We start from the raw sequence: 60,948 nt of genomic DNA, 5'->3' as shown, positions 1-60,948 counted from the left end.
TATTTGTGTGTCTGTTCTATCGGTGGATTTGACATTTATTTTAATCTCTTCGAGCTGGCAGAAAAAAAAATCCGCATCTTTCTAAATGTTTAAATAGTCTACATATTTTTGTGATTATTATAAATGCATTTACACAACGAAATAACGCTGGAAAAGTTCCTTAAATATATTTCTTGTATGAGAGCAAAGCTCCACATTGGCTTACATTCAGCGAAGCCTCCTGGACGCATCCAAACCAGATGGCCGAACCCCCTCAGCTGGCTCCTCACAATGCGGAGGAGTAGCGGCTCGATCCTCCATCCCGGATGATCACTTTTTCACAATTATCCAAGAATGAACTCTTTACACTCTGCGTAGTAAAATTGGGGACGCGGCGTCCCCTTGATATGTGTTGGCCATAACGTCTGTTGTACCATAAAGACGTAATTTTTGGGCAGTACATAGACGAACAGTAGCTCTTTCATTCAATACCAGATGTCCTGACAGATCCAAATACCTGTTGCATTGTACCCAAATGAGTTTTCCGCAGAGCCAGGCGGTTTACCAAAAATTGACCGTTAACAAAATTCTTCACGATGACCGACGTAATTTTGACCATGTCGGTAAATTTGGTCATTTAATAAAACAAGTAAATATAGTCTTTTCATCCCGCTTTGACGCCGTGTTGTTCGGCTACGTTCGTTCCCCTTTAAGAAAGCAGTCAGTGTGTTTACATGTGAAGTCACGTGGTTATCAGGAAATCAAGCAAACAGCAGCCCAGTAGACTAACGCTAGCGGCTAATGCTACAAGCAAACGTGATGGAGTCGGGCTTAAGGGAGCTTAGCCAAACTTTCACCCGACATTAAGTAGACTCTTGGCGGCCTCCAGGCGGGCTTTCACCCGCTTTCTTCACGATTTCATGAGAGAGTGCTTCTATTGCTTTCTACTGGCTGCCGCTAGCGGCTAACGCTACAAATGAACGTGATGGGAGTCTGATAGCGGCTCTAACCTTGTCAAAACGGCTGAACTTAATGAGTGGATTGGGCACCGACTGCATCTAGCAATTAGTATGTCGCGTTATTTTGTATCTGTGTGTGTGTGTGTGATTTCTTTGACAGCTTTTATGATGGTAAAGCATTCACCATAAATTATAATCCAACAGTGGGGCTTATAATATCACCATTTAATGGCCACCGCTATTTTTCTGTATGTGCTTGCTTTATTCTGTGTCATTACTGCCATCATAAAATCTTAAACGCTTCATTGGCATAAGAGCAATATAGCTTTAGCGTGTGTGTCTCTGTGGTGGGGGTGCATGTGTGCGTGCATGTATTTAAAAAAATGCTCTGAAAAAAAGAAGAAGAAAAAAACACAGAAACATTGAAGTAAAAAGCAAAAAGTAATAATGTCACATCAGCCATGAACAATAAGTTGTCTGTTTGAAGTGTACTGTTCAAGTCGTATGTCATTTGTGTTACAATGACATGTTTGCACAGTCGTCGTATTGATTTGTATAATGTTGTTCAAGTCATACTAGCTGTTATAAATGTTCAAACTTGAATTCTTATTGTTTACAAGACATTTTCATATACTTAATGTTTAGACTGCATGTACAATTGTTAAACATGTTAAATTGAAAGCTGGTAAATAAAAAAGAGAAACAGTACAGAAAAGCAGTTTCTTTTCAGGTCAGTCACGTCAGCCTCTCGCCATAGTACACGCACACACACACCCACGCATCCCCCCCCACACACACACACAATTTAGTTTTTGTGTTTGTTTTTGTGTCTGTCTGTTTGTCAGTTTTTGTGTTTGTTTGTCTATCTGTCAGTTTGTATATTTGTTCGTGCCATGTGAGAGAATATTCTCAAAAGCTGGAGAGGTCATTAGCAAAAAGAGGAACCGGCTGAAACCAAATGCTGCTGAGATGATTCTGTTTTTAAATAAAAATGTGTGAATCACCCAAATCCCCATCCCAGTGTCACTAGCATTCTATACACCTACCATCAAGAGTTCCCTATTGCACAAGCATTTGCGTATTTCATTTAAAAGTAACACAACAGCTTTTTTTTGTTTGTTTGTTTTCATTATTATTATTATTATTATTTATTTTTTTTATTAATCTGGGGGAAGAATAAAGAATACATTTCAGGCTAGTGGTCAAACCCACTACTGCTCGCACATCAGACATAGTATATAACCACCATACCACCCACAGGTTTCATTGTTCAGATGACACTTGGTCATTTGGTTAGATGAAAATTCAATATATTTTTGTCCAGAAGATGTCACCACACTGAATTGTGTCAAATGCCTCGTAGCACGGAACCATCTCAACACATTTGCTTCAGCGGTACAGAAAGCAGCGGTGAAGCAGTGTCGTCTGTCGTGACTCACCACACTGATTCGTGGCAAATGCTTCATAACACTGAATGAACCATTTCGACACGTTGCTTGATATATATTTACTGCTTCAGAAAGCTAAGGTTTCTCCATCACTAGTACGACCCTAATTTCCAAATGTTCCACGTGACGTTGAGACGTGTTTGATGCACGAATTCTTCTTTGTTTGTATGTTTGTTTTCTTTTGATGCACGAGTTCTTTAGAGCGTCATCCTCCAGCCTTTGTGTCGTTGGACGTGCGTGCGTGCGTGCGTGCGTGCGTGACGTAGTCAAGCTTGTGTGTCTGTCACAGAGCGAAAGAGGCTTGCGTCGTATTAAATTCTCCTCTGAAGTTTATCTGGCTGATCTTCTATCTGGACCTGAGAGATGAAGAAGGCACAATCGCTCCTTTTCCAAGCGTTGACCGTGCTTGGCATTTGGGCTTCGCTTGGTGAGTTCACGTTTTTATTTGACTTCAAGGTTCACTGCAAACGTTGTTGGGACTGGATTTGTTTCTTCAGATCATTAGGGGATCAATATAAAAGGGCATTTTATTGGCCCCACCTCGGGGAAATGTATACTTGTCAGATTACTAGACATATTAAGCAAACTGTCAGTCTCATTTGAAACAATGGAAACAATACATTATACATCCGCGGTTTTGAGACACTTTCTGATCCGACTGTGAACTTTTGAAAAAAGGGTGTAGTAAAGCCTATTTAAAACTAACGACTGACTTTAAGCATTGATATACCACTCATTTAACTCACTGACCGCCACTGACTGAAAACCTGAAACATTCACTTCGGTTTGCCTTGGAAATTCACTTCGGTTTGCCTTGGAAGGCTGCAAATGGATTGGACGTCTAGCACCGTCATTGGCACAGAAACGTGAGAATCCATAGCCAGTCCTCCCAGTTAAGAATAAGCGCACTTCTGTTGTTGTCAGTAGTAAGCTAAACGAACCAAAATTATACATTAATACAAATGTATATATATAACTATTTTAAAACTATTAAAATTATTATGAATTAAAAAAATAACACTAAATATTACTATTAAATTTTATTATAATAATTTTAATAACTTAATAATAATAAATTTAATAAATTCATAATAATTTATTTTTTAATTTAATTTTATAGTATTATATAATACTATATTATTAGTAGTATTATTATTACTAAATATAATAACACTAAATATATAATACTAAATATTGACTAATGGCAGTTAAATACTCTTGTAGTTTAGTTTTGGTTAGTTTTAGTTTTATACTAAAGGGTCATAGTATTTACCTATGATATAAATAAATATCTACTTTTTTAAATTCCATTATAATCTTAATGATTTTTTTAATCAATAAATTATCAATAAACCCAATAGATTTGTATTAATGTATAATTGTATTTTTTCATATATAAATAAAATTAACATTAAAAAATAAAAAATAAATACATATATGTTACAGTTCTACATGGACTGAGGTTTTCAATGCAACTTTTCACATTCCAGGTGTTTTGTTTCACATTGCGAGATGGATAATTTTGTATGTGGTGCTTGTGTGTGTGTTTTGTCATAATGTATCAAACGTAGGAAGAGAATGTCCAAAAGACATGTGCTTCAACACAACAGAAACTTAGCTCCAAAACCATTGTCTGTGATCTCAATTGATCTGGATCATGAATACATATAGGTTGAGGTGCTGGAAGGGGAGGGATAATTGAACTTTTAATGACCGAAGGGAAAACAAACAACAACAAAAAACCTGCAGTTGAACACAATCTTGATGACTTTTACAATTGTTGTTACAATATGATTAACACCCCCCACCAACACAAACCTATATAAAGACAAACCGAACACTTTAAAATGCAACTTTTTTTCACCTCGACCTATAACCTTACTCACCTTGTCTTCACTGATGCAAAAGCATCTATTGCACTTTCATATGACAGTTGTTTTGGAAGGGCACTTCTTTCCTGGACTTGGTGGGCTTGGACTTGGTGCTGATGTGGATAAGTTCGCTGTAAAAGATGGCCCAGAATGTACAGAGGCAGAAGGAAAATATTTCAGAAGAGCATCTAGAGAAGAAAGTGGAATCTTACATTATATTTGTCAAATAGCTGCTCATTGTCAAACCAGCATGATAGCGCCTAAAGTCTTGCAGCCTACTGTACCTGTCTATTGGACCCGGTCACTATCTTTGATGGGCGTAGTTGAAAGAAAATACATTCTTGAAGCACTGCAACTACACAGGACTATTCAATAATAATGAATTAAATAAAATAAGACAGCAAATAAATACCTATTGAATTTTTTTTTTTTTTTTTACATGAACGTGATCGCCATTTTAATGAATTAATGACACATTTAAAAACAAATGTTTGCATTTAAATCCATGGCACTTTTAGTCCCCCATACCACAGAACTTTGAAATTATTAATGCATATTTTATGGTGTATTTGTATAATTAACCTTGCCACTTTTTTAGGCAAGGCAAATTTATTTGAAAGGCAAAATTTCACACAAGGTAAAAGTGTTTCACATCACATGAAAGTAAGCAAGACAATTTGGGTCCCCCATAGACTTTGTCCAAATTTCTCAAAAATTGGAGGGGGAGTAAATTTAACTGAAACTAATCAACAGCTGGCTGAATACTGAAAATATTTCTAAAACAACAGCCTGGCTAATGATACAGTATAATCTTTCTTTAGCACTAAGTCATATAAACTCTATGTGAATAACCGCTAGCTTGCAGTTGCGCTAAGTCTACGTGCTTATGCTGTTGAAAAAAAATCATCACAACAAACCTCTGTTTTTCTTCACGTTTATGGTCTCTTCTTTCTTTTTCTTCTGACCCGGAGGGCTTTTGTCTTTTCATGAAGTTGACGTCACCGTAACGTCGCTCAATTGCGGAGGCTAAAAATAGCACCTTCAGGTAGCTCACTCGTCTGCTGGGTGGTGAGACTGGGGTCTGTGGTGAAATTATCACATCACAGGAAAAAGTGAAACGGGCAGAGGGTCCACTAGAAAAATGATTTCATTATTATTTAAAGACTTATTATGAACGGTTTTGCTCTTCTTTTCTTTGAATTTTTTGAATACTGCTATCATCAAATATTATTTGAATATTTTTCTTGACGCCCTTAGGACGCTGCTGCGGGCCTACGAGCCCTCCTGCTACGCGCCCTCCTGCTACGCGCCCTCCTGTTACGCGCCCTCCTGTTACGCGCCCTCCTGTTACGGTCGCTCCTGCTACGGTCGCTCCTCCTACGGGCCCTCCTACGGGCCCTCCTGTTACGGGCCCTCCTGTTACGGGCCCTCCTGTTACGGTCGCTCCTGTTACGGTCGCTCCTGCTACGGGCCCTCCTCTTACGGTCGCTCCTGCTACGGGCCATCCTGCTACGGGCGTTCCTGTTACGGGCCCTCCTGTTACGGTCGCTCCTGCTACGGTCGCTCCTGCTACGGTCGCTCCTGCTACGGGCCCTCCTGTTACGGTCGCTCCTGCTACGGTCGCTCCTGCTACGGTCGCTCCTCCTACGGGCCCTCCTGTTACGGGCCCTCCTGTTACGGTCGCTCCTGCTACGGGCCCTCCTCTTACGGTCGCTCCTGCTACGGGCCATCCTGCTACGGGCGTTCCTGTTACGGGCCCTCCTGTTACGGTCGCTCCTGCTACGGTCGCTCCTGCTACGGGCCGTCCTCCTACGGGCCCTCCTGTTACGGTAGCTCCTGTTACGGTCGCTCCTACTACGGGCCCTCGTGCTACGGGCCCTCCTCTTACGGGCCCTGATAAGAAGGTTGTATCGCCTACTCGACGGCCCAAGTCTGCTGAGGGCTGTCAGGCACCCTGGCGGCTCAACAACCAACATAGTTACTGCTTTGCCAATGACTCTAAATCTTGGGATGATGCCAAACGCTACTGTTCATCCAATGGGGGGCACCTGCTGATAATCCGGAGCAGCGCGGAGAGGGTGAGCGGCCTTTCACTAAGTGTCTCTCGTGCCCTTTAGTACTGATGCAATTTGTTTCAGGACTGGTTGAAAGAACAACTCGATGGCTTTGACTACTGGATCGGCCTGAAGAGCCCATACCCGTGGAAGTGGATTGACGGAACTCCTTTGAAATCAGAACTAGCGTAAGCAGTATAAGGAAAGCGTAATGTAGACACGTAAAATTTGGGTACTTCCTACTCACTCATCACTATAACACCCAAAATGACAGCTGCACCCAAGGAAAAGTGCTTCTTCTTTGCTTTATAGGGAACTGAACAGCCTTATGTGGCGACTGCTATTATCAATAAGATGATTGGTAAAGCACAACCGAATCAGAATCGATCAAAATAACATCCCTCAGCGTATCTGCTTTTTAACAGGCCGTTTAGTTAAAAAGAATTTCTGAAATGTTTTTTGACAGGCCGTTTTGTTAAGAAGAATGGTTCTAGTCAAGGCTGATTTATGCTTCTGCGTTCCGGTGACAGCGGAGCGACGCCGTAGGCCCTACGCCAGGGTTCACTAAATCCGGACCCTAGTGACGGGATCTGTCGTTCACTTGAGTAAACGAATCCATTCCGGATCGTTCAGTAAAAAGATTCGTTCAAACGAATCGTTCAACGAATCGTTCGCCCCCCTCATCTCCCTCCCCGTCCAAATGAATCGTTCGGTTACTGAACGGGAAGTGACGTTGCCGAACGAATCACCAAAGACCGCTTCGCAGTATAACTGAACGGGAAGTGACATTCTTGGTCCCTCCCTCTCTTGCACATTGACCACTCGTCGTAGTTTCAGTAATGAGTGACAGGCAATATCATTCTGCTTTCACAGACAGCCTCGTCTCCCTCCCACCCGCTGCTGCAAAAGCGAGGGAGAACTTCCGCGTCGTCTGTCCTAGTTCTATGGGCTCAAAATCATGGCTCGTGCTTGCATTTCGATTTAGGACACGGTTAAACATTTTCCTTTTGTGGGAGGAGTGGGGGTTTGGGGTCGGGGGCGCACGGACTTTCTTTAGCATGTTCTCGATCACATATACAATGCTGCTGCTAGCCTGCTACCAGCCAACGCAGCATGCTTGCTGTCACGAAAATAAAAATAAATCGAAAGTTTAATTTCTAAATGGAACGACCAACACATATTTACCTCTCACTCTGTTGTATTTTTGTTTTCATGCTCATCACTATTATTTTTAGTCACTATTGTTAAAACTATAAGTGTAAATAGCTAGTTTTCGAATGTGCTGCTCTGAAATAAAGACAATACTGCATTTTGATATTTGACAGTTTAATTGCAAATCAGTATTAAGATGATCGTACTGAATTTTTGCACTGGTATTAATAAATAAAATAATCCGGTCAGCTCCCCTGTCGTCCCCGCATCTCAGATCGTCAAATGCTGACGAGAAATGGTTGTTTGCCCTTTACGATGTCGCCTTTCTACCCTTATTAGTCTGTTAAGAAAAATGTAGACATATTGCGACATCTCCCGTGTCCGCGTGCGTTGTTTTGGGGCGCTTGAGTAGTGCATGATGGACGGATTGACATAATTTGTCAAACCAACCAACACCTGACACGGGGGAAAAAAATAAAACACTCGGAAAAAAATGACATGTATATACAGTTTCATTGCAAATCAGTATTATGGTGATCGTATTGACGTTTTGCACTGGTATTAATAAATAAAATAATCCGGTCAGCTCCCCTGTCGTCCCCGCATCTCAGATTGTCAAATGCTGACGAGAAATAATTGTTTGCTCTTTACGATATCGCCTTTCTACTCTCATTAGTCTGTTAAGAAAAATGTAGACATATTGCGACATCTCCCGTGTCCATGTGCGTTGTTGTGGGGCGCTTGAGTAGCACATGATGGACGGATTGACATAATTTGTCAAACCAACCAACACCTGACATGGGAAAAAAAAAATAAAACACTTGGAAAAAATGGACATGTGTATACCGTTTCATTGCAAATCAGTATTATGGTGATCATACTATTCTTTTTTTCTGTGCACATATGAGGTAAATATCGCTGCCATGAAGCCTCCATATAGTGACAGTTCTTTGCCCCCTTCATTGCCGTCACGCGACCGCAGCTCAGCTTTTGCTTGCCTCGTAGCTACCCGTGTTTTAAATTACTGTAAATTTGATAGTATGTCGTAATAGGTAGTCCCGAGTCTGTTGAGAAAAGTAGTACACTAAACCATGCTCGCTAGATTTGTGTGGTGTTTTTGTCTTTTTGAGCTGCATTTGATAGGCTCCACGTTAACAAATATGTGACAAAGTCCTTTCCTTTCATTTTTTGATTCGTTCACCGCATAGTCATTACTGGAAAGTCACGTTAGCAGCAAGCTAGGTCAGGAACCGGAGGACCGAGTCACTGAACGGGAAGTGACAAAACTCAGTCTTGCCCCCTTGCCTGCACGCTGGCTGCTTATTGGCCACACGTGGAAGTGAGTGACATACGCCCTGATTCTGTTTCCGGTCCCTCCCCTGCCCGCGATGAGGCTGGCGTCTGATTGGTCGTGTGCGATGTCAGAAGACGCTGCCGCTTGCTCAACGCCCTCCCACGCAGTGAACAAGCACCAACTTCATAGAACGAATCAGTGCAGATGGTGATTAGTTCGGTCTCGTTCACCCAAACAATTCGTTCAAAAAGAACGAATCATTCGCGACCGATACAACACTACCGGACCCCGGTGCCACTTTTCCTGTCGTGTTTTCCACGTCTCTCTCCCCTAACACACCTGAATCAAATGATTATGTCATCAGCAACCTCTCCAGAAGCCTGATAATGATCCTGATTATATTGATTCAGGTGTGTTGGAGGAGGGAGACATGGAAAACACGACAGGAAAAGTGGCACCGAGGTCCGGATTTAGTGAAGCCTGCCCTACGCCGTCATTGCGCACTTGAACTTCTGCGTCACGGGAACACTTTGCTCTGTAACTCACCACCATGCCACTAGAGGAGGTGTGGGCTTGAACAATTTTGCGCAACCGAAAAGAGTGTATTTGCAGCTGCAGCTAATCAATACTGAACAACAAATGTTGACGCGTGGGCAACACAGAAGACGTGTGCGAATGTTTGAAAATGGCGGCGGTGTTGTGCTGAACCGGAAAAAGAGCGGACCAATCACAGTCCTTCAACGTTTACGTTACGCGCGTGTGTGTTAACGGCGTAGAATATCTTGCCGGAACTCCCTGACATAAGGGTAGGCACGGAGCCCTTTTTTTGGTGGGGGGGGGGGGGGGGGGGTTGTGCTTTTCGCACAGTTTTAAATAGAGCACACAATAAAACACAACAGGTTTCACACACACACAGTGGTTAGCACGTCGGCCTCACAGTCCTGGGATCAAGGGTTTTTTGAAAAACGCTCTGGCCTTCCTGTGTGGAGTTTGCATGTTCTGCCCATGCCTGCTTGGGTTTTCTTCGGGTACTCCAGTTTCCCCACATCCCAAAAACATGCATGGTAGGCTAATCGACCACACTAAATTGTCCCTAGGTACGAGTGTGTGCGCGCGAATGGTTGTTCGTCTCCTTGTGCCCTGCAATTGGCTGGTAACCGATTCAGCGCGTACCCCGCCTAATGGTTGTTCGTCTCCTTATGCCTTGCAATTGGCTGGTAACCGATTCAGCGCGTACCCCGTCTACCGCCCACAGTTATCTGGGATTGGCTCCAGCCGTGACCCTCTTGAGGATAAGCGGCTCAGAAATGGAATGAATGAAAGGTTTCACACATGCATTACTGCATTACAGTGAAACGAGGCATAAATGAGAAACTGATTCCCATATATCCATTATTTTTTCACTGGTTTACAAAATTCCATCTAAAAGTCCATCTAAGAAACACACTTATAAGAAATAAACGTGATCATTACAAAAAAAATCTTCTTACTGAGCAAAATCATATATATATATTTTTTAACTATATATTTTTAAGGATAATTTCATGTATTGATTTTTTTTTTTTTTTTTTTTTTGCACTTGATTTGTAAATGCGACTGATGCTCAACTAGGGATGAGCTTCAGAGCAGCTGCCGAAAGGTTGTTTTATAGCAGGATCTCGGTATGAAAGGTACTTCTGTGCAGGCTCTGGGATGCAGGTGAGCCTAACCTCCAAAATGAAGACTGTGTTGAGATGGGGGGACGTCGAGGTCGCTTGAACGACCTCTCCTGCACCTCCCTTAGACGTTACATCTGCAAGCGATGCCAAGGTGAGTTGGCGCCTTCTGTTGGTGTGCACCAACTATACTACACTGTGCTTTCGATTAGAGCAGGGGATTCTCAAACTTTTTCCTGTGAGAGCCACATAACTTTTCCCTTCTCTGATGAGGGGCCGGGTCAGTTTGTAACAGAAAAAGTGTGACGATTGCAGGAGTGCCTAAATGCAAAAATGAATTGTTTTTCAGAAAGCCACAATCAAATAACCCTTTCTGGATTCTTCACGGAACAAAAGTAAATAAAATTAATAATATAAAATAAAGATAATATGTCAAGTTCAAAAATAGATCTTTAGGTAGACATAAGGAGAGAAGACACTCAGTTTTCTTGGCCAAGGAGAGCAACATGTGACTCGTGAGTCACCAAAATTGATCTCGAGGAAAAATATCCTCCTTGGTATTTTATTTAGGGGTTTGTCCTAAACAAAGATGGATGTCGCCCTAAGGGAGGGGAGAGCAAGCTGGAGACACCCATGTGGTTTTCGATTGGATATGTGTGTGCATGTAGGTGGAACTAAGTGAATACACATGTGGAAGCAAGATCTTATGTAATCCAGACACTTCAGTTATGCAACGCTGCGGCCATGGATGGAAAATTGTCCTCGAAGGTCTAGACGGAAGTCCAGACGCCAGGTGCTGAAGATGCCTCGGAAGGTCTAGTTACGCAATGATGCGGCCATGAAGCAAAATAGTTGTCATCCCGACCCCCTTTTACCCTTTGTAACACTTAAGCATTATACTACAACCTGGTATAGCAAGCAATAATCATTTACTGGTTATATAAGTAAGAAAAATATGGCATTATGTATTTATGGTATGTATGAGCACAAGCAAATATTCAATCAATCAACCAAGCAAATATTTAATCAATCAAACCTCGATAATTACCTCAACATAATATAATATTATCACTATTAATTAAATAGATAATAACCAAATAGCCCTCTGGGTTCTTCACAGAAAAAAGCCAGGAAATAAATAACACTATTGGAAAAAAAAGAAATTGATTGTTCAGGGGGCCGGACCGAATGTGGAGGCGGGCCGTAGTTTGGAGAGTGAATAATATATGAATGTGAGAGGAGAATATATGTGTGTGAGGGTGAATATGTATGTGAATGGAGAATGTATGTGTGTGTGTGTGAGGGCCAGAATGAAAAATGTCTTGTACGGCCCCTCATATAGTTCAGTTAGTCTTTCGTCTACTTTAAGAATGAGCTTGCATACGATTGATAATAGAGGCCTACTTGTACCACTAATACTTTTTCCATTCTGAGAGATTCAGGCATCATTATTAGCTGCCTATCAATCAAATACATTTGCTTAGTTGGCAAATTGTGCACTATCATACTTCTGACTCCGAGGCTGCAAGTGTTCTGCGCTCATATACATCTGTGAAACGTGACCGTGTTGCGGACGCAGCTTGAATGTGGTCTACCGATGGAGCACAGGATCACATGGTGTGCTGATTATTTAGCTGGGAAGATTCATGGCTTCCTAATATGCAATGTGCTCACTCACACTTAAAATCTTAATGTCAAATCTCATGTGTCCTACCTTGGTTGATGTTTGTTTCAATACCAGATAGCGATGAGATTATGTACAACGGCATTAAAGGCACTTGCAACCTCCAAGTGGATGTGTACCAGGTGAGTTGACGATTGTATGAGTTGTAGTTGGCATGTTCTGGAGGTTGCCCATAGCGATTAGCGCTTGACTGATATATCAATTTCACGCTGCCTTTATGTGTGCGTGCAGGAAGTTTCCGAAGTGCTGTTCAAAGAGCGTCTATACGCTGGCTGCATCATCGTCATCCAAGGAAAAGTGAAGCCGAACCCAACCAAGTAATTGTCACCATTCCCCCACGTTGTGTTAGGTTCGCTGTTACAAGAACTACCTGTCTGTATTGCAGGTTTATCGTCCACCTATCTTTGGGCCACGGTGAAGACACCCCGATGCGCATCGAAGTTGATTTCAAAGATGGGGACCTTGAGCTATTGACCCGCATCGGGAGTCATGTTGATGGAAAGTATGTCAACAAGATCGTCAAAAAGGACTCCTTCCCCTTCGCAGCCGGAAGCGACTTTGAGGTCATTATGTCATTTTAGGCACACCATCAAATTACAAAAAATTGAGGTGGTTGGAGCTTCTTCTCACGTCGGCTGGACTAATCATGCATTCTTTTACAGATGACCATCGAGTGCGGCGACGACATTTTCCGCTTGGCCGTCGGCAACGACTTTGAGGTGGAATACGAGAATGATGGTTATGATCTGCAAGATATCCACAGGCTGTTGGTGGAGGATGATGTGACAGTCACCAACGTCAGGCTGATTTGAGGCTGCCAGCGCAGTAAAATGGGAGGTGCTGCTTCTTCTCAGGATGTTGACGCCATGACGGCTCTTAACTAGGGTGACCGCCAGAGGGGAAAGTGGCTAGAATTCATTGCTGGAACTCCCCGACATGAACGGAGCCAGAATTTTTTTTTTACACACATAAAAATAAAACGGTATTACACATGCATTAGGCTACTGCATTACACATCCTATCACAAGGTAAACATGAGAAGTTGATTTTCATTCAAAATTGTATTTTTCAATGTAACAGTTAATAAAATAGCAGAAACCCCAACCTCTCCCAACCTCTATCTCTTTATTTTCCCTCATTTCCTCACGTCTAAATGCAAAAATTGAACTCCGAAAGAACATAGAATTACAATTGTGAAAATTTTTTGTCAAATAATCATGTCACAAAAAATACAAATGACTTACAGTGAAATGGAATGTATTTTGAAGATCGCACATTGACATGGAAGATGTTCTGAACCTCCCCATCTAACAAATGTAACAAAATTTAATGAAATAAGCCTCTTCAATTCTTTCCTCTCTCTGAAAGAGCTGAGCAATTTTCTGTTGAATTGCCCTTTTTTTATCGCCTTAATTTTGAACGGAAAAATGAGTCCATGCGCACATTGACCCGACTCCTCGTACTTTATAACTGCTGCAGCAAAGGAGAGCTCTGTGCTGTCCATGGAATAAATAAATGTACTGAATTATCGCCTTTCAAACAACACGAGTGTCCCATTTATCAAAGACAATGATGAAAGCAAAGACGATTCTCACTGCTCAGTTGTTTACAATAAGTGTACACTCAAAATAACGATTCAACCCACAATGCACTGTGGCCTTCCGATTGGCTGGCCTCTACAAGACACCACAACTTAAGAAGTTTTGTACATGTGACCCTTCACCACTTAGGTATACATACACTGCCCATCCATATGTTATTATACACATAAAATACTTAGACATTTGTTTCCGAGGCAGAAACGTAACCGAAAGCATTCACGAGTGTCAATGCTACCGCTAGACAACCGCACTGTGAAAGTGAATGAGCTTATGGGCAAAACCGTGACAAAAAAAAACAGATGCCGCGAATTATTCTGACCAGCAGGTGGCAGCAACGCACCGCAAAGGGTCAACTGATGGCCCATATTATTGCATAAAGTCAGCACATCGACACACAATACAACAGCATAAACGTCTCTCAGAACTACTACTTCTCACACTACTAGTAGGAGCCACGTCAACGCAGGCAGGCGATTCTCCTCAAATTGTTCCCGTGAAAAATCATGAAAATCCGACATTTTCACAAATTTATAAATCAGGCCGGATGCAACGGACAGGACGTGAAAAGTGGACATGTCCGGGCAAAGAGGACGTTTGGTCATCCAAGCAAACAGTCATGGCCGATAAAAACTAGATCACGATTGTGTACGATCGGAAAAAAAAAACGGACCCAAAAAGACATCAACACAACTGTTTCTCCACCAAGCATTGTGAGGAATGTTCACAGTCTATGTGCAGCGACTTTAATTCACTTTACAACGCATACTCACATCATCAATGAAGGAGCCGACGTACACTGCTGGCCAAAAGTATTGGCACCCATGCAATTCTGTCAGTTAATGCTCAATTTCTCCCAGAAAATGATTGCAATTACAAATGCATTGTTAGTACTGCTTTGTCATGTACGTGTACAATCATTTAGTTTATTTTTTTTGTCTGTGAATTTCAATCTGTTTGTCACTAGTAAACATCCACTCCATTTGAACAAGGAGGGGGACAGCGAATACGTTCGTTCGCTTCCAGCCCTTCCAGTTCAAATGGAGTGGAGGTTTAAGTGCTGTCAATGGCAACACTTGGAAACTGTTCAGTTTTAGTCAATTTCAGCGACGCCGTTGGACAAAAGCGGTAGTGTTTTGCCTTAAGGCAGACACACACCCAAATAGTGCTGTAAAATCACGATGGTCGCCTGCAGATGGATAAAACATTTGTTTCCAGCGGCTGTGTGAAGGATTAAAAGTAACAAGGTAATGAATCCAGTTGTGGCTAAACAATAGGATAGGATCAAGGCCGGCCCAGCATATACGCAGACTATGCAGCTGCTTAGGGCCCCTGACCACTCGGGGGCGGGGCCCCAATCTGGAAACCTCATTTTATACGTTGTTAATAGAGCATCGTGAATAATGTGGCGCGCATTGCCGTTGATCTATGCAAACATCCATTTTCTTGTCATTACAATCTGGCAACCTGGGGAGTGACGTTAAACCTGCTTTGCGATGATTGGTGCTCAAACTTGCTTGGAAAATAGATGCACGGATATGTGGAAGAGAATTTATCCCTCTGGAGCAGAGAAAGGAAAGAAGAAAATCGGAGAAGAAAAGAAACAACAGTATAGTGCTGCAACGATTAATCGATGAACTCGAGTATTCGATTAGAAAAAACATTCGAATTAAATGTTGTTGCTTCGAGTATTCGTTTAATGAAAGTGGCGTTGTCATGGTTTATTTTGAAAGTGTTTGCATTTACTTTTATTGATTAGGGTGGATACACTGCCCTCTGGTCTGCCTCTTTTTACATGGCTGAATCCAACTGCTCCCTGTTAACACCAACGTAAGCTAAGTTTTTGTTTGAGCTAATGTTTTTTAATGCATTCATAATTTAGTTTATAGGTATATTTAGCCGTTTTTTGTGGGAATATGTGTCTGAACCATTTGTTAAGAGCATTGTGAAAAAAACTTTAGCATTTTATAGCATTTATATGCTAGCTGACTTTCTCTATGCAAGTTAGCCAATTGTTCTTTTGTTGTACATAGATCCTCATTTAAAAAAATATTTATATATGTATCTATATATTACATATATATATATATATATATTACATATATATATATATATATATATATATATATGTATATTACATATATATATATATATATATATATTTATATATACTCTTTGAGGCTGAGCTCAGGTATTTTAATTTTTCATGTTCCTTATCTGATTACTCGATTATTCCAACTGACTAGTCCATCAATTAATCGACTACTAAAATATTCTGTAGCTTCAGCCCTACAACAGTTTCGCGGTAATTGAGCATGTTGTTGATGTTGTTGTTGTTGTTGTGCAAGACACTCCAACTTGAACGCTGTTGTCAGCAGAGCTGGTCAATATGTCGTACTGGTAATTGCCATTAGCTGCAGGGCAAAAGCCTGGAGCGAATCAAGTAAAGCGGAGCAAGCTGTCACCTGTCGGCAACGGCAAATGTACGGCTTCCGCTGATTGTAGTAAAACGAAATATTGGCATAATATGCATTTGGACTGGAGAGCGTAGATATAGTCATTTCATTATTATCAAGTAGTATGCCAATCAGAAAAAGGTTTGGCGCCATCTACTGTAAGTACTGGCAATCGTTTGGGGTGAGAAGTTTGAGTATGCAGTGCAACAAAATCTGATTAATATACAAAATGTGGACGTATGGGTTGGATTGCATGTATGGGTTTCACAGTGCTCTGTGACGAAATGGTGGGCCAAAAATATGGGCCCCTTGGCATTATTTTGCTTAGGGCCCCTAAGTGGCCTGGGCCGGCCCTGCGTGCAAGTGCATCCAATCCACGGGGGAGAGACGAGATGGCAGCCCAGACTCGGCAACCTCACCTGCACCTGGCCGAGCTCACAACCGCCCAGTTCATCGACATCTGGAAACACTTTGACATGGATGGTCAGTGACTTTTGCTTTTTTTTTTTTCCCCCTTCCATCAGAAGTTCATTTCTTAAAAAGAGAAAATGTGTTAACTATTAAACATTCATTTTCTTGACCCTGAATAAAAGATTTGCAATTTTAATCCTATATAGGGCACTCATTTTTACACAACGTATGGTTGCCATTGACGGCACCAGACCTCCATATCCATTTTGGCTAGGAGAGGCTAGCAGCGACTGACCACTGCCAACCCTTCCAGTCAAAATGAATTGGATATCTAGTGTCGCCAATGACACTGAAAGATGAGCATTCACAACCATTCTTTCCAGTTTAAATGAGTTGGATGTCTACAGCTGTCAATAGCAGGCAATGAGTAAAATACTAAGAACAAAAAGATAACTTTGGAGTGTTATTGGAGATCATAACCACAGTGTGTAAATAAATGACATTTTTGATCTGTAAAATTAGTTGATTTCATGTGCTCGTTAGTAGGTCAGAATAAGGTTGGATATCGGCCAACTGTTGTAGTCGCACTTCCCGTTTTCATGGGATTACCTTCTCATGTCATTCAAACCCCCCCTCTGACCTCTGTTAAACCAAACCAGTCTTATTCCGAGCCAGTATTAACTCTCACCACAACAGCTTTCTGCTTGCATATATTGTAGGTGGTAAATGCTGGAGAGGACTGCAAGACATTCCAAATGTTGTTGTGAATTTGGTGATAAGACTTGGCTCAATTTGCTATGGTCAACGATGAGTTGAATCAAGAGCCAATGGACACGCATTGGACCCACTGGCAATTCCAATTTTGTGTTCAGACAAGATTAACACACAGAGCTGCCTCTGAATGATCGTGTTTTTGTGTCATTGACGGCGACAAACGTCCAGTCCATTTGCTAATGGTGAAGTGATAGTCAAATAGCAAAAATAGTGGCGCTTCGATGTACGAGTGACCAGACTCAAGAGTTTTTCGAGGTCTGACCTGAGGTGGTTAAAAGCAAAAGTAGTTATCCAAAACATTCCTCAAGTACAAGTAAAAAATATTCGTTGAAAAGAATACTCTAGTAAGGAGTAACTTTGTCAGTAACTGCTTACAATGTCTGATGAAAAAAAATAAAATAATAATGTTATATATTTTTTTCAAAGCACAACTTCATCTACTAGTAGATGGACTGTCATTATCATACTGTACTATAACCTATCCGGCCAAAAAGATGACACACAAACCCTCAAATTCAGACCAGAACAACACGATGAATCACCACCCAGAGCATGAGTGCCCTCTAGCGGAGAACAAACATTGTTACCGCTACTTATAACGTATAATGGAGTCATGTGGTTATTGTTGCGACGTCTCATTGGTACAACTGAGACGGCCACTGTCGGCACCTCTTGCGAGAATAAAGTCAATATGTACAATAAAGACGAAAAATGTAATGACTAGTGTAGCCCAAAGTAGTGGAGTAAGAGTTGTGTTTCATCACAAATCTACTCAAGTCAAAGTAAAAAGTATCGCGTGGTAAAACCATAAGGTGGAGTTTGACTTTTCTGGCAAGAGGGGCCAAAAATGTTGATGACCCCGAAACGCAGTGTCAGCAATAAAATCAACTTACACGATATATGCTCCGATAGTAGCTTAGCCCATGCTCGTACATACAGGCATCCCAGCTGTGTGTGCGTCTGCGTGTGTGCGTTTTTCTGTCTTACCTCGTGGAGAAGTAGACGCCGCATCTGTTTTGGCTGAATATTTCAGCCAGGAACATCATTTATAATAATACGTTGAAAATGAACTTTTTATTTTTATTTTACCTTGTTTCCATTTTTGGGGGTTAACGTCTGAAGTGGAGCCAACTGAAATTCCGCTCACCATTTTGGCGATGCTCTCCGGTGTTTCATGGTCCACATCTTCAGTTCTTGGTTCTCGCTCAGTAGTTGTTGTCGCTTTTGAAAGCTTAGGTTTGAAAAAAATGATGTATATCCATCTTGCCTCTTCTGACCTCCAGTGTTTTTTGGGGGTGGCTTAGCAAAGCAAATGACCGTCTCTAAGGTGCTAGTTGTCAGGGAGCGCGGGCGGGCAAGGTGGACCCAAATGCAGGGAAATGTAGGCAAGGCAGATGAATGGTGCAAAAATGATTTAATTAAAGCCAACGAAAAACAAAGTACAAACAAAGGCTGTGATAATCCAAAGAAGGCACTGAGGCAAACAAAAACTGTCACTAACAAAAGACTGCTTTTCAAAAACTCACTTGGAACACAAGGGCTTGGATAGGCGTGAATACTGCTGATGAGAACCTGACATGGACTTTGACGTTGACATAGACACTTACATTGACAATGACGCAACAAGGACTGAAAAGAAACTGGGTGCTTTTATACACACACACATGCAGACAAGGGGTAACGAGACAACGAGGAACAGCTGGGTAATACAGGAGGACTCACTATGTGCAGGCACGACAGGTGAAATCAATGGGTAATCACAGAGACAAGTCACACTAAGGAAAAAAACAACACAAAACCCAACACTAGTCACATGATCTTTTTGAAAAATATTTTTTTTACCCATTACAAAAAATGTTTTTTGTTCATTTCATTCATTTTTGTTGTTTGTTTTATTGCTTTACAACTTTTACAGACAACATTTTACCGGCAACGTCTTAATTTTAAATCCATATATTGGAAAGTCATTTATAAGATCCGACCGCGCACTTATGCGCGTGCGGTGGCCACGGACGACGGGGAACCCAGCCAGCAGGAGGAAAACTCGGTGGAGCAACAAGTGGCATCTTACCTTACGGAGCAAGGGAATAACGTTGGACTTGGAGCACATCGAGGCGTGCCACTCAATGCCGATGAGGAATGACAGACCGCCAGCCATCATCGTGAGATTTATCAGTCGAAAAAACAAGACAATGCTGCTGAAACAAGGTCGCAAGTTGAAGGGTACCGACGTATATATGAACGATCACTTAACACGGAAGAATGCTGATATCGCCAAAAAGGCAAGGTATCTTAAAAAGCAACGCAAGATTCAACACACGTGGGTAGTCAATTGTAAAATATACATTAAATGGAACGGAACGCCTGAGGAAGCAAAAGTGCTGATGGTGCGAGATATTGAAGAGCTTGAAAAGTACTGATACCTATCAAGACCAGGTACCATCTCTGCATACAATGACTATGAACGATACATCAAACACACGAACTGTACTCAGGAATAAGAGCGACATTGATCCACTTCTGCGAACCCTTCAGAACAAACAAATAGAACTTGAGGCCTTTAAATCCAACGAGTCCAACAAAAGAGTCCCTAATATAGAAAGTGATCCTGACAATCATTTCTTTTCTTCTACTGTTACCAATTGCGATTATTTTTACACAAGATCTGTATGAAAATCATATCAACTCAATGGGCAAAACTGTCAATTATACATTTCAACAGCAGAAGCATGTACAAAAATGTCAGCTCTACCAAAGACTATCTGCACCAATTTACACACCCCTTCAGCATAATTGCGATCACAGAAACGTGGTTTAATATTGATAAAGGTATTGATTTTCTTATGGATGATTACGAATTAAAATACATAGAGAAAAGAAAACTGGTGGTGGAGTTGCCCTATATATTCATAAATCAATTAAATGTATGGTATTAACAGATACAGCTGCACTAGAAGCTATAATGCTGGGGGAAGTACAGCCACTGAGTTCTATCTCCTTTTTCTCACTCTACCTACAGTACCACTTGTCTTACTTAATTTCTATTTTCCAATGGTAATATCTAGTAATATGGTAATATCTGTCTAGTCTCTTCATCACTCGTCACCCGGTCTCCCCTTTCCCCCCACCCCTTTTTCAGCTGCAGCCTCCTGACTGTCCGGACCCCTGGCTGGATGGATGTCCTCGTTGCTACCCCCGTCTCATCTGGCTAGATGGACCTCTTCTTGTTCCTTTACTCCAATGTATCTTTACGGACTGTAACTTCGCCTGCTAATTCCCATTAGCAGTACTGGTGCTCCCTGCCTATCTGTCCCGGGAGTGGATCTCTCCTCAGTGTGGTACTTCCCAAGGTTTCTCATTTTCTCCCAAAGACTCTGGAGTTTTTGGAGTTTTTCCTTGCCGACATGGAGGGTCTAAGGATGGGGGATGCCCAGGACTTGAAATGTATGTATTCATCTTCATTGCTTCATTTGCTGTTTCTGATTTTGTATCATATTGCCTCTGCAAAGCCCTTTGAGACAACCTTGTTGTGATTTAGGGCTATACAAATAAAATTGAATTGAATAGATATGTCAAGAACACTTGGAATGTTTGACAATAGAGATCTCCAATGAAAAAAAGAAAAATATAATTGTCAGTTGAATCTATCGATCACCGGGTTCATGTATTGATTCCTTCACTGAATGGATGAGCCAATTGTTTTCCACTATTAAGCAGAAAACATTCTTCATCTGTGGAGATTTTAATATTGATTTATTAAATCCAAGCAAACTGGCAGCAATGGACAATTTTTTGGATACAATGTATAGTATGTCTCTTTACCCAACAATAACTAAACCAAGTAGGATTACATCACACACCATCACAGCTGTGCCACAGGCGCCAGTGAACTGGACAATGGATGTAAATTGGGACAGAAATCAAGAAAGAAGAGTTGGGATGCATTTCAGCCTCAGATCAAGCTACAGTATGCGTTATAAGGTGAAATAATCAAATGGGTAACCGTCAGCCATTCCGACAGAGTTATGTAACCAACGGGGTTGCATCCACACTTGTGTATAGCACAAAAAGGAACATTTGTGTGGTAATTTGCACTTTTTATTTTTGAGGATGATGTTTAACCCTTTCGGTTACAGTGGTCACATCAGTGGACATCTATCCAAAAGTTATCATTAGTTTACCTCACCACCGCCAGCCCAGGTCACAATTTTTGTTGTGGTAATAAGTAAAAGATATTGATAGACGTCCAATCCATTTTAACTGGGAGGGGCTGGAAGCGATCGAACAATCAGTTGAAATGGATTGAATACCGTAAGAGGCAGCCATAGAGTTAAGATATGAGAGGTCACAAGATTCATCAAACAAAACAAAATTAAATGAATAACTTTCCCACAGCAAAATTCACACATGGGACACTTATTTGAATTAATGTTATTATTATTATTATTTTTTTTAATCTTGATTTATTTCAATAATTTTTCATTTATATTTTGAAGTTTTGATTTTTTTTTTAGAATGAATTTCATTTCATGTAGAATTATTTCTATTTTATTACTTCATTACTATGTATTTTTTTTTTCATGTGCTTTGTTTCTTAATTTAAAAAAATACTATTTAATTTTTGATTTGCCCCCGCCCCCATGACTAGGGTCATAGTAGGGCCATCAGGGAGTGTCCCGCAATACAAACCCTCAAAACTCGGCTCAAGCACTTTTTGAAAGTAAACCAGTCCTGCAATCACTGACTTTTAAAGCGCCTGTGACACGATGAAATTAAATAGCATTATTATGTGAATTAAAATCATATTTTGAGATCATTCGACTATATACAACAATTTGGCAAAGCGCAGATGAAGAGAAATGTTTCTTTTAATCTGCCGTTTAGCCCCGCCTATCATTGTAGCGCTCTAGTGCCTCCATCTAGGTGATGACGTCGGCAGAGTAACGATTTCAGCTGATTTAGAAATCAGCCCAATGGGGAAGATTCAGAACGCGGAAAATGCAACAGACAGCAGCAAAATGTCATCATTGTTTTTATCTCTCTACTCCAATATTTTTACAGTATGTATCTAAGTAATTTCCCCCAATTGCTAAATAAATTGTATGGGATGAAAAATAAGTCTTGTGTTAAATAGAATTAGGCCTTGGGGTGGACCCTGAAAAAGTGCCTAGAAAATGGGTTTCGTTCCACTGTCTGGGCACTACTTGTTCAATGCATTTTTTGATAAGATAATACCCTTCTGAACTTTGGGTTAAAAGTTCACCCAACGTTTCCCTGCACCAATTTTGTCAAAATCTAGGAATATATATGTATAGAGTGGGGAGAACAAGTATTTGATACACTGTCCATGGGTTTTCCCATGGGCAGTGTATCAGTGTGTATATATACACACATATATATATATATATACACACACATATATATATATATATATACACACACATATATATATATATACACACACATATATATATATATATATATATATACACACACACATATATATATATATACACACACATATATATATATATACACACACACATATATGAAATGTGCACTCTCAATAAAACAATAGCACTTCATTGGAACATCCATCTTTTTTGGCAGTCAAATTGAACAAAGGTCTATTTTTTTGGAAAAGGGAAAAGAGCCTTTTTTTGTTGTTGTTTTAAAGGTGTTAAAATGGAGAGTAACATTTTGATAATGAAACTAAACATAGGAGAGATGGTGGGTGATTACTCATCAATATCAGTATCATCAGTGTCATCATCCCATTTCCTTTGAAATATTTTCACAGTCCTGGCAGTGGCATAAATCTGTACAGGACATTTTTGCAGACAAGCATGAACATCTTTCAGTCTCACACTTGCTTATCTTGCAACCACAGTGGATTACCTGTAGCACACTATCTGGGGCAGGATTTCTAGTCATCCATTTTACTGTTAATTCACCATCCTCAATGTCCCATCCATTGCCAATTGGTGAAGGGGCACACATCATACCAGTCAGACAATGTCGCATTACTGCTGCCTCGTAGTTTGCCCTTTTGCTGTGTTGGAAGAGAGCATCACTTGTTGGAGGAATGGACATTCCAGATACACAATGTCTTGACATAGAGAGAGAACTTTTAGATTCACATCATCAGGAATATCAACATACCCGGCTAGTGTTGGTTCTTCTGTTGCACCAATCGATTGTACTGTTCAACAGGCACAACAGCTTTCGCTTCACATACATTTAAATCTTCTGCTGTGGGAGGCCATGGGCATTTCAGTGAGGGTGATTCGCTTAGAATGGTCCTCAATAGCAGCCCTGCACTGTAAAGTGTCCTTCTTTGTTCTGTGGATTTCCAACCAGATGTTGTGCTAGCCATTTGTTCAGTGTCACTTTCTTGTCTTACCTCAGTAGAGTCGGTAGCTGATGTACCTGATGACTGAGGTATCCTGTCTAAAAGTTTGTCTGTTGATGATAAAGTCTCCAACAAAAAAAACAAAAAAAACATTTCAGACATGTTGCGCTGGAAAGGGGTGTGAAAAACTATGGGGAGAGATTTGTCTCAAAAATATTCTCACAAATACTTTCGCGATTTACACATATCTTTTGTCGATGCACAAATATATCCAAGATTTTCACATGTATTTTCGAGATCCACAAATATATCCATGAGTTTCACATGTGTTTTTGTAATCCACTAATATATCCTCGAAATTCACATGTGTTTTTTAATGTTGTGCGTGCACTCATCATGAATTATTGTTTGCAAACATTCGAATTGTATTTGTGAATCAGCGGCCGCGTGCATTTATTTTTGAGACAAACATAACAAGAACAAGTGCATTGGCGATTCACACGTGTTTTTCAAATTCACAAATACATCCGCGATTCTCACAAATACATGAGTGATTTTCACACGCGTTTTTCAGATCCACAAATACGTCCGCGTTTTCCACAAGTGTTTTTCAAATCCACAAATACTTCCGCAAGTTTCGCATGTTTTTTAATGATGTGCGTGCAATTATCATGACTTGACATTTTTTAAGTATTCAATTTTGCTTGTGAATTGCTGGAGCTGTGTTCTTTAACAGCAAACACGCGCATTTCTTTTTGAGACAAACGTCACTCGATGTTTCACCAAGATTTTCTCACACACAGTAAGCCGAGAATTTTCACGTGTCTCAAATAACCTCCGCCTTCATCTGATAGGTGGCAGTTTTGAGCGCATAGACTATAAAAGTATGATTCCCAAACTTCAAGAACTATCAAGACTGTCCGTGTACCTTGAGGCCGTTTGTTTTTCCTTCTAATTTTGGAAAATAAAAAACGAAAAACGAACCTTAATCCGTTTTTACAATGTCAATTTATTGAACTGAAGTCGAAAAACAAAATACGACCAATATTTGTTTTCCTCCGAGTTCGCTTTTACAATGAGCCTTGAACCGGAAAACGATGTTTTTCTTCAATAAGGCCTCGTCTTCCGGGTCATGGCTCATTGAATTCTTTGCAAAAACAAATCTTTATTTTTGGACAATTAGAGGCAGAAGACACTTTTTGTGTCACAACTTTTTAATGGCACCTATGTTTTACGCGGAGTTTTGGGATTATTTTCAGTTACCAGTTAGACCTAAGCAATATGCTAGTGTTGATGATGCGATTCCTTCAGGATTCATTATGCTGTGCAGAAATGTAAACATGCCATTTCAAACTTTATCTCCTCCAAATATACTAAATTCAAGTGTGGGGAAATTATGTTTACTACATAACAAAAATTTGAATAGATATACTCGATCTCTATTTCAGAACGAGATTAGATCCAAAGCATATGTTAAGTCTTTTTGGAGATATCATTTGGTCCACGCCTAAGTATGGACTATCCCCAATATGTTTCGGTTGACAAGTAAGGTCAAAGAAGTCGCTTTCAAAATTATCTATAGATAAGTACTATCCTGCAAACCACTACATGAAAAAAATTAAAGTGGGACATTGATACAGAGACAGTTCAGCACCTTTTTTGGACCTGCTCTTTTTCCAATAAATTTTGGAAAGAACTTTGCAAGTTCAGAATCAGGAGCCTACACATGTGGACTTCAAACTCAAATGGGAAAATGTCTTTTTTGTTTTTGTTTCTATAAGAATCTCAAGAAAGAGATTGTTTCTATTATTAATCTTGTCATTTTGTCGAAATTCTACCTACACAAATGTAAATTTAGCAAGCTGTTACCTTCTTTTTCTCACTTTCATAACGAGACTGTGTGCTACATAAATCTGTTTAAAAAATCAAATAATCTAAAAGCGGAAAATAACAATATTTGTGGAAAAACTTGAATCTCTTTGTGAATAATTGCTCACAGCATTATTCATTGTTTTTTTGTTTTTGTTTTGTTTTGTTATTTTCCTGATGTGCAATGTTTGAAATGTTTATAACCCCCTGGCATATTTGTGCTGTTGTTTTTTTTTTTTTTGTTAATAAAAACAAATATTGGACATATTTTGTTTTTCGACTTCAGCTCAAAACCATTAATTGGTAAAATGGATTAAGTCTCGTTTCCGTTATTGAATTAGCAGTTTTTAATTGGGAAACGGGAGATGATTCATTTCTCTTTTTTTTTTTTTTTTTTTTTATTAACACACATAAAAACAAAAAATGGAATAGGGTAGGTTTTCCAACGGACCCAAGACACCTGTTTATCTGTTGCCCGGTGTAATGTCACCCGCTAGGTGTCCGTATGTGATCTGGGGATGGGGATGGCGTGGCTCTGCGGTAGAGTAGTTGTCCCCCAACCCAGAGGTTGTGCAATTCTCTGCCCTGATGAACTCGCCTAAGTATCCTTGAGCAAGATACTGAACCCCACATTGCTCCTGGTGCTGCGTCACCTGTATGTAGATGGCGATGTAGTGTAAAGCGCTTTGAGCGCCTTGAAAGGTGGAAAAGCGCTACATAAGTAGAACACCATTTGCCATCTGTGTTGATGGGCACTTTTGACCTTTCTATGCGCTCAATACTGCCGCCTATCGGACTGAGGCGGAGGTTATTTGAGACACGTGAAAATTCTTGGTTTACTGTGTGTGAGAAAATCTTGGTGAAACATCGAGTGACGTTTGTCTCAAAAAGAAATGCGCGTGTTCGCTGTTTAAAAAAAAAAACAAAAACAAAAAAAACACAGCTCCAGCAATTCACAAGCAAAACTGAATGCTTAAAAAATGTCAAGTCATGATAATTGCGCGCACATCATTAAAAAAAACATGCGACATTTGCGGAAGTATTTGTGGATTTAAAAAACACACGAGGAAAACGCGGACGTATTTGTGGATCTGAAAAACACGTGTGAAAATCACTAATGTATTTGTGAGAATCGCGGATGTATTTGTGAATTCGAAAAACACAAGTGTGAATCGCGAATGCGCTTGTGTGAGAAAATTTGACCGTTTCTTGTTATGTTTGTCTCAAAAATAAATGCACTCGGCCGCTGATTCCCATATACAATTCGAATGCTTACAAACAATAATTCATGATGAGTGCACGCACTACATAAAAAAAACACATGTGAATTTCGAGGATATACTTGTGAATTACAAAAACACATGTGAAACTCATGGATATATTTGTGGATCTCGAAAATACATGTGAAAATCTCTGATATATTTGTGCATCTACAAAAGATATGTGTGAATCGCGAAAGCATTTGTGAGAATATTTTTGAGACAAATCTCTCCCCATAAAAAACTAATTGGGGGAAATCACACTTCAATCTTCTTTTCAGCATATCCCGCCTGAAACAAAGTTAAAGGGAAAGATGAGCACAAGACACACATATTCACATCACACACACCCACATAATACATTCACTCTTGCGCTTATATTTCTCATTCACACAAATACACCAAAGAGAACAAAATGAAACGTTCTCTCAAGGCTTTTTTTCAGAGACTAAATAAAAAAAAAAAAAAAAAAACTTTTTAGTATGAATATTTATAAATTACCTGTAGTCTGAAGCATCAAGATCCTCATGGTTCTTCACGATGTTCACGAACAACCTTCTTGGCTTGTCCATTCTGAGCACTTCTTTGTCAACGATAATCCTTTGACGGATCACTTGTTCACAAAAGAGTTTGTAGCTCTCAGCATAGGGTTGTCTGAAACACACACACACACACGCACGCACACACCCACACACACTTAGGATGTGCAAAGAGTAACGCTTTCGATGCTTTGGCTAAAGGCAAGCAGAATACAAGTGACATGTTGTTGACCAACGCTTTACCTTTGAAATGTGTCATTTTACAGCGAACTTATCCACATGAGCACCAAGTCCAAGCCCACCAAGTCCAGGAAAGAAGTGCCCTTCCAAAACAACTGTCATATGAAAGTGCAATAGATGCTTTTGCATCAGTGAAGACAAGGTGAGTAAGGTTATAGGTCGAGGTGAAAAAAAGTTGCATTTTAAAGTGTTCGGTTTGTCTTTATATAGGTTTGTGTTGGTGGGGGGTGTTAATCATATTGTAACAACAATTGTAAAAGTCATCAAGATTGTGTTCAACTGCAGGTTTTTTGTTGTTGTTTGTTTTCCCTTCGGTCATTAAAAGTTCAATTATCCCTCCCCCTCCAGCACCTCAACCTATATGTATTCATGATCCAGATCAATTGAGATCACAGACAATGGTTTTGGAGCTAAGTTTTCTGTTGTGTTGAAGCACATGTCTTTTGGACATTCTCTTCCTACGTTTGATACATTATGACAAAACACACACACAAGCACCACATACAAAATTATCCATCTCGCAATGTGAAACAAAACACCTGGAATGTGAAGCGTTGCATTGAAAACCTCAGTCCATGTAGAACTGTAACATATATGTATTTATTTTTTATTTTTTAATGTTAATTTTATTTATATATGAAAAAATACAATTATACATTAATACAAATCTATTGGGTTTATTGATAATTTATTGATTAAAAAATCATTAAGATTATAATGGAATTAAAAAAAGTAGATATTTATTTATATCATAGGTAAATACTATGACCCTTTAGTATAAAACTAAAACTAACCAAAACTAAACTACAAGAGTATTTAACTGCCATTAGTCAATACTTAGTATTATATATTTAGTGTTATTATATTTAGTAATACTACTACTACTAATAATATAGTATTATATAATACTATAAAATTAAATTAAAAAATAAATTATTATGAATTTATTAAATTTATTATTATTAAATTAAAATTATTATTATACAATTTAATAGTAATATTTAGTGTTATTTTTTTTTAATTCATAATAATTTTAATAGTTTTAAAATAGTTATATATATACATTTGTATTAATGTATAATTTTGGTTCGTTTAGCTTACTACTGACAACAACAGAAGTGCGCTTATTCTTAACTGGGAGGACTGGCTATGGATTCTCACGTTTCTGTGCCAATGACGGTGCTAGACGTCCAATCCATTTGCAGCCTTCCAAGGCAAACCGAAGTGAATGTTTCAGGTTTTCAGTCAGTGGCGGTCAGTGAGTTAAATGAGTGGTATATCAATGCTTAAAGTCAGTCGTTAGTTTTAAATAGGCTTTACTACACCCTTTTTTCAAAAGTTCACAGTCGGATCAGAAAGTGTCTCAAAACCGCGGATGTATTATGTATTGTTTCCATTGTTTCAAATGAGACTGACAGTTTGCTTAATATGTCTAGTAATCTGACAAGTATACATTTCCCCGAGGTGGGGCCAATAAAATGCCCTTTTATATTGATCCCCTAATGATCTGAAGAAACAAATCCAGTCCCAACAACGTTTGCAGTGAACCTTGAAGTCAAATAAAAACGTGAACTCACCAAGCGAAGCCCAAATGCCAAGCACGGTCAACGCTTGGAAAAGGAGCGATTGTGCCTTCTTCATCTCTCAGGTCCAGATAGAAGATCAGCCAGATAAACTTCAGAGGAGAATTTAATACGACGCAAGCCTCTTTCGCTCTGTGACAGACACACAAGCTTGACTACGTCACGCACGCACGCACGCACGTCCAACGACACAAAGGCTGGAGGATGACGCTCTAAAGAACTCGTGCATCAAAAGAAAACAAACATACAAACAAAGAAGAATTCGTGCATCAAACACGTCTCAACGTCACGTGGAACATTTGGAAATTAGGGTCGTACTAGTGATGGAGAAACCTTAGCTTTCTGAAGCAGTAAATATATATCAAGCAACGTGTCGAAATGGTTCATTCAGTGTTATGAAGCATTTGCCACGAATCAGTGTGGTGAGTCACGACAGACGACACTGCTTCACCGCTGCTTTCTGTACCGCTGAAGCAAATGTGTTGAGATGGTTCCGTGCTACGAGGCATTTGACACAATTCAGTGTGGTGACATCTTCTGGACAAAAATATATTGAATTGTCATCTAACCAAATGACCAAGTGTCATCTGAACAATGAAACCTGTGGGTGGTATGGTGGTTATATACTATGTCTGATGTGCGAGCAGTAGTGGGTTTGACCACTAGCCTGAAATGTATTCTTTATTCTTCCCCCAGATTAATAAAAAAAAATAAATAAATAATAATAATAATAATGAAAACAAACAAACAAAAAAAAGCTGTTGTGTTACTTTTAAATGAAATACGCAAATGCTTGTGCAATAGGGAACTCTTGATGGTAGGTGTATAGAATGCTAGTGACACTGGGATGGGGATTTGGGTGTTTCACACATTTTTATTTAAAAACAGAATCATCTCAGCAGCATTTGGTTTCAGCCGGTTCCTCTTTTTGCTAATGACCTCTCCAGCTTTTGACAATATTCTCTCACATGGCACGAACAAATATACAAACTGACAGATAGACAAACAAACACAAAAACTGACAAACAGACAGACACAAAAACAAACACAAAAACTGAGACACAAAAACTAAATTGTGTGTGTGTGGGGTGGGGGATGCGTGGGTGTGTGTGTGCGTGTACTATGGCGAGAGGCTGACGTGACTGACCTGAAAAGAAACTGCTTTTCTGTACTGTTTCTCTTTTTTATTTACCAGCTTTCAATTTAACATGTTTAACAATTGTACATGCAGTCTAAACATTAAGTATATGAAAATGTCTTGTAAACAGTAAGAATTCAAGTGTGAACATTTATAACAGCTAGTATGACTTGAACAACATTATACAAATCAATACGACGACTGTGCAAACATGTCATTGTAACACAAATGACATACGACTTGAACAGTACACTTCAAACAGACAACTTATTGTTCATGGCTGATGTGACATTATTACTTTTTGCTTTTTACTTCAATGTTTCTGTTTTTTGTTTTTTTTTTCTTCTTTTTTTCAGAGCATTTTTTTAAATACATGCACGCACATATGCACCCCCACCACAGAGACACACGCTAAAGCTATATTGCTCTTATGCCAATGAAGCGTTTAAGATTTTATGATGGCCGTAATGACAGAGAATAAAGCAAGCACATACAGAAAAATAGCGGTGGCCATTAAATGGTGATATTATAAGCCCCACTGTTGGATTATAATTTATGGTGAATGCTTTACCATCATAAAAGCTGTCAAAGAAATCACACACACACACACAGATACAAAATAACGCGACATACTAATTGCTAGATGCAGTCGGTGCCCAATCCACTCATTAAGTTCAGCCGTTTTGACAAGGTTAGAGCCGCTATCAGACTCCATCACGTTCATTTGTAGCGTTAGCCGCTAGCGTCAGCCAGTAGAAAGCAATAGAAGCACCCTCTCATGAAATCGTGAGGAAAGCGGGTGAAAGCCTGCCTGGAGGCCGCCAAGAGTCTACTTAATGTCGGGTGAAAGTTTGGCTAAGCTCCCTTAAGCCCGACTCCATCACGTTTGCTTGTAGCATTAGCCGCTAGCGTTAGCCTACTGGGCTGCTGTTTGCTTGATTTCCTGATAACCACGTGACTTCACATGTAAACACACTGACTGCTTTCTTAAAGGGGAACGAACGTAGCCGAACAACACAGCGTCAAAGCGGGATGAAAAGACTATATTCACTTGTTTTATTAAATGACCAAATTTACCGACATGGTCAAAATTACGTCGGTCATCGTGAAGAATTTTGGTAACGGTCAATTTTTGGTAAACCACCTGGCTCTGCGGAAAACTCATTTGGGTACAATGCAACAGGTATCTGGATCTGTCAGGACATCTGGTATTGAATGAAAGAGCTACTATTCGTCTATGTACTGCCCAAAAATTATTTATTTTCTTTATGGTACAACAGACGTTATGGCCAACACATATCAAGGGGACGCCGCGTCCCCGATTTTACTACGCAGAGTGTAAAGAGTTCATTCTTGGATAATTGTGAAAAAGTGATCATCCGGGATGGAGGATCGAGCCGCTACTCCTCCGCATTGTGAGGAGCCAGCTGAGGGGGTTCGGCCATCTGGTTTGGATGCCTCCTGAACGCTTGTCCAAAAAGAATATACAAAGAATATTTTATTTAAGGCCAAAATTGAGTTTTTAAATATTCTATTGTATTTTTCTTGGTCTAAGCTGTTTTTTTTTATTATTATTATTATTATTTTTTTTTATAAGATTGAAATGAAAACTGTTTGTGGTCTTGCGCCTGTCCTTCACCACAAAAACCGGCGTTACTTTGGAAGGGCATAGGTTTGGTCTCAACATTCGTAGGGACGATATAACAGCATAACTTGCATGTAGGTACACTTTTTGCTGGGGACGGGACATCAATTAGACCAAACAGATTGGATGAAGGGGGCAAAGGGCCACATTTCTCATGTATATGAACCTAATTAATTAATAGGCAAAATGATCAATGCAAAATAAATCCTTATCTTCTGATAATAACTTTTACGTGCATTGGTTCAGATGATACACTGTTCGATTCAAACCTTTGTTTTCAAAAAATACTAAAGAAACATTTTGAAAACTTCCTGAATAAATGTCTGGTTTTTATTAGCAAACATAAACATAATGAAAATGATTCACTTAATAATGGTAGGGTCAATTCTATCCTTACAACATATGGAACTATTGAAAGATCTAAATTCTCTATATAACTGAACATTATATCATGCAAAAAAGGTAAGGCTAATTAAAAGTTTGTGGGGACAATTTTAGCATCCTGAAAAGTTGGTAGTGTTATGTACCTACCGTCCCTATGCAAACCTACGCCCTTTTTGTAAAAGTCCTCCTTATTTTCCTTTACTTTAAAAAAAAATCTCTCCGCCTCAATGGAGAGGATTGCTTCAATTAGATCGTTCTGTGTTCTGTTTGACATGCCAGAAAACACAGTGGACGTGTCCAAATGTCTAGCTAACCTTTCATCTTTCTCAGCAAAACCATGTAATCGTTCTACATATATGCCACGTTTAGAAGAGCTTACACGCTTTCACCACGAAATGTTAACTCCTGTTTAGCTAGGATGCAGGTTGCATTAATGAGGTCTTTCAAACTCTTTCGGTTTTCTTTTACCTTAGCCTTGAGGATGCTACCGTTGAGCTTCCGCTGTTCTTCAAAGCCAAATCGATCCTTGAGCTTCCAAAAGTTTTTAAAGCAATCAGGCTTTGAATGTGAGTGGTCGAGCTCTCATGTTTGCTGAGGCTTCGTGGTAGTTTTTTAATGTCACAATATCTCGTGTTAGTCCAGACATTGGCACAAGTTGAGAAGAAAAGGCAGGGAAAGCAGCAAAGGCGATTTTTCGAAGGACAGCCACATAGCCAGTCTTTTCCGGTGTACCAGTCCGTTTGAAAAGCGCGAGTTATCTTCTGTCCCGTAGTTTGAAGCAAACCTTTTAGCTCCGGTGTTGTGTTAACCGCGTCCACTTTTAACGGAAAGTCTAGTTTCACGTACGCCCCTTTGCAGTGCGGCAGAGTACTATCTGCCGCAGCCTGTGCCTTTTCACTGCGGTTTTATTTCCCATCAGCAAAACTAAATATGTCGCTAACAAACATTAAACTTTAAGGGATAAAGACATTAGCCAGACTGTGGAAAATCAGGTCAAATAAACGTATGTGGAAACATTATAATGGCGACATGCAGATGTACGGCAACCAGCACGCTCCAATTCCATGTATCAACCCGGTTTGTTATGGATTGCGCAATCAGAGGTGAGGCTTTACTCGTTGCTGCCGCACCTCTCGTTTCATTTCTTTATTTGAACAGGAAATAGGCAAATTCAGCGATTTTGACTATAAAAATGTTTGAAATGAGTCATACATAAAGAGCAATGGACAAATATGAATAAAAAATCAATGCTATAATTACTTTTTTGTCATGATGACAGGTGAGGCAGAGCCTCCCCTGACCGCACGTCACTGAATTATGCAAAATACGCATAAGACTTTGGTGAAACTGTATTTAAACATTTTAGCAACTCGTTTAGCTCAACAAATACACTGGATGGCAATATTTAGTCACAATATACAAACTATGTCAGGAGTCTTGTATGTTGTGAAGACAACGTACAAATGAACGTAAGGCACAAATGGACCCGCACGAAAAAGGAAACTACGGCGTCCGTCGAGGGACAAATGTAGTCATTGGCTTGATAATTTAATACTCGCCATTGACACCTTGTGGTGTATTTAAATCACTACCTAACATAGTTAAAGAGTGACACTGTGGAAGTACAGCAGTGTACTCATGTGACATCGCCGCCCTGCGACATCAACAACAATGGCGAGCTACTAGTTACTTTTTTGATTTAAAATTTTGCAACTTGTATTAAAACGAAAACATTAAGAGGGGTTTTAAGATCAAATGATTATAACTCGTACTAGAATTTATCGTTTAAGAACTACATGTCTTTCTATTCGTGGTACCCTTTAAAGTGGCAGCAGGGCACTCAGAATAGGAATGTATCTATCTGCCTGCCTGTCTTTTGGCCTGCCTGCCCATCTATCTGCTTGCCTGCAGCCCTGCCCATCCTAATAACTGTTGTTCCAATTATCTGCTCAATTGCTTACCCCCAACAAAACAGTTAAAAAAAAAAAAAAAAAAAAAAAAACAGCATATATGAATGTATATGTAATATAAATAAAGTTTTTTTTTTCTGTTTTAAAGCCATTTGGGAACTTTCAATACCACAGTATGTAGTTTTGTTATACATACACTACCGTTCAAAAGTTTGGGGTCGCTTTGACCCCAGACTTTTGAACCGAATTGTACATAATGAAAAATCCCATATGATACACTATGATAGACAACTTTGAGTGTAGGCTAAAACATGATGTTCTTAGTTTTTTATCAACTTCAGCTTTGGTGACAAAGCATTACATTTTATTATTATTATTTTAACTTTACTTTCTGCCCAACGGCACTCACAGGGGGAATAAACAATACGCTTAGTCCCGTGTTTGGGTTGTATTTAGAAAAGAAACCAGCAATCTAGTTAAAATACATGAACAAAACCAAAAACTGCGAGCACGACGCAATTCAGACATTGTTATAAAGTACGTTGTTTCCATCTCGTGGTCAAATATCAAAAGCGCAACCAACGTTTTATTTCAGGTGCGATCGTAACGTTGTTCATCTCCCGTTGTCCTATGGCTCAAAAATTACGCACCCTACGAAATTAAAATGTTAAATCCAAATCTGTTTTTTTAATGATTTGTTTTTTAAATGATGAAACAACATGTTATTTATCAATCGAACCCTTTTTTATTTAACCATGTATCCACACATGACAAAAAGTCATTCACCAATGAAAATGACTCTTTATTTAATATCAACGTTATTATGATTATTATACCACATTAGATATGTGCAAGATAATATAAATTTAACATCACAAACAATAAAATATTGTCGAAATGATAATAACAAAAAAAGTGTAGAACATTCTACTTGTGACGATTTGGCTCAGACGTGCTGATCACTACAGCGGCTCTGGTTAGAGAGCACAGGAAGATGAAAACAAATTATTTTGTGGGGCTCATGTGCAGGTGTGCATACATGTACACACATTTAGTATCTGGTAAATAACGTAGACTACAGAAATATAGTCAACATTCACTGACCTCTTAATGTGTTAGTTTATTAAACATTAAACAACATCATTTTAACTATAAACCAACTTCAGTGAACATTTGCACGCCATCTCCCTTCAAACCACTACATTCACTGTTGACACATTCATTTGTTTTGATATGATGCTAACAGTAGGGAGACCATATATTGATTCCCCCAAAAAGAGAACACTTGGCCCGGCCTTGAGTCACTTGAATTTTACTCGATGTTCACTCAAAGATGCCTATATAACGTTAATATATGGCGGAAAACACAGACAAGACTGAAAAAGCAGTTTCTGCTCTTGCACCCTTCTTTAAAATAAACTGTAGCATTTTGAGCCAAAAGAACCGATGTGTTTGATAGAACAATATGTCTATATGCTGCCATAGCAGATTCATGGTGCATTAAGCCCCCGAACTATTTTTAGTTGGTCCGTTTTACCCTGGAAACCCCCGTTTACAGACGTCGCGCAACCGTTTTTGTTTCTGCCAAGCCATAAAAAGAAAGTAATTATATTTATTATCCAAAATGTCTGCCATTTTGAGTTTAGAATCATTAAACTGTGTCTAATATTTCGTTTAAGAAAAACGACTTAAAAAAAATATTTTTAATTTTTTATTATCTTAATATTATTATTGAATATATTTATTTTAATTTTGAATCATTTTTAAACATGACATATTTTAAACTTTTAATTACATTACGTCACAATGAAAACAATTGGCGTCTGTAAATAAGTCACAGATATCTACCTCATAACTATCGCTTAACTGTATTTGTTTGTTACTGTCGCATTTTCCCCGTTATGTTAGATGATTCATAATCGATCCAAACAAAGAAAATTAGGGGGGGGGGGGGGGACGTTTAAAAGGGTAAATATATGAAAAAGAAAATCTCGACTACTCCTTGATGTCCGTGATTTCTGCGTGGCGATTCTTGTTATATTACCATGTTTTACCCATAAAATCCGCCAAAAAAACAGCTGTGGCCATTCACAGCTCTGTCTTGACACTTGGTGATACATGCTACATGGAGTTTTCGGATCGATAAATGAAAGTACACGATAAGATCTCGTTAAAGTCATGGCGTCTGTAATTCTGCTGTCGCGTTCTCTCACCTCCAGATAGGCTTCCGCTGTTTAAAAAAAAAAAAAAATTTTTTTTTTTTTTAAAATGGCCACCTGTTCAAATTTTTTCTTCCCCCAGAAAATTGAGATTTTAAGCTTTCCAATGATGTATCACACATGCATATAGGTCAATTTTGAAATTTGGCCAAATTGGGGGTCTCGGAGCAGAACTTCAAGTCATCTGAGTGTTTTGCGCCATATTTATAATGTGCCTCCTCCGTTTGGATAGAAAAAAAAAATAGTTTTATTAAAATATATTTTAAATATATAATATACTGTATATATATCTACTGTACAGTATATGTTATACAACCAAAGAAAATTTCAAATTCTCAGAGGTTACTCGAGAGGCTTCATTCTTCCTAAAGAAAGAAAGAAGAAAAAAAAAAAAAAGCAGACAATAAATATGCAAAAAAGAAAAAAAAAAAGAATGAATAATGATGAAAGAAAAATATATATATATATAATGCAGATCCATGGACCCGGTTTTCTGACGGGCCGCCTCGTCCTGCTCGGCGTAGCTCTTGGGGCAGTAGGAAGCCATGCGTTCCAGGTTGGTGGCAGCTACTGCCATCTGGAATTTGTCGTAGATGTAGATCAGAGGCAGCGAGTCCACGTCCTGCCACTGGTGGTTGTCGGTGTTGTGGCGGGTGGTGACAGTCTTTAGCCTGTCGTCTTTGCCCATCTCCAGGGGCGTTCGCGCTGTCACACAGACGTAGCGGTCCTCAGAGCTTGCCGCGTAGACGTTGCACACGATCTTTGGCGCCGACTCCAGGTTGTGTCACTTGTCTATTTTCATTATTTTGGTAGACCTCTGACTCCATGAGAGTCAAATGCGTTGTCATCTATTGATGGAGCTGGTTTATGGTCATCTGGAGTTCTATCAAACACTGAACATCCAAGAGTATCGGTGCTCGGTTAAGCATGCTCGTTCTCCTTGCTTGCTTGTGATGTTAAACCACGATGTTTCTGCATACCGCTGTAGTCTTCTTTGACGTTGATAGTATTTGGACACTGATGAAGAAGAGATGTGCGTCCGTTTGATAGTATATTTGCCTTGTATACATTTACATCCGAAGGCTTGTGGACTGTTCCTAGGCACACATCTCCAACGATGACCCACCCCAGGTCCAGCCGTTGTGCATAAGGAGCATTATTTGGTCCGTTGATCTGTTCTCTTACTTTGTGCACTCTTAAGATGTCTCTTCCTAAAAGCAGAAGAATGGGAGCGTCGTGATCGACAGGATACAGTTTGTTGGCAATTGGCTGTAAGTGAGCGTGGTGGAGTGCAATATTTGGAGATGGAATTTCAGTCCTGTCGTCTGGTACCATCTCACACTCGATTAAAGTGGGCAAAGGAAGTTGTGATTTCCCATCCATAGCCTCCAGTATGAAATTCGATGCTCGTCGACCTGCTGTCTCTTGTATACCTGAGCATGTTTTCAGTGTGTATGGCATCATCTGAGAGTTTACACTGAAAATTTCAAAGAATTCAGTCTTAGCAAGAGACTTGTTGCTCTGTTCGTCCAACACAGCATACACTTTAACAGCTTTCTCTCGTTGACCAGCTTCACTAAGCAGATCTTGGAACATGAACGTGAGCCATTTTCGCTTCCACAAATCTTCGTACACATGGAGTTGACTGAGGATGATGAGCTTTCACTTTGCTCCCCGCTGTCGTCTTTGTTGGTTGTAGTCTGGTGTGTAGCTTCAGCCGGTGGACCAGGGTGCAGAGCTGATATGTGTCTTTCACTATTACACTCAATATGTTAGGGTGCGCTGGGAAGTGGACCCCAAAGCAGACAAGGGTGGCTGTGGTGATTTTCAAAAGTTTATTTGAGCACAAGTCGCAGCACCGCACGTGCACTTGGCGTGTAGCTGGCAGGTGTTGACAGGAGCTCAATCAGGCGTCGGTACAATTCAGGGAGCAGGCACGGGGAATCCTGGGACGGAACAAGAGGTCTGATTAGCCGGGTAAGAATTAATGTGGTAAATACCTGAATGCTGGACTTCACTGACGGGATTACTGAAAGTTTGGTCTGGCGACGAGCGGCAACGACGAGCTGGCTTATAAAGGCGGCTGATTTCGATGGCTTGCAGCTGTCGGCGTCTTCGCCCGTCTGGTCTCCAGCCTGCAATCAAGGAGCCCTAACAGTCCCCCCCCCCCCCCCCCCCCCCCACGGGCGACACAAGGCGCCCGAGGCACGCGATCGGGATAGGCGCGATGGAAGTCGCGTATCAGGGACCTGCACAACACCTGCCTGGCTGGGATCCAACTTCGCTCCTCAGGCCCATAGCCCTCCCAGTCGACGAGGTACTGTACCCCACGGCCACGACGGCGGACGTCCAAGAGACGTCTCACTTTGAAGGCTGGGTGCCCGTCAATTAACAATGGAGGAGGGGGAGTCTGCACCGGAGGGGACAACGGGCATGACGAGACCGGCTTTACCTGGGAAACATGGAAGGTGGGATGGACACGCAGAGACCTGGGGAGCTTGAGGCGGACTGAGCAGGGATTCACTACCTTCTCTACTTCAAAGGGGCCGACAAAACGTGGGGCCAGTTTCCTGGAATTAACTCTTAGTGGCAAGTGTTTTGAGGAGAGCCATACCTTCTGCCCCACAGAGTAGACAGGGGCTGGTGTACGGCGACGGTTGGACTGGGCCTGGGAACTTTCGGACGAGCGGATTAGCGCAGCGCGTGCTCTCCTCCAAACCTTGGTGCACCGGTTGATGTGCCTTTGCACCGAGGGAACCGCTATGTCCTGCTCTTGGGATGGGAACAAGGGGGGCTGTTAGCCCAGTGAGCACAGGAAGGGGGACATGCCTGAGGAGGCGTTCGGCAGGGTATTATGGGCATATTCGACCCAGGAGAGGTGGTCGCTCCAGGAATTGGGACAGGACTGTGCGACACAGCAGAGTGCTGCTTCCAGCTGTTGGTTTGTGCGTTCACACTGGCCGTTGGTTTGAGGATGGTAACCTGAGGAGAGACTCACACCAACGTCCAGAGCTGCGCAGAAAGCCCTCCACACCTGCGAGGTGAATTGGGGACCCCTATCAGACACAATATCAGACGGGATGCCATGCAGGCGGAAGACATGCTGGACCAGCAGTTCTCCGGTCTCCTTCGCCGATGGGAGTTTGCGAAGCGGGATGAAATGGGCCCCCTTGGAAAATCTGTCAACCACAGTGAGTATTACGGTGTTACCTCGGGAAGGGGGGAGACCGGAGACAAAGTCCAGGGCGATATGGGACCACGGGCGGCTAGGGATGGGAAGAGGGCGAAGCAGGCCAGAGCTGGGTTTGGTCGAGGTCTTGTTGCGGGCGCAAACGTGGCAAGCAGTGACAAAAGCCCGTGTGTCCTCAGGCATTGTGGCCCACCAGAACCATTGGCGCAACACAGCGAGGCTCCTGCGGATACCCGGGTGGCAGAACAGGCGAGACGAGTTGGCCCACTCCAGCACCTGTTGCCGGACTGATGCGGGAACAAACAAATTAGCCTGAGACCCCTGCCGGGGGTCCGGGTGCTCCCCAAGGGCTTCCTTAACCTTGGACTCCACCTCCCATTCCACTGCAGCAAGAAAACAGGTGGAAGGGAGAATGGGGGCCGGGTCCACCCTGGTCTCACTAGGCAGGAACTGGCGGGATAGGGCATCTGGCTTGACATTACGTGCCCCTGAGATATAGGAGAGCCTTGAGGTACTCCAGGTTTTTGTGATCAGTCAAAACGATGAAAGGCTGGCGAGCTCCCTCCAGCAGGTGCCGCCACTCCTCCAGGGCAAGTTTAACAGCCAGCAACTCGCGGTCCCCAATGCTATAGTTTTGCTCGGCGGGGGTTAGTCTGCGGGAGAAAAATGCACTGGGGTGCACCTTGCCATCGCCAGTCTGTCGTTGGGACAAGACTGCTCCCACGCCCATTTCAGAGGCATCCACCTCCACAATGAACTGTAAGGCAAGGTCAGGATGTGCCAGCACGGGGGCTGAAGTAAAGCATTGCTTAAGGTACCTGAAGGCAGCGTCAGCAGAGTCAGACCAGCGAAACGGTGAAACGGTCGATGTGAGGGCCGTTAGCGGTGCTGCGACCCTGCTGTAATTCCTGATGAACCCCCGATAAAAGTTTGCGAACCCGAGGAAACGTTGGAGTTGTTTCCGATCGGTGGGCCGTGGCCACTCTACCACTGCGGTTAGCTTACCAGGGTCCATGCGGAGTTCACCCTTGGCAATGACGTAGCCCAGGAATTTGGTCTCTGGGACGTGGAACTCGCACTTTTCTGCCTTCACAAACAGACGGTTTTCCAGGAGTCTTTGGAGCACCTGGCGTACGTGCTGCTCGTGCTCTGTGAGGTTAGGAGAGAAAATCAGGATGTCATCAAGATAAACAAAAACAAACCTGTTGATCATGTCTCTCAGCACGTCATTGACCAGGTTCTGGAAAACCGCCGGGGCATTAGTGAGTCCAAAAGGCATGACGAGATACTCAAAATGGCCCAGGGGAGTGTTAAACGCGGTCTTCCACTCATCTCCCTCTCTGACACGGACCAGATGATAAGCGCTGCGTAGGTCGAGCTTGGTGAATATACGCGCGCCATGGAGGGGTGTGAACGCCGAGTCCATCAGGGGGAGTGGGTACGTGTTCTTAATGGTGATTTTGTTGAGGCCACGGAAATCAATGATGGGCCTCAATGTGCCATCCTTTTTCCCCACAAAGAAGAGGCCGGCGCCGACCGGGGATGAGGACGGACGAATTATACCTGTGGCCAAGGACTCTGATATAGGACTGCAGCACCTCCCTCTCAGCTTCCGAGATCTTATAAATGCGCTCCTTTGGCAGGGCGGCGCCAGGAAGTAGGTCTATGGCACAGTCATAAGGGCGGTGGGGGGGCAGGGCCACTGCTCGGTCTTTACTGAAGACTAGGCTCAGGTCATGGTAGCACTCAGGGACTGATGAGAGGTCTAGCTGGTCTGGGTTCTGGACAGGATAGGCCGGAGCTAGGGCAGATTTTAAACAATTTTTATGGCAAAAGGCACTCCATGCAGTGAGCTTGGGATGGGTCCAATCCTCCGCTGGGCTGTGAGTCTTGAGCCAGGGTAGGCCAAGAACCAGCGGCGTGTGAGGGCAATCGATTACTAATAGACTGAGTACCTCTTGGTGGTTACCCGATAGAAGAAGGTGGACAGGGTCGGTTTGCTCCCCCACACTAAACAGCACCTGTCCATTGAGTGCGATGGTCTTTAACGGGACAGGTAACGAGCGCGTTCCGACGCCCAGCTGTTTCACCAACCTGCGATCAATAAAACTTTGATCAGCACCACAATCAACAAAAGCCTTCACTCTGCAGGACTGGTCTTTCCAAGTAAGTGTGGCGGGGAGCTGGAGCCGAGCTGAGGAATTGTTAAACGCATGACTCACCAGTATTTCCTCACCTACTGGTGAGCCTGCCCGTTTCCCGGACGCACCGGACAATGGCGGAGGAAATGCCCTGCTTGGCCACAGTAGATGCATAGCTGGGCAGCGAGCCTACGTGTGCGTTCCTCCTCAGTGAGCCTGGCTCTCCCTAGCTGCATGGGCTCGGGGCTCTCAGCAGAGGGCAGTGTAGAGGCGACGATGTGTGGGGAATACCCGGAAGTAGGGCCATACTCTGGGCAGCGGGACAGTGAAACTTGAAAGGCGGCGGCTCGCTGCGTTGACGTCGTCTTTCGCGAAGTCGATTGTCGATTCGAATCGAACGATCGATGAGCTGATCGAGATTCCCTGGCTCGTCCCTGGAAGCCAACTCGTCCTTGAGCGATTCGCTGAGTGCGCCGGTGAAGACCTCTTGAAGCGCGGCGTCGTTGAATTGGCTCTCAGCTGCAAGCGTGCGGAACTCCACGGAGAACTCTGCGACGCTGCGCCCCCCCTGACGGATGGACATTAGGCGTTTGGCGGCTTCCTTACCACGGACCGGGTGGTCGAAAACTTTGCGCATCTCGGCTGTGAAGCAGTCATATGAGGCGCACGCCGCCGAGCCCTTGTCCCACTCAGCTGTGGCCCAGGCTAAAGCTGGACCGCGAAGGCACCCGATCAGGTAAGCGATCTTGGCCCGCTCGCTGCCGTATGTTTGTGGCTGTTGATCGAACACGAGACCGCACTGCACTAAAAAGGCACGACAAGAGCCCAAGTCGCCATCGTAGGGGGCAGGGGGTGGCACGTGCGGCTCGCGAGGCGTTGGGGAGATGAAGTCTCGGCGGGGTGGTGACGTCGGATGCAGGGGAAGCGGCGTGAACTGCGCCTGGAGAGACTGTAGTGCCTCAGAAATTTCTCCTACCTTTTGGTAAAGATATTCGAGGGCTTGAGCGTGTCGATCAACGGCGGGGGGTGACGGGGAAGCATAACTCGGATCCATGTCCGCGGGGTCCGTGATGGCCAGACCAAGCTGTTAGGGTGCGCTGGGAAGTGGACCCCAAAGCAGACAAGGGTGGCTGTGGTGATTTTCAAAAGTTTATTTGAGCACAAGTCGCAGCACCGCACGTGCACTTGGCGTGTAGCTGGCAGGTGTTGACAGGAGCTCAATCAGGCGTCGGTACAATTCAGGGAGCAGGCACGGGGAATCCTGGGACGGAACAAGAGGTCTGATTAGCCGGGTAAGAATTAATGTGGTAAATACCTGAATGCTGGACTTCACTGACGGGATTACTGAAAGTTTGGTCTGGCGACGAGCGGCAACGACGAGCTGGCTTATAAAGGCGGCTGATTTCGATGGCTTGCAGCTGTCGGCGTCTTCGCCCGTCTGGTCTCCCAGCCTGCAATCAAGGAGCCCTAACACAATACACTTTACAACCACCTTACAGTCTTTTGGGGCCTCCTCCCACGTGAAGTGCAATCGAACTCTGGCGACACCTGCATGCAACGTTGACGCCCTGGGTCAAACATTAGGGTCAAGGGTCAAAGGTCAGGAGCGATGCGGCCTCTGTCTTCAAATTGCAAAAAGTTGACTGATTTGTAGCATTCTGCCCTACTGTTAAAGACGCTCTCTCTGATTGGTCATCAGTCCAGAGTGTGGGGTGGTACCCCAACCCTGCTCTGATTGGCCAGTTCTTCCGGTCTGCAATCTGTGACCGAACCCACTCGGATTGAACATCCCCTCCAGGGTGGCAGCTATGAGTTTTTTGTAAAACAGTTTATGAATGAGTTGAAAGTGTATTTAAACAATGAGCACTAATTCCAGTTACTTACTGCACTTTAGGCCCACATAGTCTAGTCAAATCATTTTCTCCATCTTGTTTTGCGCGTTAAAGACTAACAGATGAATGTGAGATTATCCCACTTACTTACTTCAGTAAATATTGCCATTTGTTCTTATTAAGCACATACATCTAAACGTTGGTCATTTTTTACCTAAATCAAGAAAAATCTGCTTTCAAATAATGTTTTGAACCATATTTATTCTGGAATTAAGAATATTTATAACATTTCAAAGCTTTTTAAATTTATTTTAAGGAGGTGTGTTTTTGGCCAATGTAAAAGAATCCTAAATGCCTTTGTTAGGTGAATTTTCCCCCGCAGAATATATAAAATACGTATACACAGATGAGCTCATTCATTCATATTTTAGGTCCATTTGTGTGTTGTCTTTTCTGTGGTAGTTGCAGGCGGTTGAATACGGCTGTTTGAATGTTAGAATAGAATAGGCTCTGTCATTCAAATAGTACAATGACATTAAAAATAGCAACACCCTACTAGTGCATCACACAATAAATTAATGTCAATAGTACATAAATAAATAATATACACTAGTACTACCTAAAAATAAATTTAAGTGTACGAAGGAGGTAGTGTTGATGTTAAAATAAATAAAATGATAGCCGACTCCTGAACTAGGCCAATAGCAAACTGCAATATGCAAGTGTTAATCAGATATACAAGTGTTAAGAAACTAGTATTCCATTAGAAGTAAGTTACTAGGTTTTAAATTTTCATTCACGATGTCATTCTGCCCAACAGGTAACAAGTTAACTCTGGGTGGCCTTGGCATCTTTCCATTCTGCAGGGTGGTTGAGCATCTGTTCAGAGGCTGCGGGAGGGCGGGACCAAAGTTCGACGTTGTTTCCTTCAAGTGGCGTCGTGGTCCGAAGCGCAGCATTATAGATTTCTTCATTACTGTTTTAGCTGTTGTGTTGTCTTGGCCTATTTTTTCCCCACTTTCAATTATGGGCATTTGGACTTTTCCCAATTTCTGTATGCCTTAAATGTATTTGTTATTACACTCAAATTCCAGTTTTTTTTTTCTTGTATTTAAATAAAGGAGATATAGTACACAGTAAAAGTTAAGCAGCCTGTATTGAGTCTTAAATAAGTTTAATGATAAGCAAGTGTTTTGCAGATATTGACGTGTTGAGAAATAAGGACTAGGTTTTTAATTTTCTGTGAGCACTCATTGGGAAAGTGCACAATATACAGGACTATATGCTATGCCGAGCAATATGGTTATTTGTGTGTGTAAAAAGAAGTAGCTGAGACATGAAGTACATCTCAATATGTTTTATTTTACAAGGTCATTGACCGCCTCCTTAAAATTTACAAAGTTTTCAAAAGACCTGCCAGAAAGTCCTTTGGACGTGGACGCCTTGACCATGTAGGTCTTTTTTTTTTTTTTTTTTATCAATATTTTTTGTGACCCTGTGCAGATTGGGCAAAAAGCGCACAGGCGCGTAGTATTTTACATTGCCAGTCTTCATCATCACCTTGTGGTGGTGGTGCTTGTTGTTGTGCTGCTGCTACTGCTGCTGAAGATGGTGTATTTGCTACAGCAGGTCATGTTGATAATGCTGCTAATGCTGATGCACAAGCTGACGTGAGGGGCGTAGCTGGTGCAACTTTGCCTTTAGCTTGCTACAGAACAAAAAATAAATATCACGGGTAAGCCCTGAAATGCATTAAAACACTGGCAAAGGAAATTATGTTATTTTTTTATCGACCTACTGACCTCCTCCTCCTTTGTGAGGATGTACAGTCGAAATCGCTTAACGTGACATTGATGTCCTACTCTGTCATCAGTAGCCACTGACGCACGAAGCAGAAGGCTTCCTGGACCATCTTCCATTCTTCTGCGCTTTTGGCGAGATCGTTACGGAAGAACTTGGAGAGGTCATAAAACTGCCACATCTCCTCGAACGTGAAGGACCGGAAGCTGCCATGCCCGCAGATGGCCCGGTCGATGTTCTGCTCCAAGTGGCATGACACCGGAGGGAACATATCCACGTAGCGTAGAAGCTGCTCCTTCAGCCACCACTCCCCAGTTTTGGTGTCGCACCTTCCCATCTGTCGTCGCCTCTCCTTCACGTGGCTATCGAGGAGACTTTTTAAGAGAGCATGCAGTAGTTGTTTTAAACTGATTTTTTTATTTTCTTTTGGGTAACAAAGACACACATCAATTTCTTATTTATACTCACTACTTGACATAGCAGACATCTTCCTCCATAAGCCACAGAAGGTCTTGCCTTTGTATTTCCCAAAGGTCACCGTGAGCTGGCCAAGGATCTGCTGGTCTGTTGGAGCTGCGGTGACGGCATGGCAGTTTTTCCTAGCTGTCAGGCGTAAAAAAACATCAGACAAGAAGAAATAATGTAGTTCAATTCATTTTTTAAATGAAGGAGATGTTGTTGTTTTTTTAAAAGGCATCCAGAACAATACCTTGTTTGTACATGTACTTCTCAGGCGCAGTTTAGGCAGCAAAGCATGGTGGCCGGTCATCGCTTCTGATGTACACTGAGAAACACAAAGGCAAGTGTCAACACAAAAAAGCAGGACATGACACGGAGGAAAAATTCTAGATGATAGTAATAATAAAATTGCATTTTTGTTGGTTGTGAAGACGATGCCTCCATTCCTAGCTGGCAATTAGAAAAACAAAAATGACGATGTTCAGAGATGCTAAAATGTTGAGAGGGGTGTCTTGAGTTCATCTAATTCCCAAATTCCAAATAAAAACGAACTTATTGGGGAAAGTGCAAAATTGGCCCACTTACAAAATGATGACGTCTATGTAGTACAGTATGTAGAAAGTGACCTTATCCAACATTGGGGCTTCTTCCCCTTCACATGGAAGAATCATGTTTATGGGTATGGTTCCCTTTTAAGATCTTATACTTCTGACAAACATTTCCGATGACCCTTTCAACATGGATTCTCAAATGTGCTGACAGCGGCCTTTTGTAAATGCTGGGAGTTTGACATCTGAACACTACATGCCCACACATTCTTGCATGTCAAAACCTCTGTCAGCCAAGACATTGTCCCCAGGTAACAAATATTTAAAAAACAAAAAAATCACTGTTCAGGGTTATATGTTTGTCACTTGTACGCCCTCCCCAGCCTTTTGATAAGAAACAAATGGCTCCCTTGGGTGTAATACATATTAAATACTTCATAGTGTGGTGGTGCTTGTAGCTGGAAAACATTTGGGCACGTGCTTTCAGATTTGATGAGTTTTCTGTGAAAATTTCAAAACGGTCAATAATCACAGTCTGTGTCACATCCTGATTGGTGTTGTGCGTCTCATCCTCCGTGATTAGCTGATCACCTTTTTCTCCAGCTTCATGTGTCCCCTCTTCAGTCTGTAGCTGACCACTTTCTTCTCCAGCGTCAGGTGTCCCTTCCTCATTCTGTTGGTGACTGTTTATTTCACCAGGCTCAGATGGTCCCTCCTTGGTCTGCAGCTCTTCAATGTTTGCATCCTGCTGGACCCCCATCTCTGGTGCTTGCAGTGTCTCTTTCCGTAGCTGCTCACGTTCGTCTTGCAGAGCGTGCAGTGTTTGTCGGTGTAACAGATGTGTGTCCCAGATGTAGGGGTGGTGCCCAGTCTGGGTCAGTCTCCCTCATTTCATAAGCTGGTTCACCTGCAATCACAGGTTTTATTTAGAAAGCTAGGCAAGATTGGATATTTCCATGGCATTTCACTTTCGTAAACACTTAATCAGACATGCTACCATCCCATCAGATCATCAGAATTTATAAATCAAGCCGGATGCAACGGACAGGACGTGAAAAGTGGACATGTCCGGGCAAAGAGGACGTTTGGTCATCCAAGCAAACAGTCATGGCCGATAAAAACTAGATCACGATTGTGTACGATCGGGGAAAAAAACGGACCCAAGAAGACATCATCACAACTGTTTCTCCACCAAGCATTGTGAGGAATGTTCACAGTCTATGTGCAGCGACATTAATTCACTTTACAACGCATACTCACATCATCAATGAAGGAGCCGACGTACACTGCTGGCCAAAAGTATTGGCACCCATGCAATTCTGTCAGTTAATGCTCAATTTCTCCCAGAAAATGATTGCAATTACAAATGCTTTGTTAGTACTGCTTTGTCATGTACGTGTACAATCATTTAGTTTATTTTTTTTTTGTCTGTGAATTTCAATCTGTTTGTCACTAGTAAACATACACTCCATTTGAACAAGGAGGGGGACAGCGAATACGTTCGTTCGCTTCCAGCCCTTCCAGTTCAAATGGAGTGGAGGTTTAAGTGCTGTCAATGGCAACACTTGGTCACTTTTCAGTTTTAGTCGATTTCAGCGACGCCGTTGGACAAAAGCGGTGGTGTTTTGCCTTAAGGCAGACACACACCCAAATAGTGCTGTAAAATCACGATGGTCGCCTGCAGATGGATAAAACATTTGTTTCCAGCGGCTGTGTGAAGGATTAAAAGTAACAAGGTAATGAATCCAGTTGTGGCTAAACAATAGGATAGGATCAAGGCCGGCCCAGCCTATACGCAGACTATGCAGCTGCTTAGGGCCCCTGACCACTCGGGGGCGGGGCCCCAATCTGGAAACCTCATTTTATAGGTTGTTAATAGGGCATCGTGAATAATGTGGGGCGCATTGCCGTTGATCTATGCAAACATCCATTTTCTTGTCATTACAATCTGGCAACCTGGGGAGTGACGTTAAACCTGCTTTGCGATGATTGGTGCTCAAACTTGCTTGGAAAATAGATGCACGGATATGTGGAAGAGAATTTATCCCTCTGGAGCAGAGAAAGGAAAGAAGAAAATCGTAGAAGAAAAGAAACAACAGTATAGTGCTGCAACGATTAATCGATGAACTCGAGTATTCGATTAGAAAAAACATTCGAATTAAATGTTGTTGCTTTGAGTATTTGTTTAATGAAAGTGGCATTGTAATGGTTTATTTTGAAATTGTTTGCATTTACTTTTATTGATTAGGGTGGATGCACTGCCCTCTGGTCTGCCTCTTTTTACATGGCTGAATCCAACTGCTCCCTGTTAAGACCAACGTGAGCTAAGTTTTTGTTTGAGCTAATGTTTTTTTAATGTATTCATAATTTAGTTTATAGGTATATTTAGCCGTTTTTTGTGGGAATATGTGTCTGAATCATTTGTTAAGAGCATTGTGAAAAAAACTTCAGCATTTTATAGCATTTAAGCTAGCTGACTTTTTCTATGCAAGTTAGCCAATTGTTCTTTTGTTGTACATAGATCCTCATTAAAAAAAAAAAAAAATAATTATACTCTTTGAGGCTGAGCTCAGGTATTTTAATTTTTCATGTTTCTAATCCGATTACTCGAATATTCCAACTGACTGGTCCATCAATTAATCGATTACTAAAATATTCTATAGCTGCAGCCCTACAACAGTATCGCGGTAATTGAGCATGTTGTTTATGTTGTTGTTGTTGTTGTTGTTGTTGTGCAAGACACTCCGACTTGAACGCTGTTGTCAGCTGAGCTTGTCAATATGTCGTACTGGTAATTGCCATTAGCTGCAGGGCAAAAGCCTGGAGCGAATCAAGTAAAGCGGAGCAAGCTGTCACCTGTCGGCAACGGCAAATGTACGGCTTCCGCTGATTGTAGTAAAACGAAATATTGGCATAATATGCATTTGGACTGGAGAGCGTAGATATAGTCATTTCATTTATATCGGACATTATTATCAAGTAGTATACCAATCAGAAAAAGGTTTGGCGCCATCTACTGTAAGTACTGACAATCATTTGGGGTGAGAAGTTTGAAGTATGCAGTGCAACAAAATCTGATTAATATACAAAATGTGGACGTATGGGTTGGATTGCATGTATGGGTTTCACAGTACTCTGTGACGAAATGGTGGGCCAAAAATATGGGCCCCTTGGCATTTTGCTTAGGGCCCCCAAGTGGCCTGGGCCGGCCCTGCGTGCAAGTGCATCCAATCCACGGGGGACAGACGAGATGGCAGCCCAGACTCAGCAACCTCACCTGCACCTGGCCGAGCTCACAGCCGCCCAGTTCATCGACATCTGGAAACACTTTGACGTGGATGGTCAGTGACTTTTGCTCTTTTTTTTTTCCCTTCCATCAGAAGTTCATTTCTTAAAAAGAGAAAATGTGTTAACTATTAAACATTCATTTTCTTGACTTGGAGTGAAAGATTTTGCAATTTTAATCCTATATAGGGCACTCATTTTTACACAACGTTTGGTTGCCATTGACGGCACCAGACGTCCATATCCATTTTGGCTAGGAGAGGCTAGCAGCGAATGACTACTGCCAACCCTTCCAGTCAAAATGAATTGGATGTCTAGTGTCGCCACTGACACTGAAAGATGAGCATTCACAACCATTCTTTCCAGTTTAAACGAGTTGGATGTCTACAGCTGTCAATAGCAGGCAATGAGTAAAATACTAAGAAGAACAAAAAGATCGACTTTGGAGTCTTATTGGAGATCATAACACATCCATCCATCCATCCATTATCTTCCGCTTGTTCCAGGGTCGGGTCGCGGGGGCAGCAGCTTTAACAGGGAAGCCCAGACTTCCCTCTCCCCAGCCACTTCAACCAGCTCCTCCGGCGGGATCCCAAGGCGTTCCCAGGCCAGCCGAGAGACATAGTCTCTCCAGCATGTCCTGGGTCGTCCCCGGGGCCTCCCGCCGGTGGGACATACCCGGAACACCTCTCCAGGGAGGCGTCCGGGAGGCATCCGGACCAGATGCCCGAGCCACCTCAGCTGGCTCCTCTCTACGCGGAGGAGTAGCAGCTCGACGCCGAGTCCCTCCCGGATGACCGAGCTTCTCACCCTACCTCTAAGGGAGAGCCCGGACACCCTGCGGAGGAAACTCATTTCGGCCGCTTGTATCCGGGATCTTGTTCTTTCGGTCACGACCCAAAGCTCGTGACCATAGGTGAGGGTAGGAACGTAGATCGACTGGTAAATCGAGAGCTTTGCCTTTCGGCTCAGCTCCTTCTTCACCACTACGGACCGGTGCAGAGTCCGCATTACTGCAGACGCCGCACCGATTCGCCTGTCGATCTCCCGCTCCCTCCTACCGTCACTCGTGAACAAGACCCCAAGATACTTGAACTCCTCCACTTGGGGCAGTATCTCATCCCCGACCCGGAGAGGGCACTCCACCCTTTTCCGACTGAGGACCTTGGTCTCGGATTTGGAGGTGCTGATCTTCATCCCAACTGCTTCACACTCAGCTGCGAACCGCTCCAGTGAGAGTTGGAGGTCACGGCTTGATGAAGCCAACAGCACTAAATCATCTGCAAAAAGCAGAGATTCAATGCTGAGGTCACCAAACCGGACCCCCTCAACGCTTCGGCTGCGCCTAGAAATTCTGTCCATAAAAATTATGAACAAAATCGGTGACAAAGGGCAGCCTTGGCGGAGTCCAACCCTCACTGGGAACGAATTCGACTTACTGCCGACAATGCGGACCAAACTCTGACACCGGTCGTACAGGGACCGAACAGCCCTTACCAAGGGGCTCGGTACCCCGTACTCCCGGAGCACCCCCCACAGGACTCCCCGAGGCACACGGTCGAACGCCTTCTCCAGATCCACAAAACACATGTAGACTGATCGGGCGAACTCCCATGCACCCTCGAGGACCCTGCCGAGGGTGTAGAGCTGGTCCACTGTTCCACGGCCGGGACGAAAACCACACTGCTCCTCCTGAATCCGAGATTCGGCTTCTCGGCAGACTCTCCTCTCCAGCACCCCTGAATAGACTTTACCAGGGAGGCTGAGGAGTGTGATCCCTCTATGATTGGAACACACCCTCCGGTCCCCCTTCTTAAAAAGGGGGACCACCACCCCGGTCTGCCAATCCAAAGGCACTGTCCCCGATGTCCACGCGATGTTGTAGAGACGTGTCAGCCACGACACCCCTACAACATCCAGAGCCTTCAGGAACTCCGGGCGGATCTCATCTACCCCCGGAGCCTTGCCACCGAGGAGCTTTCCAACCGCCTCAGTGACTTCAACCCCAGAGATCGAAGAGCCCACTACGGAGTCCCCAGACTCTGCTTCCTCAAAGGAAGGTGTGTCGGTGGAATTGAGGAGGGCCTCGAAGTATTCTCCCCACCGGCTCACGACGTCCCGAGTGGAGGTCAGCAGTACACCATCTTCACTATACACAGTGTTAATGGTGCACTGCTTTCCCCTCCTCAGGCGCCGGATGGTGGACCAGAATTTCCTCGAAGCCGTCCGGAAGTCGTTTTCCATGGCCTCGCCGAACTCCTCCCATGTCCGGGTTTTTGCCTCGGCGACCGCCGAAGCCGCAGTCCGCTTGGCCAGCCGGTACCTGTCAGCTGCCTCCGGAGTCCCACAGGCCAAAAAGGCCCGATAGGCCTCCTTCTTCAGCTTGACGGCATCCCTTACCGCTGGTGTCCACCAGCGGGTTCGGGGATTGCCGCCACGACAGGCACCAACCACCTTACGGCCACAGCTCTGATCAGCCGCCTCAACAATGGAGGTGCGGAACATGGCCCACTCGGACTCAATGTTCCCCACCTCCCCCGGGACAAGGGAGAAGTTCTGCTGGAGGTGGGTGTTGAAACTCTTTCTGACAGGGGATTCTGCCAGACGTTCCCAGCAGACCCTCACAATACGTTTGGGCCTGCCAGGTCTGGCCAGCATCTTCCCCCGCCATCGGAGCCAACACACCACCAGGTGGTGATCAGTTGACAGCTCCGCCCCTCTCTTCACCCGAGTGTCCAAAACATGCGGCCGCAAGTCCGATGACACGATTACGAAGTCGATCATCGAACTGCGGCCTAGGGTGTCCTGGTGCCAAGTGCACATATGGACACCCCTATGTTTGAACATGGTGTTCGTTATAGACAAACCGTGACGAGCACAGAAGTCCAATATCAGAACACCACTTGGGTTCTGATCGGGGGGGCCGTTCCTCCCAATCACGCCCCTGCAGGTCTCACTGTCATTGCCCACGTGAGCGTTGAAGTCCCCCAGTAGAATGAGGGAGTCCCCAGAGGGGGCGCTCTCTAGCACACCCTCCAAGGACTCCAAAAAGGGTGGGTATTCTGAACTGCTGTTCGGTGCATAAGCGCAAACAACAGTAAGAACCCGTCCCCCCACACGAAGGCGGAGGGAGGCTACCCTCTCGTCTACCGGGGTAAACTCCAACGTACAGGCGCCAAGCCGGGGGGCAATAAGTATGCCCACACCTGCCCTGCGCCTCTCACCATGGGCAACTCCAGAGTGGAAGAGAGTCCAACCCCTCTCGAGAGGATTGGTACCAGAACCCAAGCTGTGTGTGGAGGAGAGTCCGACTATATCTAGTCGGAACTAGTCGGAGAGGTGACATTCCATGTCCCAAGAGTTAGCTTCAGCAGCTGGGGGTCGGACCGCCAAGGCCCCCGCCTTTGGCTGCCGCCCAACTCCCTACGCACCCGACCCCTTTGGCCCCTCCCACAGGTGGTGAGCCCATGGGAAGGGGAACCCACGTTGCCTTTTCGGGCTGAGCACGGCCGGGCCCCATGGGGACAGCCCCGGCCACCAGACGCTTGCCTTCGAGCCCCACCTCCAGGCCTGGCTCCAGAGGGGGGGCCCGGTAACCCGCGTCCGGGCGAGGGAAACTGGGGTTCATTAATGTTGCTCATCATAAGGGGTCTTTTTGAGCCATACTTTGTCTGGCCTCTCACCTAGGACCTGTTTGCCATTGGTGACCCAACCAGGGGCTTAAAGCCCCAGACAACATAGCTACTAGGATCATTGAGACACGCAAACCCCTCCACCACGATAAGGTGATGACTCACGGGGGGGGGGGAGATCATAACCACAGTGTGTAAATAAATGACATTTTTGATCTATAAAATTAGTTGATTTCATGTGCTCGTTAGTAGGTCAGAATAAGGTTGGATATCGGCCAACTGTTGTAGTCGCACCTCCCGTTTTCATGGGATTACCTTCTCATGTCATTCAAACCCCCCTCTGACCTCTGTTAAACCAAACCAGTCTTATTCCGAGCCAGTATTAACTCTCACCACAACAGCTTTCTGCTTGCATATATTGTAGGTGGTAAATGCTGGAGAGGACTGCAAGACGTTCCTAATGTTGTTGTGAATTTGGTGATAAGACTTGGCTCAATTTGCTATCGTCAACGATGAGTTGAATCAAGAGCCAATGGACACGCATTGGACCCACTGGCAATTCCAATTTTGTGTTAAGACAAGATTAACACACAGAGCTGCCTCTGAATGATCGTGTTTTTGTGTCATTGACGGCGACAAATGTCCAGTCCATTTGCTAATGGTGAAGTGATAGTCAAATAGCAAAAATAGTGGCGCTTCGATGTACGAGTGACCAGACTCAAGAGTTTTTCGAGGTCTGACCTGAGGTGGTTAAAAGCAAAAGTAGTTATCCAAAACATTCCTCAAGTACAAGTAAAAAATATTCGTTGAAAAGAATACTCTAGTAAGGAGTAACTTTGTCAGTAACTGCTTACAATGTCTTATGAAAAAAAATAATAATAATAATGTTATATATTTTTTTCTCAGCACAACTTCATCTACTAGTAGATGAACTGTCATTACATTACTGTACTATAACCTATCCGGCCAAAAAGATGACACACAAACCCTCAAATTCAGACCAGAACAACACGATGAAACATCACCCAGAGCATGAGTGCCCTCTAGCGGAGAACAAACATTGTTACCGCTACTTATAACGTATAATGGAGTCAGGTGGTTATTGTTGCGACGTCTCATTGGTACAACTGAGACGGCCACTGTCGGCACCTCTGGCGAGAATAAAGTCAATATGTACAATAAAGACGAAAAATGTAATGACTCTAGTGTAGCCCAAAGTAGTGGCGTAAGAGTTGTGTTTCATCACAAATCTACTCAAGTCAAAGTAAAAAGTATCGCGTGGTAAAACCATAAGGTGGAGTTTGACTTTTCTGGCAAGAGGGGCCAAAAATGTTGATGACCCCGAAACGCAGTGTCAGCAATAAAATCAACTTACACGATATATGCTCCGATAGTAGCTTAGCCCATGCTCGTACATACAGGCACCCCAGCTGTGTGTGTGTCTGCGTGTGTGAGCGTGTGCGTTTTTCTGTCTTACCTCGTGGAGAAGTAGACGCCACATCTGTTTTGGCTATTTCCAGCCAGGAACATAATTTATAATAATACGTTGAAAATGAACTTTTTTTTTTTTTACCTTGTTTCCATTTTTGGGGGTTAACGTCTGAAGTGGAGCCAACTGAAATTCCGCTCACCATTTTGGCGATGCTCTCCGGTGTTTCATGGTCCACATCTTCAGTTCTTGGTTCTCGCTCAGTAGTTGTTGTCGCTTTTGAAAGCTTAGGTTTGAAAAAATGATGTATATCCATCTTGCCTCTTCTGACCTCAAGTGTTTTTTGGGGGGGGCTTAGCAAAGCAAATGACCGTCTCTAAGGTGCTAGTTGTCAGGGAGCGCGGGCGGGCAAGGTGGACCCAAATGCAGGGAAATGTAGGCGAGGCAGATGAATGGTGCAAAAATGATTTAATTAAAGCCAACGAAAAACAAAGTACAAACAAAGGCTGTGATAATCCAAAGAAGGCACTGAGGCAAACAAAAACTGTCACTAACAAAAGACTGCTTTTCAAAAACTCACTTGGAACACAAGGGCTTGGATAGGCGTGAATACTGCTGATGAGAACCTGACATGGACTTTGACGTTGACATAGACACTTACATTGACAATGACGCAACAAGGACTGAAAAGAAACTGGGTGCTTTTATACACACACACATGCAGACAAGGGGTAACGAGACAACGAGGAACAGCTAGGTAATACAGGAGGACTCACTATGTGCAGGCACGACAGGTGAAATCACAGAGACAAGTCACACCCCCGTCTCATCTGGCTAGATGGACCTCTTCTTGTTCCTTTACTCCAATGTATCTTTACGGACTGTAACTTCGCCTGCTAATTCCAGTCCTGGTGCTTCCTGCCTATCTGTCCTGGGAGTGGATCTCTCCTCACTGTGGTACTTCCCAAGGTTTCTCATTTTTTCCCCAAAGACTCTGGAGTTTTTGGAGTTTTTCCTTGCCGACATGGAGGGTCTACGGATGGGGGATGCCCAGGATTCGAAATGTATGTATTCATCTTTATTGCTTCATTTGCTGTTTCTGATTGTGTATCACATTGCCTCTGCAAAGCCCTTTGAGACAACCTTGTTGTGATTTAGGGCTATACGAATAAAATTGAATTGAATAGATATGTCAAGAACACTTGGAATGTTTGACAATAGAGATCTACAATGAAAAAAAGAAAAATATAATTGTCAGTTGAATCTATCAATCACGAGGTTCATGTATTGAGTCCTTCACTGAATGGATGAGCCAATTGTTTTCCACTATTAAGCAAAAAAAAATTCTTCATCTGTGGAGATTTTAATATTGATTCATTATGTATAATGTATAATGTATAGTATGTCTCTTTACCCAACAATAACTAAACCTTTGAATCGAACAGTGTATCATCTGAACCAATGCACGTAAAAGTTATTATCAGAAGATAAGGATTTATTTTGCATTGATCATTTTGCCTATTAATTAATTAGGTTCATATACATGAGAAATGTGGCCCTTTGCCCCCTTCATCCAATCTGTTTGGTCTAATTAATGTCCCGTCCCCAGCAAAAAGTGTACCTACATGCAGGTTATGCTGTTATATCGTCCCTACGAATGTTGAGACCAAACCTATGCCCTTCCAAAGTAACGCCGGTTTTTGTGGTGAAGGACAGGCGCAAGACCACAAACAGTTTTCATTTCAATCTTATAAAAAAAAAAAAAAAATTAAAAAAAAAAAAAAAAAGAGCTTAGACCAAGAAAAATACAATAGAATATTTAAAAACTAAATTTTGGCCTTAAATAAAATATTCTTTGTTTTTTTTTCACACTTTTTGTTTAGCAATCTGTAATAAATTGATTAAAGTATCAGAATTAAAAGTTTTAAAAACAACTGAATATTTCACTAAAGGTCAGAATTGAATTCTGTGGTTTTGTACACCACTCTTTACTCTCATTTATGTTGCATGAATTATAGAATTGCGACGACCAACACATTGAGGGTGTAGAGCAAATGCATGCTATTTTCTTACTTTTACGTATCGATAATATGTACCGTGTGTGCGTGTTTTGTGAAGAATGCTGATGAGATATGAAATAACCAGTAGCCAATTGAATAAGCTACCGTTTTTGGTTTATATATTTGGAAATCGGACACTAAAGGAGTCAGTGCCTCACCAACCATGAACCTCACCGCACGTCACTGATTTTGATCGTGACTTTGTGAATGCCAGTGGCCTGTACTGTACTGTACTGTACTGAAGTAATCCTGCTTACCAGCGGCTAACCGGAGTTGACGAAACCTGGTTATCTAGTTTGTGGTCAATCAGTGCTACGACGCTAGTTATGAGGTTGATTAGTCGAACCTATGTCAACCCAATCAGAGTTACTGCGCGTTCACATAAAAGGGGGCGGAGACCAGAGTCAAAAACTACTTGTGACGATGGCACGGGCACCTTACTTCACGGAGGAGGAATGCGCGATAGTAATGCGGAGTTATGAAGAATTAAAAGCCACCCTCACCGCGAAATCCAACACCGCTCCAGCGAGTAGAGCGCGACTGGTCTGTTGGCAGCGAATTACAGATCGTGTGATTTGTGAATGCGTCAATATGCCAGTTTACTTATGTACATGAAAAGAAATAAAGTCTGCTGTCAGGACAATAAAATAAGATTTGGTACGTTAAGTGTAAGAAATAATTTATCGTGCATTACCACATAAAGCAGGGTGATATATGTTTAGTCCCATTGACTGTATGAATATGTATGTCCTTTGAACATCGTCAGAGTAGAGGTTAGATTGGGCCTAAAAAAATCCAGCCCAACCCCGCCCGAGCCTGATCAATTCACTTGATTTGCAGGCCCAGAGCCTGACCCCCCCGCCGTCAATTTTATGTTATATTTGGGAGGACTCAGGAGAAGAAGGAAATGCGGGGATGAGATGCATGGTTGCGTTCTGTGTGATCACATTTGTGACAATGAATAATAAAAAAAATTAAAGCCTCTCTTTTGCAATGAATTTTCAGTTAAACAATACCGTTAGATGCATATTCAATAAACATTTATATCTTTTATATTTGTGTGTCTGTTCTATCGGTGGATTTGACATTTATTTTAATCTCTTCGAGCTGGCAGAAAAAAAAATCCGCATCTTTCTAAATGTTTAAATAGTCTACATATTTTTGTGATTATTATAAATGCATTTACACAACGAAATAACGCTGGAAAAGTTCCTTAAATATATTTCTTGTATGAGAGCAAAGCTCCACATTGGCTTACATTCAGCGAAGCCTCCTGGACGCATCCAAACCAGATGGCCGAACCCCCTCAGCTGGCTCCTCACAATGCGGAGGAGTAGCGGCTCGATCCTCCATCCCGGATGATCACTTTTTCACAATTATCCAAGAATGAACTCTTTACACTCTGCGTAGTAAAATTGGGGACGCGGCGTCCCCTTGATATGTGTTGGCCATAACGTCTGTTGTACCATAAAGACGTAATTTTTGGGCAGTACATAGACGAACAGTAGCTCTTTCATTCAATACCAGATGTCCTGACAGATCCAAATACCTGTTGCATTGTACCCAAATGAGTTTTCCGCAGAGCCAGGCGGTTTACCAAAAATTGACCGTTAACAAAATTCTTCACGATGACCGACGTAATTTTGACCATGTCGGTAAATTTGGTCATTTAATAAAACAAGTAAATATAGTCTTTTCATCCCGCTTTGACGCCGTGTTGTTCGGCTACGTTCGTTCCCCTTTAAGAAAGCAGTCAGTGTGTTTACATGTGAAGTCACGTGGTTATCAGGAAATCAAGCAAACAGCAGCCCAGTAGACTAACGCTAGCGGCTAATGCTACAAGCAAACGTGATGGAGTCGGGCTTAAGGGAGCTTAGCCAAACTTTCACCCGACATTAAGTAGACTCTTGGCGGCCTCCAGGCGGGCTTTCACCCGCTTTCTTCACGATTTCATGAGAGAGTGCTTCTATTGCTTTCTACTGGCTGCCGCTAGCGGCTAACGCTACAAATGAACGTGATGGGAGTCTGATAGCGGCTCTAACCTTGTCAAAACGGCTGAACTTAATGAGTGGATTGGGCACCGACTGCATCTAGCAATTAGTATGTCGCGTTATTTTGTATCTGTGTGTGTGTGTGTGATTTCTTTGACAGCTTTTATGATGGTAAAGCATTCACCATAAATTATAATCCAACAGTGGGGCTTATAATATCACCATTTAATGGCCACCGCTATTTTTCTGTATGTGCTTGCTTTATTCTGTGTCATTACTGCCATCATAAAATCTTAAACGCTTCATTGGCATAAGAGCAATATAGCTTTAGCGTGTGTGTCTCTGTGGTGGGGGTGCATGTGTGCGTGCATGTATTTAAAAAAATGCTCTGAAAAAAAGAAGAAGAAAAAAACACAGAAACATTGAAGTAAAAAGCAAAAAGTAATAATGTCACATCAGCCATGAACAATAAGTTGTCTGTTTGAAGTGTACTGTTCAAGTCGTATGTCATTTGTGTTACAATGACATGTTTGCACAGTCGTCGTATTGATTTGTATAATGTTGTTCAAGTCATACTAGCTGTTATAAATGTTCAAACTTGAATTCTTATTGTTTACAAGACATTTTCATATACTTAATGTTTAGACTGCATGTACAATTGTTAAACATGTTAAATTGAAAGCTGGTAAATAAAAAAGAGAAACAGTACAGAAAAGCAGTTTCTTTTCAGGTCAGTCACGTCAGCCTCTCGCCATAGTACACGCACACACACACCCACGCATCCCCCCCCACACACACACACAATTTAGTTTTTGTGTTTGTTTTTGTGTCTGTCTGTTTGTCAGTTTTTGTGTTTGTTTGTCTATCTGTCAGTTTGTATATTTGTTCGTGCCATGTGAGAGAATATTCTCAAAAGCTGGAGAGGTCATTAGCAAAAAGAGGAACCGGCTGAAACCAAATGCTGCTGAGATGATTCTGTTTTTAAATAAAAATGTGTGAATCACCCAAATCCCCATCCCAGTGTCACTAGCATTCTATACACCTACCATCAAGAGTTCCCTATTGCACAAGCATTTGCGTATTTCATTTAAAAGTAACACAACAGCTTTTTTTTGTTTGTTTGTTTTCATTATTATTATTATTATTATTATTTTTTTTTTATTAATCTGGGGGAAGAATAAAGAATACATTTCAGGCTAGTGGTCAAACCCACTACTGCTCGCACATCAGACATAGTATATAACCACCATACCACCCACAGGTTTCATTGTTCAGATGACACTTGGTCATTTGGTTAGATGAAAATTCAATATATTTTTGTCCAGAAGATGTCACCACACTGAATTGTGTCAAATGCCTCGTAGCACGGAACCATCTCAACACATTTGCTTCAGCGGTACAGAAAGCAGCGGTGAAGCAGTGTCGTCTGTCGTGACTCACCACACTGATTCGTGGCAAATGCTTCATAACACTGAATGAACCATTTCGACACGTTGCTTGATATATATTTACTGCTTCAGAAAGCTAAGGTTTCTCCATCACTAGTACGACCCTAATTTCCAAATGTTCCACGTGACGTTGAGACGTGTTTGATGCACGAATTCTTCTTTGTTTGTATGTTTGTTTTCTTTTGATGCACGAGTTCTTTAGAGCGTCATCCTCCAGCCTTTGTGTCGTTGGACGTGCGTGCGTGCGTGCGTGCGTGACGTAGTCAAGCTTGTGTGTCTGTCACAGAGCGAAAGAGGCTTGCGTCGTATTAAATTCTCCTCTGAAGTTTATCTGGCTGATCTTCTATCTGGACCTGAGAGATGAAGAAGGCACAATCGCTCCTTTTCCAAGCGTTGACCGTGCTTGGCATTTGGGCTTCGCTTGGTGAGTTCACGTTTTTATTTGACTTCAAGGTTCACTGCAAACGTTGTTGGGACTGGATTTGTTTCTTCAGATCATTAGGGGATCAATATAAAAGGGCATTTTATTGGCCCCACCTCGGGGAAATGTATACTTGTCAGATTACTAGACATATTAAGCAAACTGTCAGTCTCATTTGAAACAATGGAAACAATACATAATACATCCGCGGTTTTGAGACACTTTCTGATCCGACTGTG

At 42.4% G+C, this 60,948-nt stretch overlaps 2 protein-coding genes and 2 long non-coding RNA genes across 10 annotated transcripts in view; 2 read left to right on the top strand and 2 right to left on the bottom strand.

Annotated features, from left to right (window-relative positions):
* The first annotated feature begins 2,645 nt into the window (after positions 1-2,645).
* LOC130921935 (collectin-12-like) lies at positions 2,646-13,200 on the top strand. The gene is made up of 8 exons (XM_057846320.1): positions 2,646-2,813; positions 5,515-6,335; positions 6,396-6,499; positions 10,442-10,566; positions 12,154-12,218; positions 12,328-12,413; positions 12,482-12,659; positions 12,759-13,200. Exons 1-8 carry the CDS (start codon positions 2,750-2,752, stop codon positions 12,906-12,908), a joined length of 1,593 nt encoding a protein of 530 aa, XP_057702303.1. The 5' UTR covers positions 2,646-2,749; the 3' UTR covers positions 12,909-13,200.
* A 6,600-nt stretch (positions 13,201-19,800) lies between these two features.
* On the bottom strand, positions 19,801-29,652 carry LOC130921942 (uncharacterized). Of its 7 annotated transcripts, none has more exons than XR_009064432.1 (6): positions 29,172-29,652; positions 27,598-27,689; positions 27,317-27,469; positions 23,739-27,106; positions 23,498-23,677; positions 19,801-23,387 (listed from the first exon to the last, which is right to left on the bottom strand). It is a non-coding gene; the product is annotated as an uncharacterized LOC130921942 (long non-coding RNA). The 7 variants fall into 7 exon arrangements; XR_009064437.1 differs by having other exon boundaries at positions 23,498-23,655; positions 23,739-23,813; positions 27,078-27,106; positions 27,598-29,642; XR_009064436.1 differs by having other exon boundaries at positions 23,739-23,813; positions 27,078-27,106; positions 27,598-29,636.
* Positions 29,653-45,165: 15,513 nt separating this feature from the next.
* On the bottom strand, positions 45,166-50,284 carry LOC130923837 (uncharacterized). The gene is made up of 6 exons (XR_009064793.1): positions 49,721-50,284; positions 47,035-47,350; positions 46,146-46,220; positions 45,905-46,039; positions 45,439-45,810; positions 45,166-45,344 (listed from the first exon to the last, which is right to left on the bottom strand). It is a non-coding gene; the product is annotated as an uncharacterized LOC130923837 (long non-coding RNA).
* Positions 50,285-60,544: 10,260 nt separating this feature from the next.
* The window catches only part of LOC130920279 (collectin-12-like), a 10,524-nt gene continuing 10,120 nt past the window's right edge, over positions 60,545-60,948 (top strand). The window contains exon 1 of the mRNA XM_057843377.1: positions 60,545-60,712. Within this exon, the coding sequence (XP_057699360.1) occupies positions 60,649-60,712 (64 nt within the window). The 5' untranslated portion in view covers positions 60,545-60,648. The remainder of the gene's footprint in view (positions 60,713-60,948) is intronic.

Source organism: Corythoichthys intestinalis, chromosome 1, assembly GCF_030265065.1.
Source record: "Corythoichthys intestinalis isolate RoL2023-P3 chromosome 1, ASM3026506v1, whole genome shotgun sequence".
In the NCBI taxonomy this organism is placed as follows: Eukaryota; Metazoa; Chordata; class Actinopteri; order Syngnathiformes; family Syngnathidae; genus Corythoichthys; species Corythoichthys intestinalis.
Note: the sequence above shows the minus strand (reverse complement) of the source record. Positions and strands in the feature narration are given on the sequence as shown.

Excerpts from the sequence above, each read along its gene's own strand:
- LOC130921935 (XM_057846320.1), top strand. The coding sequence starts at position 2,750 with ATGAAGAAGGCACAATCGCTCCTTTTCCAAGCGTTGACCGTGCTTGGC. Across the intron at positions 6,336-6,395 it reads TCCGGAGCAGCGCGGAGAGG|GACTGGTTGAAAGAACAACT; the intron begins GTGAGCGGCCTT and ends AATTTGTTTCAG. Across the intron at positions 10,567-12,153 it reads CATCTGCAAGCGATGCCAAG|ATAGCGATGAGATTATGTAC; the intron begins GTGAGTTGGCGC and ends TTTCAATACCAG.